A 57714-nucleotide genomic window follows, 5' to 3' on the forward strand; every position below is an offset into this window, starting at 1 on the left:
GACCGGTCAATTCATGATAAGGTCAGCCGTTAAAGAATGAAACAAATTAAATTTTGTTGTCAATTCATGATAATGTCGTCTATAATTTAAAATTGATCCATTACTTAATTGAATTTAAAATATTAATTTTTTTTTGTTCTTTTTCGAACGAATAATGAAGTTATATTGCCTAATATATTAGAATTACTATATTTACGGAGCGTTTGGTTGGAAGGAAGGAATTATGGGGGAAAGGAATTGTAATTCGGTGGGAAAAGAATAAAGTGGAAATTTAAATTACATTGTTTGGTAGGAAGGAATAGGGTTATGGGGAATTGAGAGGGAAGAACTGAAGAAGTAAACAAATACTAAAATGCCCTTATATAATATTAATATAATAATGCTAATGAGGGTAAATTGGTAATTTATAATGAGATTGCAATTCCACAAAGCATGGAATTGCAATTCTTAGGGTGGAGGCATGAATTGTAATTCAACAAAAGGAAGGAATTGCAATTCAGCGGAATTGCAATTCCCTCAAACCAAACAATGCAATTTCAGTTTTCATTGAATTTCAATTCTTTTACAACCAAACTACATTGTACCAAACAGGCCATTAATATCCTTTTTTACTTTTACCCTTCCACCCTTCTACTGATTAAAAATAATAATAATATAATAGTATAAAACCTTCAAACAAATAGAACGTGGATATATATTAATTACTTAAATAAAATGACTAGTGATGTGGCAAGTCTATCAACATTGCAGTGGTGTGCAGCCCCCATGTTTCTCATAATTCCAGTAAGGACTAATCCACTACTGAGTTGGCAATAACTCCATCAATATCGTGATTATCATTGTTCGGTGCATTTTTATTTTGTGATTATTATTTTTGTTTATTATTGTTTTTTGAACAAATAATCTGTGCAAAACGTTACGTTGAACAAAACTTTAATAATAGAAGATTGATTAATCAACGCAAAAGAAGAAATTAAACCGACGCTACACCCATCACAAATCCATGTAGAAAATTCAGAAATCCGTCCATACTCAACTTCTGGCACCACCGGAGATTGTGCCGCCGACGGGGAACCGCGGATAGCCTGCCACCAACTTAGCTGCCCAACTGGTCCAGATTTCATCCCTTTCACGTTTATTTTTTGGGTGACAAGATAAAACTGTTATTATTATTTAAGGGTATGTACGACGTACTACATTGAGTAAAATTTGAATACACTGAAAAGTAAAAGATTATGTACGGTGGTGGTGATGAGCACCGGCGAGGGGGTTTGGTCCGATCGGCGAAGGAGTTCCGGCAGCGGAGACTGTCCTTTCCAATGAATTCGTCGACATGGCCGGGAGGGATTGTTTTACGGTGAGAGAGAGTGTTTACGGTGGAGAGAGAGACTCGATATCCTGACTGATACCAGATTAGAGAAGATCTTTCATTCAATTTCAACAAAAAGAGAATACAAGAGTATATAGGCTAATACAACTCTAACTTCTCATAACTAAAAGACTAGCTTAATCAAATAAGACTAACACCACAAAAATACAAACTATACTATAATAATATAATAAATTAATAATAACAAGATATAATAATAGTATTAACATAATCTAACTACCTGTGTTATATGCTGAGTGAACTTTACACATTGTGATTTTAATCAATCACAAAAAAATTAAATCAACTTAACTTGTTTATAACTCAAATAAAAAAAATTAATCCACCACTTCAACTAAAAGTGAACTTAAAATCTTATAATTCCAAATTTATAACCCAATCACCTAGACACCTACCATATTTGTGTAAAGGTAAGTTGGTTTTGTCATTGACCTGAGACTAGAATCCGATCCTCTAAAAAACTAGAAGCAAAATCAATTTATAAATAGAATAAAACTCAATCAGGCCACTTGAGATAAGCAAATCCCAACATTTATGGCATTATCCTTTTTCATAAACTCATAATACGCTTTCCAAATTTTTATGTTTGATTTTGTAGTCTACCTATAGTAATAATGTGGATTTTCTATCATCCTGCTTTAAAAATATATAATTTGTCGCTCTCAATATATTGATACAGTGGATGAAAACTGACAATTAAAACTTACTTTAAATAACAAAAACTTCGGAAAACTGGACTTAATTATACAAAAAAAAAAAAAAAAAAAAAAAAAAAGTCTAATGTCACATTAAGACTTATAAATTCATATGATAAGCACTCGCATACCATGCGAGAGGCATGGGAATCCCGAATCAAGTACCCGCATCCGGCATCTCCACTTTTTTTTGTTTTATCCCCGTTTGAAGGAGCTTCAATAAGAAAAATGTGGAGTTATAATAACAACAAAGGGGATGTAGCTCAGATGGTAGAGCGCTCACTTAGCATGCGAGAGGTACAGGGATCGATACCCCGCATCTCCATTTTTCTGGTTTGAAGAAGCTTCAATTAAAACTCGATTTGTAAGTGAAACAAAAAGGTAGTATTGGGCTGAACCATGAGCACAACATGAAAGGACAATCCCTCATTGGGCCTACATGTTTTTATAAATAAATAAATCTTACCTCTCCCATGCTTTTATTTTGCTTCTTCCAAATATAATATGATGCATGCATGTTAACTGTTATAAGTTATAGGCCTTATTACATAATTAACGATTTTAACTACCATATTTTATTAGTTATATATAGAGATATATTTAATAAAATTAATTGTTTAATATTAACAATTAACATTCAAAAATTTATAAGGATATATATATGTGTGTATGTACAATAATAATAATTAATAAATCTTCTTTATAATAATAAACCAATAATAACTAAATATCAAAATTAAAATTAATAAAAAATATAAAACAAAATTAATTAGATAAATCATTTAAAAATTTTAAATGGGGAGGTTTTAAATTCAAAACCTCCCCAATAGTCAGTTAAAAATTTTTAATATGTTATGTATAGGAGCATTTTGGAAAAAATTATATTCTTTTTTTTTTTTAATCGGTAATTGCAAACCTTAATCAAATTAGTGTTTTTTTTTTTTTTCCATATTTTTGAACCAACAAAACTAGTTACCAAACATGCATGTATATTAGTTGCTTGACTTAATCAAACAAGTAATGTGTGTCAAGTAGCTAAAAACTAATTTAAAACTTTATTTATTAAATAAGGTCATAATTTTTCACTAAATTAAATTTTAATTTGTTGGTACAGAGTAATAAATTTATACTCAGGTATATATTTCAATGCTTGAAGAGCGTTATGAATCACCTCCTTCATTCTTTGAGTAGGGGATCGGATAAGATGGATATTTTGAAGCAATATAGATTTTTTGTCAAATAAGAGAAACAAGATCGACTATAATATTAATTTTTAACATTCATTCATTTTAATCATATATTTGTATGCCAAGCTCAAAATGAACCCTAACTATTCTCATTTGTCAAGGACATTTCATGTAATACTTTCATGCATTGTCAATTCAACAATGTAATTACTAAATCCTAATTTACCACCCCCCCCCCCCCCCCCCCCCAAAAAAAAAAATTACTAATAATAATTATTTCAATCCTTATCACATGCAGCCCACACTACTTAAGGATCATATCGAATAAAGAAGTAATGTTTCATAGAAAACGGGAGCTCAACTAATTAGCTATTGAAATTAAAATATGCATTAATTTTTTTATTTTTTATTTTTATAAAAAAAAATACACGGTTTACTTGCTTTACAATAAATATGTATAATTGTGGCATAAACATGGCTAACAAAATAGTGAATATAAGTTTGAACTCTAAATTTAAGGGCCACGGCTAATAAAATAGTGAATATAAGTTTGAACTCTAAATTTAAGGGTCTATGCGCTAGATACTAGTGGAGGGAGAAAATCTTGGACATGTCCCTAAATGCTTGTACACTAGTACCCACAACAAGGATGAATCTATGCCTCAATTTTTTTATTTTTTTTTCTCATTGGTAGGATTCAAATCTTGTTTTTTACCGTTGCTAACGAAGCAAAATTTATGAATTTTTGTTGGATTGATTGACCAATATTATACAGGTATAATTCAGTGATCATTATTATGACCAAAACATAAAAACATGACAATAAATTGAATTCATGACATATACGGGTGATCTCCAATATATGTAATTTGAGTGTCGAGAAAATTTTGTAGCCATTATCCGAGGGTTTGCATTGGATAAACTCTTTTCATGTATAATAGCTCATAAATCACATAAGAAAGATAAATTACACTAAAAAGAGTATATGTGGTGGACTCAACCAAAACCAAGATATACTATTTCATGGATCAAGTTGCTCACTATTACATGTAATGACAATGTAGCATAGTTAAATTAAAATATCAAATTATAACATTGCCCAAATTCATAAACCACCATATTTATTATTACTCTTATCCATTCATTGGTTCTATTTTACTTGTCTTGTTTTCCTTTTTAGTTTGTCCCAAAATAGTATCCTCTTTCTAAAATTGAACCTAACAATCATTGTACATTTCTCAATTTACCTTTTTACCATTTCAAATTTCTGGACAATTAATTATGTAACAAGTTTTCAAAAAAAAAATAAAAAATTATGTAAACACAATTGCACTTTGTACAAATAACACTTACTTTTGAGGAGCAAAATTGAAAAGTTAGTAACATTTGTTATGTTGTATTAAAAGCGTGCATAAAGCTAATGAGACAAGCAATTAGGGGCAGAGGGAGTATATATTATTTTAATTGCAATTACAATTGACCTTGAGATATCTATCTTATATGCTGGAAAAGAACAATCAAAGCACTGAAACGATAAACATAAATAAATAAATCGTCCTAGAATAATATTGCCTGGAAACAACAATATTAATGTATATTGCAGGATTAAGGACGCAGTTAACGTAAAATAGATACTCCGTATTAAAACATGCAATTAACCTAGAAAACAAGGCAAATTAATTAACAGATGGAGCCGTCCATGCATGCCAGATTACACAAATCAAATCAATCGCAAAACAAAAGGGTGGTATTTCTGGAAGATAGAAGAGATGCAAATTCATCATGTCATCAGGTTGATGATGATCGGAGCTTCCCACCTCAGACCTTAATTACTCGCCGAACATGAAATCAGATGAGATGAAGCATGCATGCATGCATATGCCCCCCTACTAACAACCTTAAAACAGTTTGGGACGACGATGTCTGGGGATTGGATTATGTTAATCAGATCAAACTATGGACCCAAGCGGTAAGGGGCGTCTCCCATGTAGTGTCCGTCCATGTACAGCGCTGCGGCGGCGTTTTGGTGGTGATGGAGACCATCCATCACCATAAACTGCATGTCTTCTGATGGCTTCCAGTGCCGTTTTCTCTGGTTGATGAACCAGTTGTTTATTTGCTTCTGATCTAGCCCGGTCGCTTCCGCCAACGCCACCTTCTCCGTTTCCTGCATAACATATATAAATAATAAACGTACAGTCCCAAAACGCCTCCCTTCAGGGTTCAGGAAACAAGAATATGTTGACCCCGCATTATAACCCTAGCCAACAGATCAGACTCAATTGGAGTTACCAAGTGAACAGTCTGATCTTGTGTTATATGGTACTATAATTAAGGGGAAAGTGAATATAATGTGGTATAGTACCGAAGGATAAGGCCATTTGTAGTGCAGCTCCCACCAGCTAAGCAACTTCTGCCTGGCGTCTTTGGGCAGTTTGCCTTTCTTCTTTTTCTTGGAAAGTTCTTGTTTCAGGCTACTTAAATACCCACTGTACTTCTTTAACAAGTGGTTCTTCAACTCCCGGTCTTGCACCCGGGGATCTATCTCCCGGAGTTCGGTGTCTCCACCACTATTGTCTTGCTCCTCTTCCGACGAACCAACGCCCTCGCACTTATTGTCATCTGTCAATTTCCATTACGTAATTTATTAGAAAGAGTTCAAACTCGTGTGCATGTATGTATGTGACTCGATCGATCTCCTAATTCAACTGTTTAAGTGTTATAACTCACATATCTGTGTATGTGCTAATGCTCTTGGGAGCAGACAAGAACTTTATTCTTTTAACTCAAGGATTACCATATATATATATTACTCCAACATTATTCCAAGAAAGAGCATGATTAATTAATAATAATGTCTACTGTTCCTAACACTAAACAACGTGAACAAGTACATTATATTGCAGCTTTACAAAATTTACTTAATTACTAGTAGCTAGCAGGCGACTGGCAACCAAGTACAGCATCAAATTTGGAAACTAATCTAAAAAGAATTTCCACTAACTACACCATCAAAATTAGCAACACTTGCTAAAATAAACAAAATATTGTTGTGTCACCGACTCACCGCAAGAAGTAAACCAGCTAGCTTAAGTTGTCCATAACTAACTGTCTCAAACTAAAAAAGTAAATACACAATCCTCACGAAGGGTCAAAATTAGAATCTTATAGTTACTAAGTTAATTGTACGTTTGACCAACTTGGATGGTTGCCCCTGGTGTATTACTACTAGGCAAATACAAAACTACAAGGTTAACTCCTGTGCTGCAACTAAGTTATGGATTCAAATAATGGATTTTGAAGAATCTGGATGTGAATCCAAACACAGACAACTTTTTTGTGACAAAACAAGAAGCTGCAGCAAATATCATGGAGTATCAGAATTTTAGTGTAGCAAACATTATTGTATTTCCACTGGAGTGTCAACTTTATCTCCATCCATCCCCTCTGTGTGCATTGTACCAAAAGATGAAAAGGAAAACAAAACTGGGTCTTCCAGATTTAAGGGAAAAAGAAAATATTTGGGTTTCTGAAACTTAAAGAATACTATTAAAAAAAAAAAAAGAAAAAAAAAAAAAAAAAAGAAAAAAAAAAAAAAAAAAAAAGAAAAAAGAACAAGAATGAACCATGCAAAGCTAGATGTTTCATTAAGGTCTGCTAAACTACAAATGAAGCTAAAACATGGTACTAATATATGATAATACGGAGTATAACGTAAATAATGTAGTAAATTAAAGTTGCAGAAAATAAGCAAAAAGGAAATAATGAAAAATCTGACATTTGGGTACAGGTAGGCTACATGGGAGAGCACTGATATGAACAGCATCCTATCCTATATATTCATTTTTCCAACGCCTAAAACCTACCAAATGCTCTCTCTACCATTACTACCTTTAACCCCACCTGGAAATGACAAGAATGACTGTTTTAGTGTTTTACCAAGAACAAATGCAGATTTTTTGAAGTTTTTTATAAATTAAAAAAAAAAAAAAAAAAAAAAAAAAAAAACAAAGCAAAAAACAAAAAATTCTGACTACATTATGTCGGGTGAATCTCTGGAAGGGATTGTAGTGTCCGTATATGCGTGCTTTGTACTTCAGTCTGTCCAATGTTTAATATTTAAAAAAAAATATATATGTTCATACATATACACCATCCTAAGATCTATGCGTTTGTTCCCATTGTTTAATGCATGATATGATGATGGCATCAAACAGGTGATTAGGGTTTAGTTAATGCAAACATTTATTCTGCTACATATAGGCCTGGGTGTACCAGAATGATGAAGCTAAGAGCCCAGAAAAGCCTATTTTGGAGGAATGAGAATGTTGTTGTTCTTGGGTCAAACTCTCAAATTAAGAATGGAAATGGGAACTGGAGATTGGATGGGACATTATTGCAAGAACAAACACTTTTTGCACTGCACAAGAAAGTTGAAATTACATACACCATTTCAATTATACATATATTATATATATATGTATGACAAGATGCATCTCTGCAACACTTACTGTAATTTGGGACTTGAACCAACAGGACTATTTTATTCTTCTGTGCTTTATTTCCTTGCAAGGCAATTACTATGTTCAATATAAATAATTAGTTTATTAAATTGAAAAATTTTAAATTCTTCTTAATAAATAGTAAAATATATAGAAGAAGGTAAAGTAGAAGGACCCAAAATTAAATTTTAAATTAAAAAATAGAGAAAAAAAAAAAAAAAGGTACGTACCGGAGTTGAAGATCCGGACCGGAGCGTCGCTTAGCATGTTTAGCTGCGATTCGATCCGTCGCATGAACTCCATTGCTTCTTGGAAAGGCCTTGTAAGCTCGTCTCGGTACTTCATCAGCATATCATAGTACGCTTCCTGGTAAAAATTATGTTAAAAATCCGATGAAGAATTCTTAGAGAATCGAAACTAGAACACCCTGCACCAAAATTATTGTGGTTAATTAAACTAACGGACCATGAATTGATCGAGTTCTGGGTCTTTGGAGGAATCTCGGGAACCGAAAGAAGCTCGCTGCTTCCCTTCCAGTTCTTGCCGGACCGCCGAGAGACGCGCCACCACCTCCGGCGGAGCTCCGACCTTTTGGCAATCCATGTAAGCTTCCAGAAGATTGGAATACTGGGGATGAGCGATGATCTTGGCCTTCATAGCATCGGCTTCACTTGTCAAAGAGTTGTCGTCACCTGCGGATTCTTGCTGACGATGAAGATGATCTCGGATCATCAAAGGGTACTGAAACATTTGATGGTGATGATGATGATGATGGGAAGCGCTTCCGCCTTCACTCTTCACCGTCGTGTGCGGCTGCCCTTCCGATTGGCCGTAACACTCGCCACCGCCACCAGGCTGGAGATGAAAGCCAGTAGCTATGTGGTTGCTTTCACCGCCGCCGCCGGTTCGCCCGTAACTCGGCGGCCCAAGAACCGAGCCGCCGTACATGAACCCGCTTCCGCTTCCCCTTTGCCTCGCAGCGGCGGCGGTTTCCTCTCCAAGTTGACCGTAATTCTCCATTTCTTACCTCACCAACAACCCTAAATCAAGAACCCAGGCCAGTAGTGTAAGAACTGCAACCAGAAAATAACGAAACCCTAAGGTAACAAATTAAAACAATCCACCTTTTCTTGTCTTCAACTACCCATTAATTATCTCCGATCCTTTCTCAGGGATAAGAAACGCAGAATTCACGATTTCACTACAGTTACTGGTTATGGAGGTCGCGAGACCAAGCTGAATTGAAGTGAGTTTGGCATATTAAAATGAAACTTTATCGCACAAAAACAAGTTTTAATTTGGTCGGAGAAGACTGAAGAGCAGCAGATCGAAGAAAGAGAAAGCTATGGAGGCGGAGTCGTTAGCGACGGCTACTGGCCGCGCCGGGAACGGCTGCGGTAGATACAAAATGTGCTGTAGTCGGGCAATAAAGAAATTAGAATTGTACTAACTACAAAGCTATATTGTGTGTATATATTAAGAAAAAAAAAAACTTTTTTCTTTATAAACAGTGTTTTAACTATTTTTCATATAATACTACATACACTCCTAAAATTTAATTTCACTCTTTATTTCTTTACACAAATTTTTTGTGGAAACATCTTTTTTGTAAACTACAGAGTAAAGATAACATATCATTGTTTGTCATACCAGATAATAAAAGTAAGAAAGTAGGAATTAAAAGTCTTATTTTTCTTTTTTTTTTTTTTTGTTTTCGTTATATTAATCTGGACAGGGCATTTTCAAAAACAAATAAAAAAAATGGACAGGGCAGTTAGTTTAACGGTAGATATTTCAATTGATGTTCCTCTTCTATCACTAATGTATAATATCATTAATGATTAGTTACAATTATAAAAGACAACATAATAAATACATCGTACTGTTAAATAGTTGAATAAAGACATTTTGTGTGGTGTGATATGTCTAGTTGGGATTATTGAATTTTTCAAGATCATTTTTTGCTTCCATTTTTCATTATTCCAAAAGGCTGAATCCCAACCCTAAGGGCCCCCCACACCCCGGCCCGACAGAGCATTTGGTAGGATGTAAATCATGGTGACTCAATCGAACATTTTTCATATTATTACTCTACGGAGTCCACTCCTTATATAAAATAGTGTATATGCACTTACTATCCGAGAGTAGATACAAAATAAACCTTGCCTTGTAGCTTTTTGTGTCTACTCTCGGATAGTTACTGCATGCACACTATTTAATATATATGAGGTCTTGAATAGTACTTTATATGAAGTGTTGTAAATATAAATATTATTTTAAGTTTAGGTATTTGATTAAATGTATTCGGAAAATGATAAGAGAGAAAAATCTCCTAAATTAACTTTATGAAAAATATTGAGGAGAGAGAAGAATTTCATGGCTTAACTTTTCAGAAGATTTACTAGAAGTAATCATATGAGAACAAGTCCCTAATAGAAAACTAAGAATCAATCTCACTTTACATATGGAAAAATCATACGAATCGTATTAGATTTTAAAAAAAAAAATGCGGTGATATTTTTGTAATTATCACCAACTTTACTATCCAAACGTGAACACTAAAATCCACACTTCTTAAAATTTTTCAGGTTTGCACATTTAGTATTAAAAGACTGCATTTGCACAAATACGAAAGTATATACTCCGTATTAGTCATACCATAATGATTATCGAAATTAATAATTATATTTTAATTAGTATATTACGATGATTTGATTACAACTATGAATTGTCAAATTTTAATGGTCATATTAGACTAACGTTCTCATATTTTTCATGGGAGCGGGATCTCCTATATATATGTGCGTGTATATGTGTCGCGTAGATAAATATGTAAGTCACGATTGATGAGAATAATCGGTGGGTGAAATTAAACCATTAGAAAGGAATGTAAATAAAGTAAGAAATGATGAATGCAAAGTTTTCAAAGTTCTATTCTTAATTATATACCTAATTAATTAGTTTATAGAGAAGCATTGAACTATAAACAGGGTTTGGATAAGCTAAGCTAATATGTGCGTGGGAATAGGGTTGCCACGATGGCCTATAGTTCCCCTTATAGGTGGTGGCAAATGGTAGCTAGGTTCAAGGGTTTTCAATGGATAACTTTGATCGAAGAAAACTTTTTTAACTTGGCTTGACTATAAATAGAAAATATAGGGTAAGTAAAAATAAAATTTAAATAACTTTTTTGTTCTAACTATCTCAATCTTGATAAATCATAATCTTGATATTTCTTATATTTAAATTCAAGACCTTTGAATAAGCCGAAAGAACATGTGTTATCTTATCCACATATCAAAAATTACATTTTAAATTATTTGTCGTAGCGACAATTTATCCAAAGAACATGTTATATTTTGCATTAAAAAATGCTTATTGAAATGGAAACTTTGGTAAATCCATTTTTTGTATGTTCTAAAATCATTTTTAATATACTTCTAAAACATGTATTATAGTGTAATATAATTTGTTTGAGGAATAACTCCATCAATATCAATATTACTGGATTATTAAAATAAAATTATTCTAGTTTTCATATGTAATTAATTAGTTAACAATTCCAAATACACACAACTAAGCATACATAATTATATCAACTATAACGTGACCCTAATGTATGATTACTCCGTATTATCTAAGAGAACACATAATACATTTATAGTATGTACTGCAAGAAAAATATGATATAACATACATGTCATTTTTGTTGTATAGAATTAGGTCATACAAGTCACAAGAATGAATGTTGTTAGAGTATACGTACAAGTGAGATTTATCGTAAGACAAAATTAACTTAACACAATGTTTGTGTAAAAACAAGTAAAATGTAAGACAATTGGATATTAGCAGGGACGGAGCCAAAGGGGCAAGGGGCAGTTGTCCCCCTCACCCCACCCTATGATGAGTGGTGGTAGGGTTGGGCAACCTATTAGTGCCAACTAAGCTAGTACTAATTAAAACGTAAAAGTGCTGTGTGAACATCCCATCTCATCTCTAGCAATTAGCAAATGCATCATGTAACAAAATCAAAAACCATTTTGATAACTATTTTGGTTTTTAATTTATTTAATTTTTAACATGTGATCATTGATTATTAATAATATTTTGCTTGCACTTAATATAATTTCAATATAATTAAGAACTATATAATTAAAAATAAGTCATGGTAGGATAAATTAGATCAGAGCTTCGGAGAACGCTAAGGTATAATAGAGAAAGTCGTACTTGGACTATTGGGTACAAAGCTTGAGACCTTGAGTGAGATAAGGGTAGTGATGTGAATATATGATGCCACTTTGAGTGAGATTAGAAGAGCTATTTATACTTATGTTAAAACGGTCCACTACAGCACTTTCAAGTCTCTTCTTTTGATTAGTAAATTAATCCAGTTGTGCCTAGCCTCGAGTTGTGCCTTTCTCCTCTTTCGCACACAACCTTCTTCAACCAACATAATCGAGTAGGTATTAGTCATCAACGTCAAATATTAAGATTCAACTTCAATTTATACAATAACATGGAGTAATATTTATGTTCAAATGATGTTCACTACTAATGATTTGGCATGCCAATGAATAGTACCTCACATAGTCACATCTATCCTCGTAAAATATAAATGTAAAAATGACCTCCGAACAAATGAACAACTAATTCCAAATTGGAGGCCTGACGCTCATTTCCAAAGGTGTAAATGTAACATTTTATCATTATCTATTTGAAAAGTGAAAATTCATAGCCGCCTACACCAGAGGCCACTCACTATCTCAATCAACTCCTTTGGATCTTATTGCTCCCTCTCCATGTACTATGTTTGTGGCATACACTAGAGGGCACTCCTTCTCTAGCCACTATGTCAATGTCCTACACTAGAGGGCACTCTCTATCTCGATTTTTTTGAATCTTGTTACTCATTCTCTAGCTACTATTTGATCTCTCATTTTGAATAATTTTCACTTTATAACACACCAAATACCCTATTTCTAAGTTGCATATTTTTGTCATCTCTCAATGAGAGAGCACCTATGTTATGCATTATAAACCTAACTTCACCACTAAAATCAGTTCAAGAGTGAAAAAAATTTTCAAACTTAAATACAACTCTCGTATTCCTTAAATTGTATGTGTAAAACCGTATCCACAAGATTATACTCAAACTTTTATAGTATTTTCATATATTTTTTTTCCATTTATATATATAAAAGAAAAAAAATAAAATTACTCTTAATTCCTTTAACATTGAACAGTAAAAATCTCTGCTAGTCATTACTTCTACTGTTAGTGACAACCCCTGGTTGCAGAAAACCACGTGCACAGCTTCGCACAATTAATAAACTCCGACGACTTTCAGACAGAGCGAGCGATTCGTATTCGTATTTCGTTTGAGAAGATCGAGATCGGCGATAACGACAAGAATGACACATGTAAGAATTGCGTAGAGTTGGGGCCTCCATACGAGTGCGCCTGCGCTTCGCAATCCTCATCCGTGCCGTCGTGGCTGGCGGCGAGGACGACGTTGTCGAGCACGCCGCCCATTAATGGCGGACGGGACCGAGAGTGCGTCCACGAAAACGACGTGTGCATCCTCGAGCAGCGGATTATTAGGGTTAAAGAGTGATTGGGGAGGAAGGAGTTAAAAATACAAAGGGCAGTTGTCGAGTAATCCGTCCATCCATCATCGTGCTTTTGTAATTCAGATCTGACGGATGAAATGAGTGAGTGAGATACTGGGACCCACCCGAGAGAGAGAGCCCGGAACTCCCGCGCTACAAAGCAGGGCGTGGGGCCCGCCTTCATCTCCAGTGTTTGAAGATGGAGATTGGAGGGGGCCCCAGTCAAACTCTCAGCTGCCCTGCCTGCCAGTCTTCCGCTGCCTAACTTTTGCACCAACTGCTTTTCTTGGAAAATATCACATGTACTCCCATTATCTTCACTTAACTTTTACTCACACACTTAAAATATTGATACTAATGTAGACACTTTTATAGGAACCCACATAAAAAAATAATAATTTATCAAAATTCGCCACATCAACCAGTAAAATTTGAGAGTCCATGTAGTAAAACTTGCTTTCTTTTTCTTTTATTTCTTTGTTTAAATAAAATAATATTCCGTATTCGAAACTCGAGTGTATATTCATATAACTCATTAATACTTCTCCCAAAATGTTAAATCTTAACCCTCAATACTATTCTGTTCTAGAGAGACCATATTAAAGAGACAAAATTTCTTTAATTAACATATTTTCAAGAACAAATTAATTATTAGAATGTATGTATTATTGTTTTAGAGTTCTATTATATGTACTTTCAAATCTTATTTCCTTAATTTTATTTTATGATATGGCGGGTTTTGATAAGCTATTTTTTTTTTAATATGAACTCGAATATTGTTTACAAAATTTTGTATGTATGTAAGAATAAAAATTGAGAGTATAAAATGAGGGCCCGTAATATTTTTCAAAGTTAATCTATACATACACACATTACACATAGTAGGAGATGTGATGAGAGATTAGACGTTTCCAAGCAGAAAGCAATATGAGGTAGTGGTACTTTGGAGCTAGCTAGCTAGCTAGCTCATATCATATGTAATGTCACTCACTGTCTCTTAGTTTGTTTTATATTTTAAAAACAGGAATGGAATGCCATATATATATATATATATATATATATATATATATATATAGTGTACCATAAAGTATTAGGCAACGTTTTAATTTTTCATGTTAAGAAATTAATGAACCTTAGCTTGTTAATGTGATCATATGCTGAGTGAGGTTACAAGTTCTCATATTGGTTCGAGCTGAGGATTCAGGATACAATATCTCTTATTGTATTTTACGATCTTATTACAATTTTGTAATGTGATTTCTTGATTTTTAGTTTTGGTAAAAAAAATTAAACAACTTCTTGAATTTTCTAACTCTCAAATTCAAACTTTATGAGACATTTGTGTGACTATTAAATTAAAATTTAAAATATTTTTTTTCATTTTAATAATTATTTAACTCTTGATTAAATAATAATGGGTATCATAACTTTGATCGATAATCAATTTTAGTCGTCAAATTATATTACTTCAATATTCTCATTTTATGTGTTTGATTCTCATAACATGATTTAACTCAATTTATTTTGATTTTAAAATTTTTATGATATTTAAATTAGCATTAAAATTACTTTTAAACCCACAAGACTAAATTAAAAACTACAAAAATTGTTGAAGAAAATAAGTTAATAAATAATTACTTTGACTAATGATAGTTGAAAAGATTAATTAAAAATAACATTTAAAGTGTGAATTTTGAAAAAGATACAGTCCAATTCTATTTTAATTTTGGTCTAGTCAAAGTAGATTAAGATTCTCCTAGTTGAGTAAATGCATGAGTATAACATATTATACGTTCAAAATTAATAATAAATGAATAAGAAATTGATTCTCAAAGTATATCTACAGAGTTAAAAGTTTTTAAGTAATCTTTATCTTATATTAACAAATTTTAATAAGCACCTTACCAAAAAAAAAAAAAAAAAAAAAAAAAAAAAAAAAACAAATTTTAATAAGCTATTGAGCAATATAATAAGGCAGAATTAGTTGACTAAAATTAAACCTCTCTATTATCATATTCTCACATGTGGTAAATCTTCCACTATACTAGCTAAGGCATAATATAAGCTAGCTTTTTACCTATCTCATCATCATCACTAAATATAATGTTGCACATACATCCATTACTGGTGTTTCCCCTTTTCCAGCGCAACACCACCTCCCCCAGAATGGCAAAATTTCTGCACCTATAAATTTAGGCATGTGTGTTCTACGACCTATAAATATTACAACATTATTCATTATGTTACACTTAAACATCCTTCTTGCATTTTAAGCCGCCATGCAAAACTGTGCCCAAAGTCAAAGCCTTTATATTATTTTTTTGTCTTTTTCACTTTGATTAGTGACTGTTTCCTCAATTATATTATGAATCCACTTGCCAAGTGTATTGTTATATGTGGTAATTAGCTACACAAAGTTCAATGCATGTGGTGATTGATTGTTATGATTAAGAATGATAATGAGTAGTTAAATTAAATTATATTATGAAAGTGTGAAATATGTTAGTAGAAAAAGGTTCTTTCTTATACACGTTGTTCAAATTTTTTTTATTACAGTTGCCAATTTTTAGTACTGTTCAAGTCAAATCAATTGATTATTCTTTTAAATAAAATGAGTTTGTTTGTTCATAAATGTTATTTTATAGAAACAATATAATTGCCAATTTTCCTATATATGTCTTGTGTGTGATTCATGGGACCATGAGAATATTAGAGCAATGATTTGAACATTCAATTTCATGTTTGGCTCGACAATTTTAATTAACCACTTTGGAGGTGTCAAAGCATGACAACCAAATGGCTAATTAGTAGCAATACAGTTTTTTCACCAAAAAAAAAAAAAAAAAAAAAAAGTAGCAATACAGTTTTCACTATTATTTTTAAGATGGGTAAATCATTAGTCTTGCAATTAATGTGTATCTATCTGAATTAACCAAACAACCCGGTTGATTAGTTCGATACAGCGATTGTTGTTTGATAATGACAGTTTAGGCAATCAATCAAATGATAGGAACATGGGAATCCAAGGAAACAAATGTGATTTCTTGATTAGTATTTTTGTTTGCTTTAAAAAAAAAAAAAAAAAAAGGAAAATACTGTATCCATTGTGTAGAGACGTGTCAAGAACAATTATATTATTTTGACTATTCGATTAACCTTTATAATTTCAAATTTACATGATATGCTTTACATATATGGATGAACGTTTTTAATATTCACATTCGATCCACCATATGCACGTACACATCATAGATATATAGTCACCTATTTTTGTATTAATATATAAATTCAAAAATGAATTTATTTATAAATTTAACAAACGATTAGCGTCATGAGAATGTGCAGACAAATCTCAGATATGTATAGGGGCACGCTCAGATGAGAACGAATGCCCAGGAAAGAATTGAGAACCAATTGTAGCCGTTCACGTGTACAAATTTAATGGATCAGGTGTAATTTAAAAAAAAAAAAAAAAAAAAAAAAGACGTGACATTTTCACAATAACTCAAACTTTGGTGCAAGTATCATGTACAAGTAAAATAACTTAAAAGTGAAATCATTTTCACTTTATAGGGCAAGTAATTTACCTTTTTAACATTATTGGTGCACAAAATGATAATGTCTTTCACATTGTTGTATAATTAATGTTGATATTATTGATTAGTTCACAAATGTGCTTGGAAGGTTCTAATATAATTGCAACGTAAAATGTAAAAGTTTAATAAATCAATCTCTCTTCAAGGAAGCAAGACCTGTTTTTATAGGGCTGGGTCAGAACAAGAGACACATACATGTCGAGAACTCGCTAAAAAGATTGACGTGGCAAACATGCACGTGCAACGAACTTAGGTTGATTGTGACACGTTAGAGTAATGATGTGACCTCTAAAACAACGACAGTAGAGGTGATGTCCGTGTGATCAGAAATTGACCATGAAGATCGAGTTCCTGATTTCACATGTAAGGCTAACTCATTCATACCAAGTATGGTCTGTACGTGTATACACGTACGTACTATATATGTTAATACCAAAACAAGTTTAACTTCGATTTTTTATGACACCACACATTATATTACTCCACTCATATAAATATATAATCATATATACTGCCTATACACCAACCGATGGTATGGTGCATCAAATACCGCCTAAACTCCCATAGTATATTTCTCAGAATTAAGAGAGCTATCATGTTTCCCGGAATGGTATCAAAAGCTGTACGTGTATGGGTGCGATGAGCTAACCCATGATTAAAAAAGACAGAAATTTTATCAAAAGGACTTGAAAGGAAAGTCGTACTGTTGTGTAAGCTAAGTAACAGCACTTGGATGGATATATAGTGGGTGGTATTTAAATGAGTTCTACTTTGTAGGGTCTCAAATCATACTGATTAAATTTTACTTTTTGATATGACGGCACTGATATGCTACCTTTTATGTGGGTCCCAATATATAAATTTTGTCTGTGAGAGTAAAAATTAGGATTAAAAAAAATGAGAGTACGTGTAATAATTTCCTATTTAAATGGTAGTGAAAGTGTAAAAATTGCATGGACTAAAGTGCAATTGAGAAAAGTGTAGAACGCGCATGCATAAGCTAAGGGGCGTGGGATGGGCTCCCGGCCCGGCCTGCAGGCGAGACATCTCCTCCGTCTCAGAATATGTTACATACTGATGAATTGCTTTTGTTTTGTGGGTCCGTTTTCTGCTTCAGGCGCGCGCAAACAGCGCGAGAGCTGTTTCCTGATGCGCAGATCATACACGCCAGAAGTAGAACCCCAACCACCCACTCCCTCTCATCTACTTTCCCACGCTTCCTTCACTGCTCTCTCGCCCATCATTTCTCCGGAGTGTTTAGTAAATACTCCATAACTGTTAATTGATTGTGTTAGTGAGTTTGATTAGTTGATAGCTGATTACAAAAAGCTTATTTGAGTAACTTTTTAAATTTTTTGTTTTGGAGCAATAAGAACAGCTAATAACGGTCAAATAAGCCAAAATTGGCTGATAAATTCAAACCAACAATGTTGATCAGATGATATAAAGCGCGATATGTGCTTTGACTAGCTTACATACCTAATTTGAACGGGGGATAAGCGTGATATGTGCTTCGACTAGCTTACATACCTAATTTGAACCCTATACTTGTGATTGATTTTTTTTTATAAGCTAAGGAAGGGGGATATCCTACACATACTCACTACTTACCTCAAGTTTGAGGTTTGAACCTTTTAAATCCCACTTAGGAGAGCAACCCGATACCAGTGGACCACAAGCCACTTCTATACTTGCCATTGATACTATAATAAAATTTATTAAATTGTTTTGAATTAATTGAATAGATGGGTTGTGTCCTCGGCCATATTTTAGGTGCATTATAGTAGTGAGATCCGGGCTACTTCTAAACTAGTCACACAATAATGAAATATCAGATATTGTATTTTAAAAAAAATGCTAAATGAAAAATTAGATTTAAAAATTGAAAATTTGAAGTAAATATGACATTTCCATTTACATCAGGGAATACACTCTTGACTCTCCTCACACTACCTGTATACATGTTTGTTGTATTTTACATATTTTTGTAGCACAACAAATTCAACAAAATTCAGTTTTGATGTCTAAATTGTTAAACGACTGAGATTAATTATTGTCTTAATTTGACCTTCAAATTAAAAGTGTACCTTTTTTTTTCTCCTTTTCAATTTGATAGTTAGACAGTCACATGATGACAGTAACCTCTTGTTGCATTTTTCCACACCGGACAAGAAAAATTGTTGAAATAAAAATATATAGTGAATTTTTTTAAGTGCCAATGCCCATTAGAGAGGGCATTTTGGTAATATCAAATAATTAAAAATAATAATCTAAAATTATTTAATATTTCAACATTGCAGTAAGAGAACGAAATTTTTTCTCTAAAATATAATATAAATATATACATTATGAATCTTTTACAGTAACATAAGATATCATGCTTTGTGAAATTTATATTAGTTTCTTTTTATTATCATTTTTGGTAATTATTATTGTATTCCGTCGATAAATCAAAAGTGTGTGTATATATAGTCATAGAGGATTTGACTCCCATGAATACTAGTAACTTCGTAAGAACGTACGGACTAATCTTAAATATCTATCTACGATAATAAATGGTTAGAAATTAAAAAAATATGGTGACATTTTTGTAACTAAAATGGTACATTTGAACAAATGTTATAGTGTATCCAATGGCAATCAATAATATACATACGTGATTTTACTATTATAAATTTTGAATGTATTGTCAATTATATGTAAATGCACTATTAATTACAAATATATTGTAATAACTACAAAAATATCATCATTTTTTTAACTCTGGATCTTCTTAAATTAACGAATATTAATAATTTATAAATACATTGTACTAATAATAATTACAAAATATCATTATTTTTTTTAATTTTTAACTCTTGATCTTCTTAAATTAACGAATGAGATTCACTCATGTATTCTGTAATACAGACAAGATTAAATGTTCATATGTAGAAGAAATTTGTTCATTTTAGACATAATTATTACACTGTTATTGTCAAGATTCGAATTGTAAATGGAGTTTGATTTACAGAAAGTCCGGCAGATGTACTATGTAGCCATGTGGGAGTGGGGCCCAATGAACCAGGTATATGAGACAGAGATGAGACTGTGTGTTTGAGAATCGATGGCCCAATTAGGGCCCAACCATTAGATGGTTGTAGTCTATCAACGGATGTGATTTGTGGGCCACCCTTTTCCTTTATGGCTAGTCCGTGGGCCCCTTATATTTTTTGTAATTGGAATCTACAAGTCATTATTCTTAATCATTTTATTTAGCCCCATTCTCCATCATCTTATACTACTATCTCCTATTCTCCTTTATACCCACCCCACACTCTACCAATAGTTATGATGTGGAAATGTGTTCATCATGCGCATAATAAATACAAAAGTAGATCCATAATTTTTATAGTGTAGATTCATAATTTTTTTTTTAATATAGATTCATAATTTTGTTTTTCATTTGTTGTTAACGAGATATATCCATAATTTCTAAACTGTAGATTCATAATTTCTATATTGTAGATTCATAACATCAGTATTGTAGATTCATAATTTCTATACTGTAGATTCATAATTTCTATATTTATACTGTAGATTCATAATTTTTATACTGTAGATTCATAATTTCTATACTGTAGATTCATAATTTTTGTAATGTAAATTTATAATATCTGTAATAACAAATGAAAAACAAAATTATGAATCTACGCTTTTAAAAAAAAATTATAAATCCACAGTATAAAAATTATGAATCAATACCTGTGTTTACCATGCGTATAATAAACACGTTTCAACAGCATAATTTGCGCAACACTCTACACACAAATAACGGGTTTGGTTAAAAGTACAATTAACTATAAAATTAACTTTTTATCTCATAATAATGGAGGTATCAAATGTTATAGTTTATGAATGATATAATATGCAAAAATAATTATCAATAAAATACAAATTCACAAGCAGACACGTACAACATGAATATCCACCGTGTGAGTGAAGGAAAAGTTAAGAGTAATGCCACGTGTTATGATATGAATTTTCTTACATTAATTTATATGTGAACCAAGTTTAATTTGTCTTTAATTGGGCAAAATAAATTTTTATTTTGTTTGATTTACGACGAAGGTCACATGCTATACTCAAATATGTGTTTGGAGTGAAATTCATTTTTTGACTCTAAAAGACATGTTTGGTTTGCTAGAAAATGTGTTCTAAATAAAATGTTTTTCTTTGAAATTAAAGAAAATTGATTTCTTTCTTTATTTAGTTCATGGAAAATATTTTCTTCAATAATAAGGAAAACATTTTCCATGGCCTCATATTGATATTTTGTTTTTCATGGAAAATGAGTATGATAATTATTGTTTGAGTTAATACCATCTTAGGCCTTCCGAGTATAGTGGTTTTGCCACATTTAGTCCTAAACTTTTAAATTGACCATTTGTGATCCTTCGACTTTCAAATTTAACCATTTGTGGTCCAAATTAACCACCCATGGTCCTTCAAGTTTCGAAATTTAACCAGTAGTGGTCCTCATGAAAAGATCATAGATGATTAAAATTTAATAGTTGAAGGACCATGTGTGGTTAACTTGGACCACGAATTGTTAAGTTTGAAAATCGAAGGACCACATATGGTCAATTTGAAAGTTTAGGACTAAACATGGCAAAACCACAATACTCGGGGGACCTCAGATGGTATTAACTCATCATTCTTTCATCAACTTTTCTTAATTACCATTATTATTATTATTGTTGTTGTTTTTGTTGTTATTGTGTAAAAGTATAATTGTCTTTATACTCATTATTTTTTACAATTTCAAACATAACCAAACAATAGAATCAATATTACCAGTAATTTATTTTTCACCAATTAAACAATGTAATTAATATTCCCGGTAATTTCTTATCAATGGAATTTCAATTTCATTTATCCTCAAATATTTGTCACGAACCAAACGGTTCGTAAACGTAAAAAAGGATCATAAAGAAGTAAATCAATATAAGTTGTTTATATAGACCTACAATCTCAAAATTTTATTTTCTTAAATGCAAAAGGTGAAATCCCTCGCCCTGGGCGGATGGGCCATACGCATTAACCCTATAGAAATTGTAGATGAGTTAAATTACGGTGACTTAACGACTCATTACATGATAAGACCAAACTATTATGGGCAACCTAGCTATTTTAATTAAATTTTGCATCTTTGGGCGCAATTTTTCACTTGAAAACCAGCCAAATTACTCGTGAGGGTTTTTTTTTTATTATTATTGATTGATGCAAAACGAGAGGATGATGATGAAGAGAATGTTTAGTAATGGCGCTGACGTCACAGTAGTATTATTATTTTTATTATTCTATAACTTGCAGACATCTTACGTTATTATGGTAGGACACTGGAGGACAAGGAGCATCTGATCTATAAATCTATGATCTATCGCTGGTGTTAATGGAGGGTGTTTTTTTTTTAAAAAAAAATGTTCCTTAATCTTAATTAATGTGAACGCTACGACTTTAATTACAATCTGCGATGTGATTTGACGATGTTACAACGCATACTACGTACTCATTCTTGTTGTCCGTTTATTCATCGACAGATGTTTTATCTTTTCATCAACAGTGGTTGGGTTGATTAATTGTCTAATCTTGTTTTTTCCCAAGGTGTTAAGGCTAATCAGTGTTTTGTATTTCATGGGAAACAACAATTTTGTGTCAATCAGAGATTCAGAGAATATTTCTTGGGCTCCAAAGTCTTGTCAGTCAATCATTTAGGATATGGGCTTACGTTTTAAATGGAGCTGTTGTTTTAAGATATGAGGTCCAACCCAATTGTGAAATTGGGCCTAAATAAGCCCAATTAAATAGGAAAATGATAAGTGTATTCGAAAATAGACCCTCAAATATTTGCTAAAGAGTCAATTAGCTCATCAAACTTTTTAAAGGTGCAATTACACCAATGAACAATGCATTATGATGCAATGAAACCCAAATACAGGTAAATAACCTTCTATCATAACTCATTGAAAATTAGGCATGTTTTCAGACAAAACAGTGACCGACGAACGATCGCTGGTCATGACGAAGGCAACCACTAGGGTCGCCTTCTCGTCCAAAGAAGGCAACTCATATTTGGGTTGCCTTCAACGAGAAGGCCACCACAGTGGTCGTCGGCTTCTCGACCAGAGAAGACAACCCATATCTGGTTATCAAACCAACTGTTTACCCATATCTGGTTATCAAACCAACTGTTTGACTAACTTAGTTGGGATTGCCCCGTTTTGAACCAATTCAAGCATATCACATTAGTAAAAAAGTAAAAAGTACTAGTAATGGTAACATTACACAAGATATATAGATGTAGAATGCCTCTTTTATTCAGTTATGTATATGCATAGCAGAACAAGTACTGGGATTTCACTCCAGATTTGTATACACACAGAGAATGATAAAACCACAAGATCAGACAATTCACTCTTCCAGAATCACACACTCACAAGAACATAAACCGGGCATGAATATCAGCATGGATATGGAGAATTACAGGCCATCAATGGAGATTACCTGTGGATCATCACCCTTGTCAACAACAAATGTTTTGGTGATTTTCTTAGTGGCAGTGATGACTTCCACTTCATATGATCCATGGAATCCTCTGAAGCAGTACTGTCCCTGCCCATCAATATGTCCATGCCCATGTGTCATCCATTCTTGCTTCAGGGCAAGGTATCTCTTCCCAGCTTCATTCAGATCACCTTCAGCATTCACCAAATGCGAGTTCTCTCGACTCGTGAACAGCTCCCAGAATCCCCAGAGGACTATACCTTCCACTGCAGGGTGGGCAAAGCACTCGCGCAACATGACTTCTAAATCATCAGCTCTAACGTATTCGTTCGCTGAAGAGAAATCAACTTCAGTGAACCATATGGGGAGTCCAAGAATCCCCAGTTTGTCAAGAGCCGAGCACACAACAGTCCCAACCGGGTTATCTATATGTCCTTGAACGCCTATCCCCCCCACGGGCGCCCCTTGCTCCTGGAGATCAAGAATGTGCTCGATATACTTCTCTGGGGATGATCGGCTGTCAGAATAGTCCTCGATGTGGTAATCGTTGACAAATAGGACAGCAGAAGGGTCGAGTTGGTGGGCAGTCTTGAACATGTTGACTCTAATTTCTTTGCCCAAGTGGTCTTGATAAAACGAGCCATGCAACATCTCATTATTCACGTCGTACTGAGGGAATTTGCCCTTGTAGCGGGTGAGCAAGCTCGTTAGACGGTTCTGAACTGCTGTATACATGTCGTTCTTGCTCAAGGAACGAATCCATTGCTGAACCGTGGACTCCACCTCCCAGAATATGCAATGGCCCCGAACTGGCATGTTGTTCTTCGTGCAAAAGTCCAAGAGCTCATCAGCGTCTTTATAAGTTAGCTTCCCCTGCTGCACTTCCGTCGAGTACCACTTCAGCTCATTCCCAAACACAGCCCAATTAAAATTCTTGACAAAGAAAGCAGTGAAGTCTTCATTGTCCATTTGGGACCTATTAATGCACGACCCAAAGGGGAAGCTGTTTTGCGTTTGTCGTACTCTCACTAACGTGCCAAGCAAACTGCCTGCACTTGATCCCGAGAATTTCAAGACAACATCACGCTTGCGTATCTGCAGGTATGAAAGAATCATTAATATTGACTATAGAGCAGTCCAGACTCTTTTTAGATGGAATATGTTACCTTATCAGTTTCTCTTTTTAGATGCTTAAACCGAGCCTGTCTGTCAACTGGAAAAATTTGCAGTCCAGCAACCATTAAATCAACACCTACAGCGGGACCTTGAATATACGCCATAATCTTAGCCGCCTGCTTCTCAATTCTGAAGGCTCCACCGATTTCATGCCACCGATCATCAGAAATCTCAACTTGGCCACCATTCACCCATTGGCTGTCCACCGAGAGGGCAATGTTTACACTCTGAGGACCAGTCGCGTTTCCAAGTTTAACCCATGCAGAGACCTGATATGTCAAATAAGGTTTAACTTTATCTGTAATCATCTGGGCAGGACCCATCCATGTCTGGGTGCGATTAGTCAGAAGAATATAGGAACCACTTAAAGGTGCATGAGCTCCGAGTGAATCTCGAGCTCTGGGAGGCATTATATGTGGCGAGCCAGTTGCAGCACTCATCGTGCAATTGCCAAGGGGAAACCACCCGTTTGTCCCATCAGTGAGGTTGCTATTTGTAATAATATTAACACCATAACCAGGATTCTGGAGAGTAAATTAAAGTAACATTATTGGTATCCTAAGACCAGATTGAATCAATCAAGAAATCGCTCTTATAGTCTTATGTTAGTATTCATCATTTCGAAATTCGAACTCACCTCAATCACCGGTGGAGGTGATGGAGGCACTTTAGCAGCATGCTTTACATCAAAATAATTAATGAGAATATCGGTGCCTGGAGGTGGGCCTTCCAGAAAAATAGCTAGCTTTGAAGGGGAACCATTTATAAGGAATTTTCCTTGTAACTGTGCCCAGTCCTTGTCTGTTGCTTGTACTCTACACAACAAACCAGGTTTTGCTTTTAGCAATTTCAGAGAACATTTTAAAACATGTTTCATTTCTAGCTATTGTAACAGAGTCAGTAGTACTAAAAAAAAAAAAAAAAAAGAAATTTACTTGGCAACGCCAATGTACTGTTCACGGAGATCAGCAGCCTGGACCCACAACGTTACCCGAACTTCTGCACTAGTTACATTGTTTCCATATATCCGAACTACAGCTGTAGCCTCGTATGCAAGCTTTCGCTGCACTCTTCCCGTTACCTCTTGCTGAATGCCATGCCAGGTCTGTGTTCGTGCTGTTGCAGATGCAAATACCTTACCAGAAAGTGGAAGGATTTTCCCATCTGCCATAGAATCATGTAAAACAACATTGCAGCCTCTTCCAGTCCAGTTATTCAGACCATCCTCAAATTTGGGGTTCAATATAACACTCTCGTCTCCATCAGATACACGAACTGTGCTTGAATTCTATCATGCAAGGGAAGTATTGAATAAGCAAAGGAGAAATTGAGCAAACAGCAAGAAACTATAGTCATTTGGAATGGTAAACTCACCTCGCACTTTCTGGGATTGGAACAAGAGATTATGACCGATTTTATGAGTATGTCTACTCCGGGTGAAGGCCCTTCCAGATAAAATACAACCCGATCAGGTTTATCAGACACTGAAAATGTGCCTTCCAGTGTTTCCCATCTGTCTACGCTAACAGATTTTCTGCATGCAAAGGACTTCCATGATGGCATCAGACTTTCTTTGATAAAAAAAAAAAACTATAAGGTAGGTAAGGAATATAATACCTTCCAATAAAGAGATATCTGGTAGCTGAGTCTTGGTATTCAAGTTTCAGTGTAGCCAAGACATCAGTAGAGCCTGAAATTGTCCCCGAGACTCCAACACAAGCCCGAACTGAATAAGTGGAACCCATGGAAACTCTGTTTGTGATATCCTGCTCCAATCCTTGCCAGGAGTTCTTGCGATTTGTAATAACAGCATAACAACCGCCAAAATCTGTTGGCACTCCTTTGTCACCACAACCAGCTGGAACCACATAGGCTTCACAACAATTAGCATGCCACATATGCAGCCCTTCAGAGAACTCATGGTTAAGGACAATATTATTAGTAGCAGAATAGCCCGTCTTGCTTTTCATGTTCTCCTTTGAATCCTGCAAGCAAGAACAAACACCACACACAAATAAATAAATGACCCAGCAACTCCTCTATCTTCATTAATTTCTCTTTCTTGGGAAGAGAAATAATCCAACCCATAGCAGATGCTCCCCACTCCTTCTCTCTATTGGTTCTCTCTCTGCCACCATGGCGTGTTGGCCTCAAAAAAAGTGACTTTTCCCCCATTTCTCCTCCGATGGCCATGCTCTTATGACTATTTTGTTTTTCCCATGCATGCTTTTAATATTTGCAACTCTTCAGTTTTTATTAATTGTCTATTTAAACAGACTTTCTCATTGATCTAAACTAAGGTAATTTGACATTCCATAAACTAAACGCTCCAAGAATTTAAACACACATACAGCATCAAGAGGTAAAATAGTAAACAGTAAAATCCCATTGATTGAAATACCTCAGACTCCAAGATATTGCTGGCACTAATGACTGCAGGCTTCTCCATGCTCTCCTTGTCATTGACATTGATGATTGCTGGGTTTTCCATGCTTTCTCTTGAAACCTATTAACAACAAAAAACATCAAAGGAACAGCATTAAATCATGATTGAGAAATTATGAGTCCCAGACCCAAAGAAAGATCACTAGCAAAGAGTTACCTGAGGATGGGATTGCTGAGAATGGGATTTGGAGGGTCTGATTGGGAAACAACAAGCCGCGAACCTCTTCATTATATACCCACGGATTTGTTCCTCCTATGTTAGTTTCGGAAATTTTGCACGTTAAGTCTTATGAAAGCGCATGAGAGTCCCAACCCACCCAACAATAAGAAACTGTATGCTGTTTTGTCTTTCAGCTGTCGCTTTCCCCGGAGAATTTTAAGACAATAAAAAGTGTTGGCATTTCTTGAAGATGGCTGTTTCTTTGACTTGCAGAATTGGGGAGAAAAGCTGATTAGTTGTTCTATGAATGCTTGAATTCCAATAGAAGATTACCGCTAATGCTAACAGCTAAGTGATGTTAGTTGGATAAATAAAGAATGTTTTTTTTTTTTTAATTTAATTTTGTTAGGATACCTTCCTTCTTCCTGCTTGGCGCTTTGCCTGCAAGCTTCATTGAGGCATTACTCCTAAGAATTCATCTGATTAGGTGAAGACTGGCTTTCACTGAACAGTGAAGAACTCCATCTGGGCATCGCCAATTTACCAAATTCATTCTCTTGAAATCAACATTTTCTTGAATCTTTGAATTTCCTCGGGGTATTGCCTTTTTATTTTCTTGTTTCCTCGGCAATATAATCACTGGAATCATTTCTTGCGTCTGCGGTTAATGTTTGAATTCGCCGTTTACAGAACTTGGAGCCCATGACTATTTGTGGGTGAGCCAGCATCCATTATGTGCTTTGAATAAAGTTGATCAGTAATTCTAATAAGCAGAAAACTAAAATCACAAGTCAATAGACAATTTTTAATTGTAAATAATCAAATTGAAACTATATCATTATCAAGTTAATTTTCAATTAACTTAGTCAAATTATCATTTTATTATTCTATTTCTAAAAGGTTGAATCTTTAATTTAAAGGCTCTCTTCACTTCTTATAAAATATTTGAGAGAATATAAATTACAATAACTTAATAGCTCAATAAATAAGATTAAATATCCATAGAGGGATCTACCATCAATTCAGTACTTTGTTAAAACCTGATCTGATAAATCAATTATTTTTAAAATCTGTAACACCAATAAAGTTAGGTGCCAGTGTGCCACTGGTCAACTTGTTCTTGTTTATTCACTATTTCATTTATCTTTCTATTTATAGAAGACTTTGTTATAACGTCATACAATATGATGTTATAATTTACAATAATTAGTAAATTATCTGTGCAATACATTTTTTATTATATATTTAGATAATAAAATTAAAGAGAGGAAATAATAAATAATTTTAATATTTAAAAGTGTACATTTATTTGATTATAAAATTAGTATAAAAATATCATCCAATTAATTGAATAATATATGATTCGGTTGTCTGTAATTATCTTTAAAATTTGATATTTTTTTATTTAGGCAATTATAGTATTACTAAAATAAATATTGAAAAAATAAAAATAATTTAAAAAGGCATTAACTTGTGAAAAAATTGAAATCAAACTCTATTTTAATGTTGTTTTATATCACCGTTGGAATTCTCTTAGGAATTTAGGAATGTAATATGATTTAGACAATTATATTTATTATTATAATAGTCATTTATAAAGTATCACAAATCAAGATGAAATTAGATATTTATTATTATACGTCTTTGCATGACACATTTGAATTATCAACCAAATAAGTTCAGATTCTAGGTGGTTCACAAGTGGGAGCAATAAATCTACATATTGGTCCCAAAAAATGCCTCTTAAAATTTGTTTTTTTTTTTTCATGCTATATAAAAGTAATAAGATAGAAAAGTAATAAAACTATAATATGAATAATTAATATTTAAAGATGACATACTCGTGAACATGAATAACAATCTCCATTAATCTTTTTTCTCAACCATTAACTAATGTAGTGCAAGATGAATAATTAGTATTTAAACCTAATTAGTTGCACAAAAAAAAAAGTATTTAAACCTAATTAGGCCTTAATTAGACCAGGTCATAGGCCGCTACAAAGGAGTCTGGCTACTTCCATCTTTATGCATCACTATGAACCTTGGTCCATAGTATAATGGCAAATTATTCTATGAACTCAGATCCACCTTGCAAGGTGAATTTAGGTTTAAAAATTCAAATATATATATTGAATGTTCACAATGTAAGTACTGAATGTTAGCAATTTTTATATACTAAATGTTCACAATTTACATAATAAATGTTCACAATTTGAATTGTGAACATTCAATATATAAATTGTGTATTTGGATCAGGGTCCACCTTGCAAGGTGGACTTGAGTCCCTGACATAACGTCTATTGTAGTATAATGATTGTAAAAAAGTGAGAAAATGGTCAAATAGGCCATCAAACTTTAGCTTAAAAGTCAATTAGGCCCCTACACTTTTTAAAGGTGCAATTACACCCATTAACAATTCATTTATGTGCAAAGCCCAAAAACAAGTTAACGACCTGCTATTATAGGTCATTAGGGTTCAGGGCACCTTCCGGCGAATTTTCCGACAAAAAAAATGTGACCAGCAACCAATCCAGATTTGCCAAAAATTGTGCCGGTCATTTTTTTTTTTTTTTGCCGGAAAATTCGGCGGAAGGTGGCCTGAACTCTAATGACCTATGATAGCAGGTCATTAATTTGTTTTTGGGCTTTATTACATTTAAATGAATTGTTGATGGGTGTAATTACACCTTTAAAAAGTTTAAGGGCCTAATTGACTTTTAAACTAATCGAGGGCTTATTTGACCCTTTTCCCTAAAAAAGTTATAATATGAAATTTGGGCCTGAGGTTGTGTGTAGATAAGCGATCCACTAGATCACTAAGTTCGGGCCGGACTAATTTCAATTGGTTTTGTTTTTGGGCCGATTACAACTATTTTGGGGGGTATGTGGTAAATTCTACGGAGTTTATCATTTTACTTCTTCTCCGACATCGCCGGCTTCAACTCGCCGTCCTCCGTCGCAGGTCAGCAGTCTTTTTCTTCTTACTTTCAGTTGAAATATCTTTTGTTAACAAAAATAAAAATAAAATATAAAAAATTCTACTGCGTTTGCTTATAATAGCTCTTCACCTCCTTAGAGGAACAAAGCAAATACTGTCGTCTGTCTTCTTAATTTGTTCCATTTCAATTTCGCTCTTTCAGTTATTTATACGTTAGTTTACAACAAAAGACATCTGTTTTGATTTCGTTTTAAAATAGATTTTCACTTCACTTTGTTTTTACAGTCTGATATTATAACTTTTTAATATGTATGTGCTGCTTTTGCCTCTTCATAGGCGAATTTCTATGTATTAGGAAGATCTTCAACTAATGTAAAATCTGAGGGACTAAGCAATGCTATTTCGAGAATATGGTACCTATTAGGAAACTGAGGTTGTTATATATATATATATATATATATATATATATATATATATATATATATATATATATATATATATATATATATATATATACTTTCAAGAATTGACGTTTATTTTCCTGTATATGTATATGTTCATCTTTATGTCTGCATTTCCTGTGCTTTAATATTTGTGCATCCACTTCATCAGGGATGAAATCGTTTGAGCACTGAATTATATGGATTGTTGCAGCGGATAAACTAACCTGATTTGTTTCATCTTTTGCAGGTTTTGTTTTGTAGCCACAAATCAAAGAGGTCAAATATGCATTGTATGAGAGATCAGAGATATGTGCATATGATATCAGGATTTATTCTTCTGTTCCTATGGAAATGAGGGGAAAGAAAATGGGAAGGAAAAAATAACAAAAATTATAATACATTCTTAAAATACGTTAAAATAACATTTTTTTTGAAAATCAAAAGCTTTAGCATATTTTAATGAGAAAATATTTGATGCACCGGCGTTGTATAGGTGCTATACAACGGCGGTGAACTAGAATGCGCCACCTCATTAAATTGTAGAGTTAACTTTTACTGATCTTTTTAAGCAAATTATAATAATCTTAATATAGATACAGAGTATTTTTTCCTGTCAAGTAACAGAGGATGTGCAATACCCACAAGGATTTGAACGTAACCTACCGGCATATCTCGCAACCCTGAAAAGCCAGCTTCTATGTCCTCTTGATGATGATGAAATTTGGGCATTTAAGCAAGTAGAGAAGTTGCTGATTTAGTGGTTGGACATTTGGGGGTTGGGCAGTGGGTATAGTTGATGATGCCGCAGCCAAGAAGAAAGAAATGGACTGAGGCCGGGGAGAAAACGCTGATTGACAAGTATGGTGAGATGGTCTGTGATGGGACTTTAGCTAAAATGAAAACTAGGGAGAAGAAGTATAATCCCTTTGCCTTACATGTGAACTTTGTGCACCATTTGAGTGATCCCATTACATTTCCATGGCAGTGGACTTGCAAGGATGTTTCGACTAAAGTGCAAAACATGCATGATTTTTTGGCAAGTGGACATGGATGAATAGCAAAGGTCATTTATTTCTCACAAGATTTTTGTCAGTATGTATTACTCCGTCTAAAACCACCACCCAACTGAATCCATGGCAGAGGAAAATAAATCTAATTAATACTCAGTATTATTTAGTTTTAATTAATTATGGTAATTATTTTTAATAAAAGAAAATAATTATAATTATACTATATTAAGATTATTATAATTTGCTTAAAAAGGTTCAGTAAAAGTTAATTTTACAATTTAATGAGGTGTCGCATTTTGATTCACCGCTGTCGTATAGCACCTATACAACGCCGGTGTATCAAATATTTTCTCCATTTTAATTAATGAAAGGAACCAAACAATCAGGGGGACATAGTCTCAGTACATAGAGTGTTCCTGATTAAAAGCTAATGTAACTAAAGTATGAGCACTAACATTAACTAATCTAAAAATAATATTCAAAGAGCAATAAGAAAAAAGGGCCATAATTATATTATATAAAATTTTCAATTTTACAAAATAATTGTTATTTTCAAATGCAATCATTATAACACAAGTTATATACTTACATATGTAGGGAAAATATCAAATAAGAATAGTGTCTTCCTGTAAAAGTGAGGATTCATCTCAATCGTTCATCAGTGTCCATTAATAGTTGGGATTGTAGTAAAAAAAAAAAAAAAAAAACATACAATGTCAATTTTATAATTATTGAATATTTTAAAGAGTGGAGTTCATTTTATAATTATTGTAAATTTGAAAATTTAGTAATGATAAGATTTTAGCCTTTGATTTCTTCATACGAAAGGTGTGGATGTGTTTACACCTTTTACAGCAAGAGGTGTTCTCTTATATATATGTGTGTACGCGCGCTAATATTAAAAATATATATCATCAGACAAGTTACATTGAAAAGCCAGTACAATCTTAAACTTTTATTTATCATTTATCATTTATTTTTAGTAGAATTTTTATAAACGTTCATTTAATTATACTAGTGGGATTGAATAATACTATAAATTGTTATTAATTACGAGACTAAGAATGCTATAAAGAACTACTCACCAAAAAAGGATGCTATAAATAACTATTCTTTGTGTCTTAATTCTTATTTATGTGTTTGATTTGATTAATGAGGTTTAACTAAAAGAAAATTAATTTAATTTTTTGTAATATTAAATTTAGTATTAATATATAAAATTTATATATTTACAAATTATAATAAAAATAAATTTAAAATTAAATAAATAATATAAAAAAATATGAAAAAGTTAATTTGAATGTTGCACTATTGACTATTACAATTTAGTATATGATCATACATACTGAAGCATAAAGAATTAGTGCTTTCACATTGAGATTCAAACTTGAAAACTTTTAATTTGAGAAACCACAACTATGTTGTTTAAGTACATAGTATTTGACAAAAAAAAAAAAAGTTAATTTGATTAATTAATAGTAAACATGACGGGTAAAATAAGACAGAAAAAATCTAAAATTTTAAAGTAAATGTTTGCGGGTAAGTTAGGAAATTTTGGAAATAATTTCTATATATGAATTATATTTCTCGTAGCTATATTTAGATATATCCATGAATAAAAGATTGATTTTAAAGCATAAATTGGGAAAGAATCCAAAAAAGCTCTTACAAGTCTACAACAAAACCCAATAATATTGGGTTATCATTCATTCAAAGTCTAGAAGCATTCATTAATGGAGACCATATCAGGTATGTTACAAAGTCAAACCTTACGAAGTTATAGTCGTTCATCGTCTACCGACTCTACCGATCCCACAGGCTCAACAGAGCAAGTAGTCATTGTCTTCTCGTTCTAGAAGTAGAAAGCCGAATTGAAGGCGACTCTGGCAGATATTTTATGAATTATTCGGAGTGTTCATACGATGTTAGATACTCCGTATATTTTAAGATTAAGAGTGGGTTAGAGCCTAGAGGTTTGGTATATAAAAAATAATAAAAGAATAAGGAATAATTTTTGTCTGATCAATGAAAGGCAGCTCGGGCTCGTCAATTCTAAATCTTGACTCTTCAAAGTTGCGAGATTTCCAAGTTTCCATGGTCTGCAACAGTCAGTGATGAGAAAGTTGCGAGCTTGAGGAAAGTTCGTAGCATGGAGCAGGGCAGCTGGCTATAAAATGCCAAAATTAAGGCGGCCTCTTTTAAGTTTTGACCCCAAAGATTAGTGATTTATTTGCACCCATCTATCGATCAGCTGGTTCTGTGTGATTTTTGTGAAATGGGTTCGTTTGAAACGAAGATTGAATCAGACCTCACTGTAAAAGAAGAGGTGGGAGACGTAAAATCTGAGATGGGTATGGATGAAAAGGAGAAGAACAGCACTGGGAATCATACCGTGAAGAAGTGGAGGTTCAAGAAGAGGTACTATTTCTTCCCGTGCATGAGATTGGATGATGAGGTGCCGACGGTGGAACGATCCGCCGGCGACGGGGGCTTCCAGGTGGAGGCTACTGAAAAAGATAAGAAATCCACTCACCTGGTTGTTATGGTCAATGGCATTATTGGCAGGTATATACTTTTTAAACTAAATTAGCTACTTAGAGTTGAATAAGTAAAATTGAGGATTTGAAGGGTAATATTCATGCTTATTATTGGTAAAAAAAAAGTTTTGAATTTGGGGCAGTTATTGTCTTGTTTGATGCTGATAATAGTGTTTTTCTCTTTGTGGTTTAATTTTACCTGCCTGCAGTGCTGAGAATTGGAAATTTCCTGCCAAGCAATTTGTGAAGGCCTATCCACAAGATGTCATAGTTCACTGTTAGCTCCATGATTCATACTATTCTTTTTTACTTGTTCTTTCTTGTTAATCAAGTGAAATGAGATTCTGTAGGAGTATTCTAGTGCAAGATCTTATTAGTCTTCTATGGCAAGCTTTGATTTATTTCTCAAATTAAAGTATTTGTTCATAGTGAAGTTCATATGCATATTCTAGTCCCCAGAAAATTTTAGTATCTTAAATTTTGAGTTCAACTTCCAAGAGATATATGCTTTTGAGTTCAAGCTGAGCTTGAATATTTTGAGTTCAATCTGGCCCGGTACTTCTTAATTGAGCTCAAGCCGAGTGAAATAGTTGATGATTTGATGTTCCCATATAAAGAACAGATCACTTAACAAATGAAAAATGCAAAAGGAAAAAAAAAAAACGGATAATTGGAGTCATGAAACTAGTCTTTTTATGAAGTGCTCTCAGATAGTGAGAAAACAAAGAAAATTTTGCATATTGTGTGCTGAATTTTGCCCAACGTTGAAGGCCACTAATCTTCTAAATTAGTTCGAGCCATGTGTTATTGATATTAACTTTAAAAATTTCTACCTAATATGCTATTTTCAGGCAGTGAATCAAATTCTGCAACATTGACATTTGATGGTGTTGATGTAATGGGGAAGAGATTAGCTGAAGAGGTGCGTACTGTTTGTTTATTGAAGAAATAGTTTTTTTTTTTTTTTTAAAGTTTAGACTATGTAGTTTGTATAATTGATTTTTTTTTTTTTTTTTTTTTTTTTTTTTTTTTTAATTTCTCCTAGGTTACATCTGTAATACAACGGTATCCAAATCTTCAAAAGATTTCTTTTATTGGCCACTCACTTGGTGGCCTGATATCGAGATATGCGATTGCCACCCTATATGGAAAAGGGTGTGCAGAAAAGCCCAGCAAAGAAAATGGAGATTGTGAACTAAACGAATCTAATAATGACTTGCATTCAGAAGATTTATTGAAAGGAAAAATTGCTGGACTGGAACCGGTGAATTTCATAACCATTGCAACACCTCATCTCGGTTCAAGAGGGCACAAACAGGTGATTTGTAGTCTTTCTGCATATTCTTTTGTTCTTCGTTATGGAGAAGAGTCGATACACAATTAAGAGGCTTACTGAACATAATAAGCTAGGAGGCAACCCCAGCCAAGCTGGTCAGACTGTTGACTTAGTAGTACATATTGTATTCGTAGTGCATATCTTGAAGGTTTAACTAATGCTTGCTATCTTTTCTTTGAATTTTACAGGTCCCTGCCTTCTGTGGACTTTACTCCCTCGAGAATGTCATATCCCGTGCATCAGGGATACTTGGAAGAACGGGAAGGCATCTGTTTTTGACTGACAGTGATAATGGAAAACCTCCTCTTCTGTTACAGATGGCCAGTGATTCTGAAGATCTACCTTTCATGTAAGTCATTATGAACAAATTAAACTCGTTCTAAAATTATGCAATTTCCCGGGCAGAAAAGACTTGAATTCAACTCTCATTCCCCTCTCTCGACGAGTCCCTAATGCCCCAAAACGCAGTTGCTTACGATTAAAAATAATGAGTGTAATGCAAAACATCTCTTACATCTAACTTCTCTTTCCAGATCTGCTTTGGAATCATTCAGGCGTCGAGTGGCCTATGCAAATATACATTTTGACCGTATCCTGGAGTATATACATTATAGTCCTGTGCGACTCTCCTAGTTTCAGAAGTGGTTCAAGTTGGTTAAAGTTAGCGTTAACCATAATAATACAATCATTCCATTTATATATTCTTGGTTTACACAAAACCTTAACACTTAAATATAGATATAGTTGGGTGGAGTACATCATCAATACGGCCCAGAAATGAACTTCCAAAGGTAAAAATTAAAGTCTGTACTATGAATTATTGATTTGAAAATTATTTACTTACATGGTCTCGGAGATTCCTCTCTTTCAGCGTAAGAATCTCAAAAGAGTGGAGAAGTACCCGCATATTGTAAATTTAGAACCAGTAATAAAGACTCCTACCACTCAAGAACAAGGCTCCGAGAAGACCAAAAGTAGAGCACACAAAGCTAGTTGTATGGAAGGTTAGATTTCTGCTATCCTAATGAACTGTCAAACTGATGCTCTGTGGTTAAGCTTCAACGATCATTTTCACGAGAATGATACATTTATTTATATTATACCATGATTTATTAGGAACAACGATTCTGTGATTTCCATGATTTCTTTTAATTCATTTGCAGAGGCCATGATCAAAGGCTTAACAAAACTGAGCTGGGAGCGTATAGATGTTAGCTTCCGTGGAAGTAAACAAAGATACTTTGCACATAACACGATTCAGGTCTGGACCTCGTCTTTCATGAATTCTCCATTGCATTATAGTCTAACCACTTAAAAATCCAATTTTTATGCTTCGTCTTTTTTTATTTTTAACAAAAAAAAAACATGCAATTAGCTGGTAACAGTTCTTTCCAACTTCATCCAGGTACAAAAGTATTGCATTAATTCTGATGGAGCTGATGTTATACAACACATGATCGACAATTTTGTACTATAAGTCACGGGATTAGTTTAATTATTTCAAAACATAATCGAGGTATACTATACGCACAGGTTCTTGTACTAAGAATATAAGAAGAAAAAGGTAGTCAGTAAAATGTAAAAATAGATACAGAACCCTGAGTTTAGCTTTACAATCTGTTATGCTGCATGTACTCTTATCTAAAACAGCAAGATATATCTTCTATAGTTTTATAAATCCAAAGAAAAAGCTTATAACAGTACAGTTACATGAACTACAAATCTTCTGGGTAATCTTGAGTGCTTCACAGTGAATAATTGAAGCATAATAAAAGAGGTCTTTTTGAGATTTGAATGGTAGTGGGAATCCAGTTCATCCAAGCCCCACTGGTCTCCAAAAGCTGATGAATAGCAGGTAAGCTAAATCAGGGTCAGGTAAGATTTGGTCCTACTTGCTTTTGCCTTAAACTTTCAATTTCTTGATTAACTGAAATTAGTTGCTGAAAATTTTGTGACAGAACAAGATTATGTGATAAGAGTTGTGTAAAATGATCATGTCAGAGTGAGATTTGAAGGATTTTTTTTGGAAATTCATGATTAAGGTTGTGACAAGACAACATATATTTAGGGAGGATTTGACAAGCAACAATAATTTTTATTTTTTTTATATTTTTTTTAATTTTGCGTGGATTTGGAGGCAAAATCTCTCCATCACATTGAACAACTTTGGCAGATTACACTGTAGCTGTTGTACTTAAGCTCTTTGTAGCTATGCACCTACCCTAAAATTTATGACCTTTCTTGGAAATAAATGCTACCCATCCTCTCAAGTCAGCAGATAAAAGACAAATAACTTTAAAAAAAAAAAAAAAAAAAAAACATTACACCTTAATCCTAAAAGTTGCTGTTACTTCTAGTTGTAAATGGTTTACAAATTCTCCTAGTATGATCTTTCTTGAAACTAAATGCTACCAATTCCTTTATATCTGCGGGTAAAGCCAAATAACTAAAAATAAGGATATAGAAAAAAAACATTATACCCTAATTTCGAGAGTTTTTACTGGCTCAATCTCAAGTTGTTAATGGTCTAAATGTTCTAGTTTTATGATATTTCTTGAAACTAAATGCTACCCATAATTTCAAATGAGCTGATAAAGCCAAATAACTAAAAATAAAAGGGAGTTGGCGTATGGAAATGGAAGTAGCGATGGTTGATATACACAAGTGAGGGGGACAAAGTGAGTGGGAATTTGGGAGGAAAATGAAAACCCATATGCATTAAGCCACACCTGTGAACTCAATTGTCCTTTTGTGCAAAAATCTCTCTTCTTATGTTCCTATCATCTCTCCCTTTTTTGTGAGTCCACTTTAATTATGCTGCAGATGATTGGAAAGTGGAAACCCACCCCATTGTTCCATTGCTTGTATTATCTGATCTCTTGAATCCATCAAAGAAAAATCCATGTTTTGTGACCTGTTTTTCGATTCTTGAAATTGAGTAGCTGTAGCCCCACTAGGTGATCACTTAATTAACGTTTAATTTTACTCTCAGCGTAAGTTTGAGAACTTGAGAAGTTATTAGAGAACGCTGATCCTGAGAAATCATTAAGAAACTCTAACCAATTAATGATGATAAAAAGACCTCTTATATGCAATGTAAAACAACACTGGAAATTAGAGTACAGTTTGACGAAGCCAGAAATATGAATTATAAAAAAAAAAAACAAAAAGGAGTTAGGTATAAAACTACCCTTATCCCAAGACACCCACGTTAGCATCCATCACCCCTAATTAACAAGACCTCATTTAGGGAAGTGTTGGAACTTAGGGGCTCAGTGTACGAGGTTTTGATGTCCTTCTCTTTTCAGGGACTATCTCAACTCGTTTTCTTCTACTCATCTTTCTTGCTGCACCCTTCTGTTCCCTGCATTAAATGTTCCATTTCCGTGGCTGCAATCGTAGAAAGCAAAGCAAGAAAAAAACTAGTTCTGGAAATCTATCATCTCTTTTAGCATTATGGAACCACTGATCATCTTTCTTTAGCTCTCTCATATACCCTTTTAGTCTTTAAAACTCCCTGATCTGCTCCAACTTCAAGCTAGCTTTCTCTGAAACCCCCCAATGGCCGCCTGCTCCCAACAGTGCATGTTCCGCCATGGAAATCCACACCTAATCATATTCCTCCTCATTTTCTCAGTTTCAGCCCTAACCCATTTTAGCTTCTTGGTTCAAGGTAAGTGGGCAGTTTCCAAAATCTTTTATTTCTTTCAAATCACTCATCTTTACACACATGACACACAACACTGAAATTACTATATATTCTCCATGTTCTTTAACTCTTCCATTGCATATTTCAGGCAGAGAAATGCCCAAGCAACTAGAGCAGGATACACCTCAGGTGAGATTTCATCTTTATATATAATTTGTGAGATCATTTTTTTTTATTCAGCTACGGGGGGAACTTGAGCCACAAACCAGTATAACTGACTGGTTCAAACAAAGAACGTTAATAGGCTCGTTGGGAGTTGAACTTGTAACTCAATTGTTACCAAGTTAACAGTCTGACCAATTTAGCTTGGGTTGACGAGATTAGAATTTTTGATGGTGTGTTGCATGCATTTAAAGCAGAAAGGAGGAAATGAAGAAATTGTGGTGAGGGTGAGGAGTTTGATAGGGTCAAGGCCACCAAGATGTGAGAGTAGGTGCAGAAACTGTGGGCACTGTGAAGCAGTCCAAGTCCCCATTGTTCCAACCTTCAAACACCAACAGACAAGTAGAGGCAGCCATGGGTTCAAGTCAGTCCCCAAGAATGTGGCCTATACAAGAGGGGATTATCTCTCCAATTACAAGCCCATGTGCTGGAAGTGTAAATGTGGTGACCTACTTTTCAACCCATGATGAACTAGCTAGCTAAGCAGCAAAGAAAAGAAGATCAGATCAGAAGAAACCCAGAATTATAGTCAGATCAAAGGTGGGAAGAAGCCTCTCTTTTCTTCTCCTCTTTCCTTTTTGGTGTATGAAGATACAAATTAAAGTTTCTTCAATTCAGTTGTCTATATACTTTTGTGTGATCTCTCAGTATAAAATCCTTGCAGAATATAATGTAGTTCATGTTACTCCAGTATTAATTAGTGTGTACATAATATATATCCTTCCAAACCTCTTCTCATTAACACACAAAAAGGAGGAGATGAACAGTCTTGAATTGATTACAGTCTCTCCAGAACTTTTAGAAAAATGGTCATCCTACTCATTGGATCAGATCAACAGTTGTCCTCTCAGAGTCTCAGCGACACATCTTTTCAAATTTGATACATATAGTATATGTTTTATGAATTATATATGTCCCTACATTTATGAATTCTGTATATATGCTCTCAGTCTCCACTGTAACAGTACCACATACACACTATTACAAAACAGATTCAAAGGTAGCAGTATATGCTTGAAAAAAATAGTACGGTTTACCACTCATGTTAAGAATTGAACTTATAACTTTATAGTTACGGTTTTGAAGAATAGAGTGAAATCTTTCTTGAATATAAGAAGTCAGGGTTTGGTACTGTAAATGAAGAGAGAGAGAGAGTGTGGGGGTAACTGGTAAATGAATGAATAATTGAAGAGGCATTATATTGTGGTATTGTCAGTGCAAACTGGTTAAACAGTGCTGCCATTTTTCGTATCTTGCAAGATTTTGTGTGTTTCTTTCACAGTTTCTCTCTAACCATACCTCGAAATTCTCAATTCCATCAAATTCCCACAATCCCAACGTATGGCCTGCCATCATTTCATTTTTGCATGTGCGTGCGTGTCTGTTGCTGTGTCTGTGCCTGCGTCCCCTTCTTCCCTGTGCTCTCATACCACACAACATTTCCAGGCTAATAATCAACACTATTTCTTCACTCATTCTTACAAAATTTCTGCTTAATATGTTAATTCACTTCACCATTAGTTGGCAAAACGAAAATAAAAGGACGCTTTTTTGGAGAGGTAAATTGTATCAGAAAAATTTAGATTATCAAACTCATAATCTTAATTAAAATACGAGAATCATGATGTTTTACTACTTGTTTGCCAATTTTGTTGCCATGACATGCAAATTTGAATTTATGGCATGTGCAGCTTTCTATCAACTTATATCCAACCGGTTATATCATGAATCCGGATTCAAAATACACAATTTAAATGTTAACAATTCAAATTGTGAATATTTAGCACGTAAATTGTGAACATTTAATATGTAAAAATTGTAAACATTCAGTATGTAAATTGTGTATTTTTAAAGCCGAGTCCACTATGCAAGCTGAACCCAGGTCCACAGAATAATTTGCCACTTACATCATCACCTTTGTCCTTCACAATTATATCGTGCACCAAGGTGCACAATGCATTGTGCGTCCTAAAAGTTTATGTGTATTATGTTAAGAGTTTATGTATATTATGTTATGAGTTCATCTCTATTATGTATTATGTTAGATTATGTGTATTATGTTAGAAATTTATATATATTCTACTATACAATTATGTCATACGAAATAAATGATTTTTAGAACGCACAATACATTGTGGGCATGGTGCACGATATAACAATTGCTAGTCAATTTGCTCAACTTGAGCTGCCCAAATCTAACTGGGCCTGCAATTATATCCTTTGGGCTTCTAAATACAGGCCTATAAACCTGGTCCAACAACCAAATAAAAAAAAAAATTGTGCGCCTAGAGTACTACTTCACCAAATGGAATTATTATAAGAAAGCACCAAAACAGTGTTGTTCCAAAAACCAAAATAAATTTCGTATTACATGATTTACAGAAAAGTCCATAGTCTTTATTCACTTTAGGTAAATTTCATTTTATGTTTGAAATAAATTAGCTTTAAGTTGTTTATAGTTTACCAATTTAATTAAAAAGACTAATAGACAATTATGAAAGAGTCGAATTTGAAATCTTACAATTATTAAATCATCTATTTTACTAACTTAGTTGAGATTATCTGGTACTGTACAATAGTTAGAATGGTGGTGAGTAGTTCACTTGTCCCAATTTTTTAATTTTTTTTGAATTTGTTTTTCTCACTGTCTTCTCTATGAAGCCTTATTGAGCTCACGGGGCATGGTTATTTTCCAAGTGATACGCCGAATAAAATCCCACCGACACTCCTCCAAACACCCAAACCTTAAACCGACACCACATATCTCTCCACCTTAACTTCCCCTCCTCTCTGGTATGTCACTTACACTTATCTTTTTTGTCCACTGCTATTACTGGTAAGTATTTTGTCCCCTTCCCTTTGTTTCCAAGCATGATGTTCTTTGCTCCTTCTGGGGCGTTAAAGATTCTTCAAAGAAAATTTAATGTTTGGTATTCCTAGTTTTAGTTATATGTATGAATCTGGTGTCTGATATAATTCTTGAACATTAAACAGGCTGTTTCAGTTTCATCTCTGCTTTCCTGGTAAATGGATTGCTGAATTTTTGGGGGTGAGAGAGAGAGAGAGAGAGAGAGATTGAAGATGTTGTTGAAGCAATCATCAAGTAGGAATTTGAGGGCGAAAGGGTTCAAGTTGAAGCATGGATTTCAGATATGTGTGGTTCTTGCCCTCTGCATATGGCTGCTTTATCAGGTGAACAAATCTTACAGCAAGAAGGGTGGAATTGAGGGAGGTGGCAGTGAGGTATCTGGGCAGGGAGGAGGAGAAAGCAGCAGGCTTCAGATTCTCAAGTTAGGGAGGAAGGGCCTGAACCCGGAGATTGAGGACGAGGAGGAGGACGCCGGCCTGAAACTCGCCGGAGATGATGAGCCGGAGTTGGATGATGAAGAGAAGAAGGTCCGGGCGGAGTTGGAGGATGAAGAGAGGAAGCTGAGGGAGAATGAAGGAGATGATGACACAGATGGAGGTGAGCTAGACAAGGCAGAAGAGCAATTGGAGGATTTGATAGGGGAAGAGGATAAAGAAGAATAGGAAAATTTTAGTTTTTAGCCCACTCGGGTAGCTCAGTTTGTTCTCGAGTGATAAATTGTGGGCAAGAATAGGAAATTTTAAGTTTAGGAGGAGGAAAACCAAGTGTATTATTCAATCTGTAATCTCTGATTACATAGGATTTAGCAAACTGCATTCTATGTAATCATCACTCTGCACTATAAAAATGTTCTTTTGAGACAGAAAAACATCTTCATTTATGTTTGAAGTTTTGAACAATCATGGTTGAGATAAACCAGAAGGAAAATTGAAAATAATGACAGAAAGTAAAAAAGACAAGAATTATGTGGTTCTGGTTCACGGGAGCAAAGCTGTTTTGCTGGCAAGAATCAGAAGCCATTTAAGACTTGATGCAATAGATACAGCATTGAATATACAGAGAGATTTAGAGAAAAGTCAGCTGCAAAGATGGCAACAGTAATTAGATTTCTGATCTCCATTAGGAATTCTGCAAAGAAATGACCAAATGCATAGACAAAAGACAACAAGGTTGCCAAATACAAAGGCCTGTCATCAAGGTTAAAGGCACAAAGATAGCAAAGAGTGCCCACACCCCAAATGTCTTCCCTCCCATGAACTTCAGTCACTATAAATGATAAATGCAAGTCAAAAAATTTTACTGTGGCAAACTGAATAAGAAAGTAACTAATGCCCAGACAATAAATTCACCAATTAACACTGCAACTTATGTATATCTCAGTTCATCAATGTCATCACTCTTCAACATGAGCAAAATTACCAGGTAACTGAAATGGTGACAGTTATCATCAATCTTTGAGGCTAAACTTCCACCAGTATAATTTGGGTTACCATTAATGAGCAAAAAGATCAGATCTTTGCAACCTAATAATCTCAGATCAGTAAAGTGTTCCTTGCTGTAAAGAAAGAGCATTTAATTAATGGAATCCCAATCCTGGCAATGGAGTGAAATCCCAAAAGGAGATCTATCAAAGATTCAAAGGAACCATTTTTGGCAGACAAAATCTCAGAACTAAGGCGGAACTCGGGGGATTTGATGGGTTTAGGATCTCCAAAACACTGAATAGATTCTCGTCTTCCCCAAACATCATACGGAGTATCAAATAAAGATGAGATTTTTTTCCCCAAAAGCTAAAATCCCCTGCATTCTATGCATCTAAAGCTTAAGCTCTTATTCCCAAAAAAATTTGTCTGCACTCAATGCAGAAAACGCAATCCAAAGTAAATGAAAAGTAACTCTGAAAGTAGAGAAAAGGCGTGGGTATACCCTTCATCTTCTTCACCATTACGCTATTGATTCAACAACCTCAAGAGAATGAGAGCCAGCATTCTGGACATTCTGATCAACAAAACGTTTCAGGCCTTCAAGAACGTCCATGGGCCACTTTGGGCTCGAGGTTTAGAGCCTGCAAGTTGCATGGTGGCAAAAGAAAAAGTTAAAATTGAACAAAACCAAATTGCAAAAGGTTCCCATTATTAGGAACATTGAAGCTGACACAAATTATGTGAAAGACTTTTATTTTGCAGTAATTAGTCCCAAGTAAACACTGTGATCTCATCATTTTTTGTTGCTATTCTTTAACGGGTAGGTATAACCTAACCTAACGTTTTCACCATTAGATAAAAGGTGGTGTGGTGGTAGTAACGAATCCAGTGAGACTAAGACTCAAAAACTAACTCCCCAGAAAGTGACTCATAGCTTACCTCATCCTCTGGTCCCCCCACCCCACCCTTCTTCTCTCACGAAACTCCACTTTCCTTACCTAGCTGGCCATCTTCAGCGACTTCCCTCATGTATCAGAATAACTAAACGTACATATACCCTACCAAAATGAAAAAAAAAAAGAAGCTAATAGTTATACTTATGAAACCAAAATGAAAAAAAAAAGCTCAAGAATTGAATTTGTGAAGTTTGAGGAGCGGGGATGACAGGCTGTGGGGGTTTAATGAATGGATATGGGTTTGATTTTGGTTGGTCCCTCAAACCGTGCGCCGGCCCACTGCCGCCTGCCGCTGTCCCTTCACCCTAACCTATACCTATTATCTGCTGTCTCAATTCAAATACTATAAATCCCCTAATGCCCCACCACCCATTTCCATGCTTCATTTGTGTAACTTACAAATACACATTTTCACGTTGTCAAACAAACTTTAATGACCACATGCCCCTTCTAAACCAATTCTAGTTATATCAGAGGGGTTTTGGAGTTTCTATTTCAGGACTGCATTACAATTTATTACAATGTTTGATGTTAATGTTGCAACCGGACTTCATACTACTCATCTTTCTACCTTTCAAATTTTATTCCACTAATAATGTGTTTTTTAAAGATTTCAGTATCATCATATTAATAGTTTTTTTTTTTTTTAAAAAAAAAACTCCATATAATCATAACACTAAAGTTGTTAGCATAGTAACTATAAGTCTATAAAATTTTAAGTTGGACTCCCAGTGATTTATTGACCAGTTTGAACTTGTCAATTATGAGTAACATATGCTTGCTAAGACTATAAAACATCCACATTGGTGCATTTTGCATAGTTTTTTTAGAATAACTTTGGTGATGTGGATGAGAGAATGTAAAGAGAGAGAAAATTAGAATTCCTCCTGCAAAGAATGATTTTTTGTGGTCCTAAGACGCAACAAAGATAACAATTGATTATTTTTTTTTTCTTCTTCTCTTTCCTCCGCATATCTCTTACTTGGCACTTAAAACATCACCCCAAAAACCTCATTATTGAGGATGTCCTCTACAGGAGTGACAGTAGATTTTTCTCGAAATTATTGAGGGGTCGTTTGGTTCACGGAATGTCAGATTACCTTAGGGAATGTTAGATTCCTGTATTTGGTTAAAATTGGGGTAGGTAATATAATTTTTGGTTTAGGGTTATCTTTTATACACATACTATAATATCCTTAAAAATTAAAATAAATAAATAAGATAACGGTATCATATAATTTTACATGATTTTGAAATATTAACTAAAATCTTGAACTTGAAAAACAAAATTATTTTATATGCTAACATAAACATAATATATATATATATATATATATATATATATATATATATATATATATATATATATATATATATATAACTAAGGTTATCTTACATAACATAAGAAATTGAAGGGAATCACATTCCCTTCGAAATTCTATGTTGAGGGAATGTGACATTCCTTGAGAATGTTAGATTCCCTAAGATATTATAAACCAATGTGAGCTTTGGAATGTCATATTCCTTTAGTTATGTTATATAAGCTGAACCAAACGCCCCTTCAATGTTTTAACTCATTAAGTCAATATAACTTTTCGTGAATAATTCTAGGTAATTTATTATTACTCCGTATGTAATGGGTAATTATTCTGAGTATTAATAGTAATTATTAAACGGCAATAATTACGTTTAGCTCTTGTGCTAAGACCTACTTAGGCTACTATAATGAGAATGGGTGAATAGAGATGATAGGCCAGCTGAAATAGTAACACTCCAATTTGCTCTGTTGCTTCCTCCTATATTAAAGTACATTTACACCCTGTCCTCCACACTCATCTCGCAATTCAAATTCAATACATCTACAATCTACTTACCATATTAATTAATTAAATTACTCAATTATTTACTAATTTCACCCTACACAGCAATTGCACCCTCGTTTTGCCTTTCTTTAATCACTCCCCACAAATTCGCCTTTCTCCCATCTTATTCATAAAGAAAGATAATAATATGTAGCAGTTAAAGTTCAACCAAACTGGTCCAGTTGTCTTTAGCTAGAATTGCAAACCTAAACATGAGGGCATTTTTTTTACACAAAGTAGGATAGATGATTAAAATTGCGAAAACGGTACCATTGGCAATTGATAAGAAACCAATGGTAAAAAAGGTTACAGAATTCAAACACACCCTAGGTAAAAAAAAAAAAAAACAGAGCGCGCAGTGCCCTGTCAGTAAAAATGTAAAATTCCCCACCCTCTGTACAACACACTCCTCCCTATACTCACTTGTTAGTACTACTAATGTTGCTGACAATAATCATCAGCGAAATGAAACGCGACAGGACGCAAAAACCATCGCACCATTTTTTTTTACCACTCAGTAAAAAAAAAAAAAAAACCAATGAAATAAAATAAAGTCAAGAGATTAAGTCTTGTGGAGGGCAGAGTTCTTTGCGGAGCTTTTGAGAGAAAAGCCTGCAAGCGTCCATGCTGAGATCAATTGCTGCTGACAGTGCCACGAAAGCCGCTGCGTCCTCAGTACAGTTCACGTGCTGCACGCTAACCTCCACCGTTGGTTTTCGTCCTTTGCTTCCCGCTCCCTCTCCCTCCACGCTCGCAGACATCACGAACCCTCTGTACACGCAGTACGGCCACAAGCCGTAACCGAAATCGCCGCTGCCGCGTGGGCTGCACGCCGGCGACGTTGCATTTCTCGGCGTTCTCGTACCGTTCGTCGACCCGCTCGACGACGACGCCAGGTCGATCGAGAACTTCCCGCCTTTGCTGCAGCTCAGCGTCGACTCCGCCAGGACGATTCCGGATGCGGCGGAGTCCGGAATCAGCTCGAAGCGGTAGCCGAGGCCGTCGTTTGAGCCTCGCTCGCGCCAAGCCTCTAAGCGGCCCCACGGCTTCCATGTACCGTCTCCGGGCCTGAGAATCAGCCAGGATCCTGGATTAGACCGGCTCACCCGGTCCGAACCGGGAGAGGCAACAAATGGAGTCACCATTGATGCAGCGGCAACCGGTGAACCGGAAAGATCATGAACTGTAATTGACCATCCTTTCCGCTCCTTCCCTGGCCGCTCCCTTTCGCTTCCGAATGAACTCAACCAACCTCTCGGACCGCTTTGCTCAGACGGCAATGATCTGTACAATGCGGTAAAAAATAAATGACAAACAGTTCAATACTTCAATACTGATTGATAGTTGATCAGAAAAGAAACTGCAGGAAGCAAAGAATGTCGTTGTTGAAAACAGTAATCGAATTTTCAAATAGTAATTGAATCAAATTAACCTCAACCTAAGAAAAGTTTGTTAAGGGCTAAAGTTTTAAAAGCTTCGTATCTTCACTTTAAACATGAACACTTGTCCAGTGACGCCGAAGATTTAAATACAACTACATCTTTTAGCTTTAAATTTGATTCCTTAATGTTCCCTCCCCCAGTTTTAGAACACATCACCACATATGTATGGAACAAGCCCTCCTTTACCGTACCACTCGGCAATTTCCAGTGTAATTGTGCTCATGAAGCATGTCGGTTTGTAAAGGAAAACGGGAAAAAATAAAAAGTAAAATAAGTGAGAAGACAGGACGGACCTGGACCGTTGATTCCTGTCTGCAGTGGTCCGGAAACTGAACTTGCAGGTGAAAACGGGTTGACGAATGTTTCCCTGGATTTGGAACACCTGAGGACTGCATTCTGGCTCGCCGTCGAATTGAAAAACGAATCTCGGGTCAGGCTCGGCCTTCACATTCATGTGGAACTGCGCGCTGGAGTTCTTCGCATCCTTCCCAACCGCAATCCAACCGTTGTGGAACACCACAGCTCTAGATTCCGCCCCCGTGAGATCTACCGGCACAGACACCTTCCCTAGAAGCCTCCCGGAGTTAACGCCGCAGTTCGTACCTCTCCGGCCGGTGTAGATCGAGATTTTCAGGTGCAATTTCCCGCCGAAGAGTGACTTGGCCGCGAGCCTGTCGAGATCCGACTTACTCAGATGGAAAGTCGCAGCCAGCGGCTGCACCTGCCCGTCCGTTAACTGGCTATCCGGCAGAATGTGCGGCACCACGGCGGCCTGCACACTGAAGCTCTTCAGCTTGATTTTACAAAAGCAGGGCGACGACGAAGGATGCACTACGGTACGCGCCGGCTTGGAAGCCACCGGAATCTTAAGCGCCAGATTACCTACAGTTAGCCGCACGAAAGGACACGGATCCATCCCCACCAATGTGCCCTACGGCGACAAAACTCACCTCCTTATCCTCAAAGTGCGCACAACAACAAACAAACCCGTAAAACACTACTAAGCGGAAGAAATACAAAAGCAGCGTACAACAGTATATGCTATGCTAATGTGAGCCGGCGAGAAGATGAAGAAGAAACGAACTGTACTGAACGACACTATCTATCATCTTCATCACTTTCTCTCTCATTCGAACGTACAACTCTTATCTGCAATTTCTGCAGCGAAAGAGAGAGAGAGAAAAGGATCGAAGGGGGAGAAGAAAACTCTTTTTCCTTTCTCTCTTTCTGGTAACCGAACCGAAACAAAAAACCCTCTTTATTTTTTATTTTTTAATTATAATTTGGCGGAAAAAATTAAACAAACACCCACTGTGCGTGTGGTTGGACTACAGCTGTGCACAGCCTGGATTTGGTTTCATGCCAGCCGGACTTTATGTTGACGGTATCTCATGTGTTTTCTTTGCCCAGAATGCCCTTTGCTTATTTTCCGTAAAATGACCCCTGTGTCCTAGTTTGTCACACATGAAATCACGCTTTTGGGCCCGTCTTTTGTCTCCTTGCATAACCATAGATGGGGCCCACGTGACGAAATGTTATCAGTGGCTGTGTGGGGAAATTTCGTGGCCGTTGGATTCAGAAATGCTGTGTGCGGTGACAGCTTAGTCTCCCGTTGACGGACACGTGGATTGCCAGGATTATTTCGCCCGTCTGAAACGTGCCACCCGGTTATCACAAGAGAATAGCATGCACTTAGTCGTCAGCATGAGGCCTTAATATAATCAGCAACACCCTTTAGTTACTTGTAAACTTGTTTCAAAATTTGTACCATGGATCATAATCTGTAAGATGAACCACTCGGACACATTTTTAATATACTTAAAATACATAAAAATTTATTTTTAATACATTAAATATTTATTTTTTAAAAGTACATTATTTATATACAATAATATTTCTTTATTATATTAAAATTAACATTTACTTATAGTTTACAGTATAAATTGCCTTCAACTTGTGCTCAAAGTACCTACTGCTCTAAACGTATAAGCTAATTTTTTCACACAGTATACAATACAAGCAAACATACATTTTTGGTTAAATCTAGAGGTGTTAGCAAACAGAGCTTTCGATAAACTACTCGTGTTCGTATTCAATAAGTGTTCTCTTATGTTTATTTATTAAGATAAATTAATATGAATTAACAAATTTTAGTGTTCTATTCATAAACGAACAAAGACTGAACAATTATAGACTTGTTTGCTAGGAGCTCATGAACAAGCTCGTTAGGTATCCGTTTAATAATGTTCACGAACAAACTCGTTTAGTTTTTGTTAATAATATTTATGAACATGTTCAATCCATATATATATATATATATATATATATATATATATATATATATATATATATATATATAGTTGTTATGTTGTTTGTTTAGTTATTGGTTGTATTATTTGTTGTTCACGAACGCATTGTGATCATAAACATATGCATGCGTTTAGGTATTGAGCGTTCACGAACACATTCGCAAACGTTAATGAACATGTTCGTTAACGTATTTCGTTAATGTTAACAATCACGTTTGTGAACGTGTTCGTTAAAGTTAACAATCACGTTTGCGTACATGTTCGCGAACGTTAACAAACACTAATGAACGCTTAGCAAGCGAACACGAATATGATTTTCAAAAACCTTAACAAACAAACACGAAAAACCTCTATTTGTTCGTGATCAATTTGTTAACAGCTCTGACTTAAACCAAGTGCCTCGAATCTTCTTGTTCTATTTCCAGCTCATCCAATTAGAATAGTAAGGCCAGGAAGAAAAGTGCAAATAAAGTACTGGTATTCCAGCTATACCATTACCACAATATTTCGCTAGATAGATGGTCCCTCTTCCACAACATACTTCTGGTGATAAATAAGCCTTACAAGCAAAAAAAGTCAAGCCCAAATATTGCAGCAAGAAAATGTGAGGCAATGAAAAAGAGGACCAAAAAGAAGGAAAAATGGACATTTTATTCTGAAGAAAAGGGGATTTACAAAGTCAATACAACCATTTGCACTCTCAGATACAGAGTAAACAAAAGGGAATTTACAAGGGACTAAGCTTGCTTTGCTTTGTGAATCCACCTACTTAGACAAATACCAAAGAGAGCTAAAATTTGCAGACAAATCCTCCCCCCCTTAAGCCAAAAAAAGAATGGGAATGGTAGAAGACAAGAAAAGGGGATAAATGGACAAAACATGAAGAACAGAGCTAGTGAGGAGATCGAACTTGAATATAGGGAACGAAATTCATCGCTTCTGAACAAGGATCCATTGGGCCTCTGCAGTGATCAAACGCGCTTCCATTTTGTTTTTTCTGCACGTGTTTCGAACCAGCTTCTGAAACTCCCCGCTCTTATGTTAGACGTATACTAGTGCCCCTGTTGCTTGTAGCGGCCTTGTTGCATTGTCTCTCTCTCGTCGTGCTGCCATCTATCTTATTCTGGCCAGAACCACCTTACTTACTACTTGTGCTTCACCAGGCTGAGGAGAAAATCCGTAAACACGTGTTCGTATTCTGGCATTTTCCCGTATCCTGTAATATGCAGGGCGTTTAGAACGTAATATAGCATAAATTTTGAAAAATTCCAATCATTCACCTAATTCGTGTTCAAGTTCTGATTACCTGGAAAATAATTGATATCTATAACATAATACCGGTCCTTGGTTCCGTGCTCTCTAATAATATCCAGGTTGAAGAGCCGAAGGCCCTACATAGAACATAGTAACTTCCAATGTGAGAAAGAAGGAATAAAACGACAACTAATTTATCTCCTTCCTCGAACTCTTATGATTAAAACAACAAAAGTAATATCGGAATACCAGTCGACGACGAAGCTCCCTAGCAAGTCTCTCAAGCAACGGACGTGGAGGGAGTTCTGTACGATGAAACGTAACATGTTATTGCCCGTATAAAGAGGCGAAAAAGGTGACGAGTGAAACCAAATCGAGACAAACGAATATAAGTAATAAGCTCACCAGCAACGCGAGGGTCTAAGTCTGCATCATCTGCGGAGGCAGCTGCACAAGAAACCCTAGGAAAGCGAAACACACCAGCATTCTTCGATAACTCGCGTCTAGAGACATCAGGTAATGAAAATCGTCTGACCACCGTAATTGCTTCCCCGACAATATAAACCTTAAACATGACACCGCCTATAACAAAGAAAAACGTACAAATCAAAAGACAGAACCCATGACACGTTTCAATGGTTCTATGAAAGAAGGCCGGGTGGGTTTGAGCGAAGTTAGTCAACATACCATGGTTGATAAATTCTTGCAGCACAAGTGGCGGTTCAAGTATCTGAAGGGAAAGTTCGTCATAGGCCAGTGATAACTCGTGTGATTTTGCAACCAACGGCTTTGCAACTGAAAGACAGAACAGTTGGTGTAAGAAATAATGTATTGTCACACACCGACATAATAATGCCCAACAAAAAAACAAAAAACATGCGATACAAAACATAGACGAACATAGAGTAGACGCTCACCAAGAGGAAATCTCAGCTGAGCTTTACTCACAGCTGCGGGGATCGAGGAAGGATCATCCTCAATAACCAACTGCCTGGGAACGCAAACTTTTCCTGCATGGAATGAAAAACATATTCTTCATTTATTTGTAACCAAGAAAAATCAACGGCCAAGCAAAAAATCCTCCCAAATTTCTCTCGAGGAAAGAGAAGTTGCATATAAGTAATGATCACAGAAATATATCTCCAAAGGATTACCATATGCATCTGAAAACTTCAAGGCTGCGACATCTTGAAGCATGGATTGACGATTGTATACGTGCTTTATTGCATCTGGAGGATCAAGGACTGTGACGTCTGGATGTTTCATCCTATAGTCCTGCAAAGAGGGAACGAATAGATAAGAATAAAGAAATATGAAAGGTTCTCGTCAAATATTTATAGTTTTTTGTGATTCAACAAGTTCACAAAAAATGACACCCTAAACCAACAACGGAAGATATAAAACGTCTATAACAGAAAATACCAAATATTTTTTTTTTAAACATCGATTATGTTAGCCCTCTCCTCATAAGCCGATATGATGTTGGCATCAAATCTGGGAAAATATCCATTTTAATACAAGGATCCTTTGTACAATATACTTGAGAAACCTGTAAACCAGCTAATCTGTCCATGAAGGAGAAAGATCCTCCCTTGCCAGAATCCTTCGACCTCAATTATCAAGTCATGATTCATGATGAAGGAAAGAGCAAGCAGTCTGCAAGTTATGTCAGACGGGAATAAGTTCTAACTTCTAAGCAAGAAGACGTCTCGTTTCCCATCAGTCACTGCCTATGTATCTAATCCACTTCAATAGATTGCTTGACATATCCTACATATTGCCATTATTTTTTTTTTCCTAATAACACACATAAACTAGCAAATGCAGTAAAAGTACAAATTTTCCAGAACCAACCTCAAGTATACTCTGCCACTTCTTTCCGGTTAACTGCATCAACAGAAGAATGAAACGAGAGAAAAGTCAGGTGAAATAGGAAACGATTATACAGAAACGAAATTGAGAGACACATAAAGAAAACACACTGGGAAAAAATGACATATCAAATCAACTTAACCTTATGGAGCACAATATCAAAAGGACCCTGGTCTGCAAGAGGCCTGCTTTCATCTATAGCAACAAATAATATTCCCTTGTTTCTGCATTTTATATAAGCACAATCAGTCACTCAATTGCAGCCGAGACACTAAATTTTCAGCAGTAAATGATACAGGAACTGAGAGAAATCCGAAAAAACATAACCACAAGAATCACATAGGTTATAGCCAATAGTTAGTCCCTTTGCAATCCCAATTCTCATCACGACATAAACTATTACTTTAGTCATGGTATTGAATGATATCCAAACCAAAAGTCAAACAACCGTTACGTTTAAGGTTTCCCCAAAGATTGTGGAACAACAAACCAATACAGTTCATAAGAGAAAAGTTCATCGTTGAAGAGTGATCAAACGAAAAGGAACATGATATACAGCTGGACATGTATGCAACCATTGTCATAAGTCATAACATAATGCTTGAGATGTGGGATCCAGGTAAATTTGCATAACTGGCATACTCTAAATCGAAATATTAAAGAGGTCCAATAAGTCATCACTTATGGTCTGTCTCCAAATACAGAAAAGGACTAATAATATTCTATCTAATGACATACAATTAATGTTAAAAATGACATAAACAAGAAGCATTAGAAATATCTTCCAAGGTTAAGTTCTCTTCAGAAAAGAGAGCCACACGACATAAAGTATATACCTTCCAGAATATTCATATTCCAGATATTTGTTGAAAATTTAAGAAATTTAATTAATGGCTCCCGCAAAATATAGTTATTTTATTCCCTTTCATCTCTCTGTCTCTCTCTAAAACGAATCGATCTCATATCAGAACAAAATTATAACTCAGATCCCTTTCCCCCCAGCAAAAGTGACATAATAGGAAAATAAGAAGATGCAAGAAAATTATGAATTTCACTACAATCCGGAATCCTCAAACTCGGGAATTTAGGCAGTAAATTGCATTCCAAAACGATTTTTTTAAAAAATATAAAAAGTTTCAATCTGTTGGCATGTATTGAAGGGATTAAGGCATCATAAAACTTCCAGATTTGCAACAACCAAAAAAAAAACTTTGGACACTGAATACTGGTTATTACGGCTGCAAACATTTAAAGTTATCTTAAAGACGAGGGGAAGAAAAAAAAAAAAAAGAATATTACCTAGCTAAACCTTCAAGCTTGGGCTGCAAAAAGCTCTTAATTTTCTTGGAAGTGAGAGCATACCCCACCACCACCACCTTCATGGGGTGTGTCTGGGGAAACCCTCCGACCACCGTGTACTTCTTAGGCACCGCCACAATCTCCTCCATTTCCTCCCTTCTCTCCTCCTCTTCCACCACACCCTTATACCCAACAATCTCGCCTTTCACCTTCATCCTGAAAGAAATCCCCTCCCCCTTTCACAATATATATTTATATATAATTATATACCCAACACCCGAATTCAACAACAGAACCCAACAAACGATCCAAAATTCTGCCTTTTCGTTATTCTAAACCGAAATTCAAGAATACGAAACAACCACCAATCCGGGAAGAGATGGATCGCGGGAAGAAACAGAGCAAATCCGGTTGCATACACGAATCGAATTCAGAGAGGAGAGGGAGAAAGAGAGAGAGAATTGATGAAAGCGCGGTTGAAGGAAAACTTAAGAAGAGGAAGGTAATGCAACGCGTGGAAGGGCGGTTCTGTTCCTTTATAGCGCTCACACCCACATTGTGCAGACTATACGCCACCTTTAATTTTTTTTTATTTATTATTATTATTTAATACTCCGTATTTAATTAAAACAGTTTTGCGCCAGAAAGGTGATCCAATTGTTTAACGCGCTAAAACTGACGTGGAACACACTTGTTTTTTTACGTATTTATCTTTTTTTTTTTTTCCCTTAATATGTGTGGTTTCTATGTTTTTTTTTCCTAAATTTTACGTGTGTGTATCATTGTATCAATCAAATATTATTGCACAACAAGAAAGAAATTAAAAATTATGGATGAAATCATGAGAAAAATGTAATATTATTATTTTAATAATAATAAAAGTAAAATTGCTGGTAGTACAATATAATCAACAGTGGGAGGAATCCACATGATATTCATGTGTTGATGAATCTTATCTGATCTTGTATAGTTGGACATCATTTGTCAGATATGGTACTACCATATCCCTTTTATTTTATTTCAATTTCAACTATTTATGTTTTTGTTAATGATTTATCAAATAAGAATAATAAGATTCACATTCACTCATCACTACCATCCATCATCCTGCCTCCATCTGGCGCATCCACTTTCACTCTCTTCCCATCTCTTTTTTTCTTTTCTTTTCTTTAAATAAAAAAATAAAAAGAAAAAGAAACCAATCAAAAATTATGCAAAAACTTCACCTTTTTAGTGATCTGTGTTGTCCGGAAAAGTATGAGTTTTTACTATATCTTTTTCAACACAAAATTAATTTTTTACACTTTAATAAACAAGCTAGAATATTTAATAGTCCTAACAACTTGGCTGAAATTGTCCATATTTTAATAATATAATATGATGATATGTTGAGTGGTACTCCGTATTAATTAAAGTTGACGAGAGAGAGGTTAGAGTGAAGAGGTCAATTACATGGGACTATGGGAGTATCAATGTGGAATTATTCTCCCAAAATCCCATGCATAGCAGTCAAGCAAACTGCACTATGTGAGGAAGTCAATAAGCTTGATGTTCCATGTTTTGCTGCAGATGATTGCTACCCTTTAGAAAATGAATTTGACGTTAATATCTATGCATGTTAGTGGGTCGAAATTGTAAGGCCGGTTTCTTAATAGTAGTTCAAAAAATCTTAACCCTAACTCGTCCTAAGAAAGGGATGAGACTCATAGTCCGGCCATAAGCTTTGGCCCACCTTAACAGCTTGATCGATATTAACGTCTATCAGTTCACCTCCAATTAATTAAAAGTTTCATGAGTTAGCTGATGGACCAATATTTTTAGGTTTTAATTTCACTCAAGGCAGGTTAGTGAATCAAGATAGTAAGGCATGTTTCTTTGCCGTCCAAATAATCCTCAACCCTAACATGTCTCAAGTGGGATGGTTCAGAACCAGCCCATAAACGTTAAACTATCTTGACATTTGCAGTAAAAATCTTGCGAATGAATTAACAAATGTTGGAAGAATCGGACAAAAAGTATGTATATTATATTATATGAAATTACATCAGAATTGCCATAAAAAGTAAAAAATAAAATAAAATAAAATAAAATAAATACAAAAACTAGTTTTATTGGGTTAGGTAGTCTTCCCTTATGATGAAGTAGGCAGAAGTTGATATGTTTGGATTAACCAGACATGTTGATATTTATCATTCATTTTAGTGGGGTGCTACGTAATTAATTCAGATTAGGACATTCAGACCAAGGTGTTACAATAATTTAAAGATTTTATCAGATATGGCGATCTGAATGCAAGTATACGTGGACATACACAGAAAATACATGCAGCACCGCCTATGATTTTTTTTTTTTTTTTTTTTATAGAGAAACCGCAGTACGCCAATCATAATGTGCGAATATGTACTGGATAAACCCTGCTTTTATATAATAATTCGTGTTAGAGATAAAATGTACTATAAATACCTTATGTGACGAGCTAAACCGAGAACATGTTGACAAGAATTGGACTCATCATTACTTTCTAATATGAGAATCATGCTCCCTTTGACAAGGATTAAACTTGTGACTTTCTGATATAAGAATCATACTCCCACAAAAACAGATAATTTTAAGTTAATGTCGTGATCATTTTCTTGTGTGTGTTATCTAACTTTATCCTTTAACGTAACCAAGAACCTATGCCTAAGCAAACTTATCATATAGCTGTTGTCTGTTCTGTATTATCTGGTGCTTTATTTTTAATTTCAAGAAAAATAAATTAAATTTAAATATAATAAAGAAGAAAGAGATATATAGAACCTGTTATTGGTAATGACCTAACAAACATCCTCGTCTGTATTCATGAAAACGATAACTACAACGTAACCTGTGCGAACTTATATGTATAGTACATGCATTACATTATATATTATTATATTCTTCGAGTTAATTTATTTCTATTATTTCCCCCTTTTAATGGAGTTGACTCCGAAAATTCATGTTATTA

At 34.8% G+C, this 57714-nt stretch overlaps 8 protein-coding genes, 1 long non-coding RNA gene and 1 other non-coding gene across 16 annotated transcripts; 5 read left to right on the plus strand and 5 right to left on the minus strand.

The window, feature by feature from the left end:
- The first annotated feature begins 2337 nt into the window (after positions 1–2337).
- Positions 2338–2410, plus strand: TRNAA-AGC. Its single transcript has one exon. It is a non-coding gene; the product is annotated as a tRNA-Ala (tRNA).
- Positions 2411–4887: 2477 nt separating this feature from the next.
- Positions 4888–9222, minus strand: LOC109169669 (homeotic protein knotted-1-like). Its single transcript, XM_019318531.1, has 5 exons — positions 8240–9222; positions 8005–8140; positions 5638–5894; positions 5214–5439; positions 4888–5182 (listed from the first exon to the last, which is right to left on the minus strand). Exons 1-4 carry the CDS (start codon positions 8792–8794, stop codon positions 5227–5229), a joined length of 1161 nt encoding a protein of 386 aa, XP_019174076.1. The 5' UTR covers positions 8795–9222; the 3' UTR covers positions 4888–5182; positions 5214–5226.
- Positions 9223–23314: 14092 nt separating this feature from the next.
- Positions 23315–27981, minus strand: LOC109170662 (endo-1,4-beta-xylanase A-like). Of its 2 annotated transcripts, XM_019319863.1 has the most exons (9): positions 27721–27981; positions 27304–27572; positions 27103–27207; positions 26319–26686; positions 26076–26235; positions 25637–25989; positions 25339–25516; positions 24692–25225; positions 23315–24620 (listed from the first exon to the last, which is right to left on the minus strand). In XM_019319863.1, the coding sequence occupies exons 2-9, from the start codon at positions 27373–27375 to the stop codon at positions 23502–23504; spliced, it is 2889 nt and encodes a 962-aa protein (XP_019175408.1). In that variant the 5' UTR covers positions 27376–27572; positions 27721–27981; the 3' UTR covers positions 23315–23501. The 2 variants fall into 2 exon arrangements, with proteins under 2 accessions (XP_019175408.1, XP_019175407.1); XM_019319862.1 differs by having other exon boundaries at positions 27304–27981.
- A 1730-nt stretch (positions 27982–29711) lies between these two features.
- Positions 29712–55243, minus strand: LOC109170040 (inositol-tetrakisphosphate 1-kinase 3-like). 3 transcript variants are annotated; one of them, XM_019318973.1, is made up of 11 exons: positions 54729–55243; positions 53572–53653; positions 53412–53444; positions 52712–52832; positions 52475–52567; positions 52245–52352; positions 51963–52139; positions 51807–51862; positions 51588–51694; positions 33551–33559; positions 29712–29737 (listed from the first exon to the last, which is right to left on the minus strand). In XM_019318973.1, exons 1-11 carry the CDS (start codon positions 54941–54943, stop codon positions 29728–29730), a joined length of 1011 nt encoding a protein of 336 aa, XP_019174518.1. In that variant the 5' UTR covers positions 54944–55243; the 3' UTR covers positions 29712–29727. The 3 variants fall into 3 exon arrangements, with proteins under 3 accessions (XP_019174518.1, XP_019174517.1, XP_019174519.1); XM_019318972.1 differs by lacking the exons at positions 29712–29737; positions 33551–33559 and adding an exon at positions 50935–51519 and having other exon boundaries at positions 51610–51694; positions 54729–55242; XM_019318974.1 differs by lacking the exons at positions 29712–29737; positions 33551–33559; positions 53412–53444 and adding an exon at positions 50935–51519 and having other exon boundaries at positions 51610–51694; positions 54729–55242.
- On the plus strand, positions 30087–31089 carry LOC109170046. The gene is made up of 2 exons (XR_002052336.1): positions 30087–30268; positions 30935–31089. It is a non-coding gene; the product is annotated as an uncharacterized LOC109170046 (long non-coding RNA).
- Positions 33609–37292, plus strand: LOC109170039. The gene is made up of 10 exons (XM_019318971.1): positions 33609–34262; positions 34444–34511; positions 35086–35156; positions 35280–35552; positions 35759–35919; positions 36104–36159; positions 36309–36361; positions 36442–36574; positions 36734–36831; positions 36976–37292. The coding sequence occupies exons 1-10, from the start codon at positions 33973–33975 to the stop codon at positions 37045–37047; spliced, it is 1275 nt and encodes a 424-aa protein (XP_019174516.1). The 5' UTR covers positions 33609–33972; the 3' UTR covers positions 37048–37292.
- Positions 38623–40131, plus strand: LOC109170044 (EPIDERMAL PATTERNING FACTOR-like protein 2). 2 transcript variants are annotated; one of them, XM_019318980.1, is made up of 3 exons: positions 38623–39243; positions 39368–39408; positions 39636–40131. In XM_019318980.1, exons 1-3 carry the CDS (start codon positions 39132–39134, stop codon positions 39906–39908), a joined length of 426 nt encoding a protein of 141 aa, XP_019174525.1. In that variant the 5' UTR covers positions 38623–39131; the 3' UTR covers positions 39909–40131. The 2 variants fall into 2 exon arrangements, with proteins under 2 accessions (XP_019174525.1, XP_019174526.1); XM_019318981.1 differs by having other exon boundaries at positions 38629–39243; positions 39639–40131.
- Positions 42191–43178, plus strand: LOC109170043 (proline-, glutamic acid- and leucine-rich protein 1-like). 3 transcript variants are annotated; one of them, XM_019318979.1, is made up of 3 exons: positions 42191–42281; positions 42446–42976; positions 43047–43178. In XM_019318979.1, the coding sequence occupies exon 2, from the start codon at positions 42523–42525 to the stop codon at positions 42970–42972; it is 450 nt and encodes a 149-aa protein (XP_019174524.1). In that variant the 5' UTR covers positions 42191–42281; positions 42446–42522; the 3' UTR covers positions 42973–42976; positions 43047–43178. The 3 variants fall into 3 exon arrangements, with proteins under 3 accessions (XP_019174524.1, XP_019174521.1, XP_019174522.1); XM_019318976.1 differs by having other exon boundaries at positions 42194–42281; positions 42446–43178; XM_019318977.1 differs by having other exon boundaries at positions 42196–42277; positions 42436–43178.
- On the minus strand, positions 43281–44405 carry LOC109170045 (ergosterol biosynthetic protein 28-like). Its single transcript, XM_019318982.1, has 2 exons — positions 44237–44405; positions 43281–43576 (listed from the first exon to the last, which is right to left on the minus strand). The coding sequence occupies exons 1-2, from the start codon at positions 44253–44255 to the stop codon at positions 43320–43322; spliced, it is 276 nt and encodes a 91-aa protein (XP_019174527.1). The 5' UTR covers positions 44256–44405; the 3' UTR covers positions 43281–43319.
- Positions 46774–49235, minus strand: LOC109170038. The gene is made up of 2 exons (XM_019318970.1): positions 48288–49235; positions 46774–47836 (listed from the first exon to the last, which is right to left on the minus strand). The coding sequence occupies exons 1-2, from the start codon at positions 48908–48910 to the stop codon at positions 47107–47109; spliced, it is 1353 nt and encodes a 450-aa protein (XP_019174515.1). The 5' UTR covers positions 48911–49235; the 3' UTR covers positions 46774–47106.
- Positions 55244–57714: the final 2471 nt, after the last annotated feature.

Source organism: Ipomoea nil, unplaced genomic scaffold, assembly GCF_001879475.1.
Source record: "Ipomoea nil cultivar Tokyo-kokei standard unplaced genomic scaffold, Asagao_1.1 scaffold3321, whole genome shotgun sequence".
Classification (NCBI taxonomy): domain Eukaryota; kingdom Viridiplantae; phylum Streptophyta; class Magnoliopsida; order Solanales; family Convolvulaceae; genus Ipomoea; species Ipomoea nil.

Coding starts and splice junctions, on each gene's coding strand:
- LOC109169669 (XM_019318531.1), bottom strand. CDS start 8,794: ATGGAGAATTACGGTCAACTTGGAGAGGAAACCGCCGCCGCTGCGAGG. Junction 5,895..8,004: donor GGTCCGGATCTTCAACTCCG/GTACGTACCTTT, acceptor GGAAATTGACAG/ATGACAATAAGTGCGAGGGC. Junction 5,440..5,637: donor ACAAATGGCCTTATCCTTCG/GTACTATACCAC, acceptor TATGTTATGCAG/GAAACGGAGAAGGTGGCGTT.
- LOC109170662 (XM_019319863.1), bottom strand. CDS start 27,375: ATGAAGAGGTTCGCGGCTTGTTGTTTCCCAATCAGACCCTCCAAATCC. Junction 26,236..26,318: donor AGATATCTCTTTATTGGAAG/GTATTATATTCC, acceptor CTTTGCATGCAG/AAAATCTGTTAGCGTAGACA. Junction 25,517..25,636: donor CAGTACATTGGCGTTGCCAA/GTAAATTTCTTT, acceptor TTTGTTGTGTAG/AGTACAAGCAACAGACAAGG.
- LOC109170039 (XM_019318971.1), top strand. CDS start 33,973: ATGGGTTCGTTTGAAACGAAGATTGAATCAGACCTCACTGTAAAAGAA. Junction 34,263..34,443: donor GTCAATGGCATTATTGGCAG/GTATATACTTTT, acceptor ACCTGCCTGCAG/TGCTGAGAATTGGAAATTTC. Junction 36,832..36,975: donor TTGCACATAACACGATTCAG/GTCTGGACCTCG, acceptor AACTTCATCCAG/GTACAAAAGTATTGCATTAA.
- LOC109170044 (XM_019318980.1), top strand. CDS start 39,132: ATGGCCGCCTGCTCCCAACAGTGCATGTTCCGCCATGGAAATCCACAC. Junction 39,244..39,367: donor TTTTAGCTTCTTGGTTCAAG/GTAAGTGGGCAG, acceptor TGCATATTTCAG/GCAGAGAAATGCCCAAGCAA. Junction 39,409..39,635: donor TAGAGCAGGATACACCTCAG/GTGAGATTTCAT, acceptor ATGCATTTAAAG/CAGAAAGGAGGAAATGAAGA.
- LOC109170043 (XM_019318979.1), top strand. CDS start 42,523: ATGTTGTTGAAGCAATCATCAAGTAGGAATTTGAGGGCGAAAGGGTTC.
- LOC109170038 (XM_019318970.1), bottom strand. CDS start 48,910: ATGGATCCGTGTCCTTTCGTGCGGCTAACTGTAGGTAATCTGGCGCTT. Junction 47,837..48,287: donor GACAGGAATCAACGGTCCAG/GTCCGTCCTGTC, acceptor CGCATTGTACAG/ATCATTGCCGTCTGAGCAAA.
- LOC109170040 (XM_019318972.1), bottom strand. CDS start 54,943: ATGAAGGTGAAAGGCGAGATTGTTGGGTATAAGGGTGTGGTGGAAGAG. Junction 52,833..53,411: donor AGTGGCAGAGTATACTTGAG/GTTGGTTCTGGA, acceptor CCCTCTTTGCAG/GACTATAGGATGAAACATCC. Junction 51,520..51,609: donor AGATATCAATTATTTTCCAG/GTAATCAGAACT, acceptor TGCATATTACAG/GATACGGGAAAATGCCAGAA.